This window comes from Prunus avium, chromosome 4 (genome assembly GCF_965620075.1).
Source record: "Prunus avium chromosome 4, drPruAviu1.hap1.1, whole genome shotgun sequence".
Lineage (NCBI taxonomy): Eukaryota > Viridiplantae > Streptophyta > Magnoliopsida > Rosales > Rosaceae > Prunus > Prunus avium.
Window position 1 is genome coordinate 15,132,548 of NC_142287.1, and position 72,089 is coordinate 15,204,636.

At 39.7% G+C, this 72,089-nt stretch overlaps 3 protein-coding genes, 1 long non-coding RNA gene, 1 other non-coding gene and 2 pseudogenes across 5 annotated transcripts; 4 read left to right on the forward strand and 3 right to left on the reverse strand.

Moving 5' to 3' along the window:
- The first annotated feature begins 10,477 nt into the window (after window positions 1-10,477).
- LOC148294883 (uncharacterized) lies at window positions 10,478-11,095 on the forward strand. Its single transcript, XM_088252288.1, has 2 exons — window positions 10,478-10,796; window positions 10,899-11,095. The coding sequence occupies exons 1-2, from the start codon at window positions 10,478-10,480 to the stop codon at window positions 11,093-11,095; spliced, it is 516 nt and encodes a 171-aa protein (XP_088108414.1).
- A 17,327-nt stretch (window positions 11,096-28,422) lies between these two features.
- Window positions 28,423-34,303, reverse strand: LOC110756301 (uncharacterized; annotated as a pseudogene).
- On the forward strand, window positions 33,628-33,734 carry LOC148294884 (small nucleolar RNA R71). Its single transcript, XR_015835569.1, has one exon. It is a non-coding gene; the product is annotated as a small nucleolar RNA R71 (small nucleolar RNA).
- A 7,887-nt stretch (window positions 34,304-42,190) lies between the features above and the next one.
- LOC148294885 (uncharacterized) lies at window positions 42,191-44,447 on the forward strand. The gene is made up of 3 exons (XR_015835380.1): window positions 42,191-42,436; window positions 43,213-43,293; window positions 44,145-44,447. It is a non-coding gene; the product is annotated as an uncharacterized LOC148294885 (long non-coding RNA).
- A 1,806-nt stretch (window positions 44,448-46,253) lies between these two features.
- Window positions 46,254-49,091, reverse strand: LOC110756309 (Phospholipase A2 family protein). Its single transcript, XM_021957722.2, has 3 exons — window positions 48,932-49,091; window positions 46,897-47,580; window positions 46,254-46,690 (listed from the first exon to the last, which is right to left on the reverse strand). The coding sequence occupies exons 2-3, from the start codon at window positions 47,489-47,491 to the stop codon at window positions 46,566-46,568; spliced, it is 720 nt and encodes a 239-aa protein (XP_021813414.1). The 5' UTR covers window positions 47,492-47,580; window positions 48,932-49,091; the 3' UTR covers window positions 46,254-46,565.
- Window positions 49,092-64,048: 14,957 nt separating this feature from the next.
- LOC110756310 (putative ripening-related protein 1) lies at window positions 64,049-64,857 on the forward strand. The gene has a single exon (XM_021957723.2). The coding sequence runs from the start codon at window positions 64,062-64,064 to the stop codon at window positions 64,632-64,634; it is 573 nt and encodes a 190-aa protein (XP_021813415.1). The 5' UTR covers window positions 64,049-64,061; the 3' UTR covers window positions 64,635-64,857.
- Window positions 64,858-69,010: 4,153 nt separating this feature from the next.
- The window catches only part of LOC110756300 (receptor-like protein EIX2), a 5,500-nt pseudogene continuing 2,421 nt past the window's right edge, over window positions 69,011-72,089 (reverse strand).

Here is a 72,089-nt window from a genome sequence, read left to right on the forward strand (position 1 = left end):
ATCCCTACATTTCATAAGTTCCTAGGAAATGAAGAAGATTAGATAATAATCAATCCATAGCCTGCAAAGAAGACCGACAACGTCTATATTTCATTGGACTTATAGAAAACATACTCTATGCTACAAAAATCAATGAAAATACCTCTCATACAAGCAAGGTAACAAAGAAATAAAAAATTAAAAAATAATGCAAAGAACCAGGAAGGTAACAAAGAAATACACGAGATTAATAGGTAATGGACATATATATATATATATACTCACAGGTAAAAAAACATGTGCTATTGGTACCACTTTCAAATATTACGTACGACCATAAGAGAATGCGTTAGTAATTGAACATACCCAACCAAATGTGGGCATGAAACACCATTTGATCACTATTAAGAATCTCTAAGAATGAATCCATTACCTACAAGGGTCAAAGCACAAATGAATATTTATACCTGCTTTAGTGTCAGTACATATCCTGAAATTATTCACTGTACATATAAGGCAAAAAATACATATTTTACACATGAAGATATAAGTACCTGGATACTCACTGCTTCCTCATTCAAGAGTTGTAGTGCATCTTTGCGATACACCGCAGAACGCACGCCATGCCAAAAGGCATCCCTATGATGACAGAAAAACAACACAGATGACTTTATAAAAATAATTGACAAATCGTAGGATCAGAAACAGAGAAACAAGCGTGAAAGAGTATGACTTTGAAAATAAATTTGATAACTTCATGCAGAACTTACATAGGGTTGTTGGCATCTAAATATTTCTTAAGTATGTCAGCTTCATGGAGCGACAAACACTTGCCAACTCTTAATCTTCTCACACCTATTGGCTTGGCTTCGCAAGTATACCCTTGATCAACTTTCATTTTTTTGCAATTTGTTTTCCCTAATTTGTCTGCATATATGCATACTCCGGCTGAACCAGAGGTTGTCTTGTTCTTGCCCTCATCCTCACAATCATACTGTGTTGTTCTGGTGACCCATCTTTTCCCTTTCTTTTCTGAAGTCGCAATTTCCTTTTTCAACCTTTCATTTTCTGTAAAAAGATCCTTGTTTTTCTCACATTCCACATCCAACATCGCAGTGACCTCCTGCAGTTTTCTTTGCATATCATAAATGTCCACCTACTGTTTGAAGGTTCTTCCTGACTGCATTCCATCAATTGAGTAGGTAACAACTGAAATGCCTTAATAGGATCAAAGTCATCGGTAGACTTTATAGGTGTCTTGCTTGTCTTCCCACCACTGTTTGAAATTATTTCCATAATTTGGGTACCTTTGGTTGGGGCACCGGTTTCATCTTTTGCCTTAATCTCCTACGTAATTCAAAATGAAATGTAACGAGTCAATGAAACAAAAACAGAATTAGCAGAAAACAAAAAGGGAATAAATACTTGGTACCTGTAATGTATGAATTGGAACACATTTCATTCTTGCATATAGCTCCAACAAATTCCATTTCACGAATTTAGGGAAAATACGTTCTCTTCTTTCTATGGGCTGAATTAACTTTGTACGTTCAGAGACCCAAAACTGTAAAAAATAAAGAAAACACACAAATGAGAGCATTTCAAACACATTAATTAGAGTCATTTGTAATATTATAATAACAGATGACATGCCAATAAAGAAAGGAAGATCGTCTTACCAGCAAGCCAACTAAGCAACCACACGCACTTTCCACAGAGTTCATATTCAAAAGAGAGTTATGTAGGTACTCTGTTGCTGCAGTCGCCCATGCATATGTGTGCATCATTTCCAAATTGTCTACATACGCAATCATTTTTTTCATCAAATTGTTTCCACTATTACAAAAGAATAGTGTCACACAGAAATATAGACAAACCAAATGCACGAAATCACTCTCCTCCACACTACCGTGCAGCTTAACCACCCTCAATATTTGTTCCTTCAAAACCCTTTTGCTCAAATCCTTGTAATCAGCAAGCCGTCTTTCTATGAAACCACTGCCTACTATTCTCTTATAGTGCTGAAAATTGATTTCTTCCCCTACATAGGGCAACCCAAACAGTAAAGACATATCATTTCCTGTTATCTGTTCATTTCTTTCCCCAAAAACGAAAGTCTTTTTCCCTTTGTCAAAACATTTCAAAATAGAAACAATATCATTATCTGATTTCCTGCATGCATCTTCAATAATAAAACCATCCCAATAACATTTGAACAACCCCCAAAAAGGTGTTCTCTGCATTAGCTCAATATGTGGCTCCCTCACATTCTCTCTAATTCGTTCCATTACGCGATGAAACTTCAACAAGTCCGACCTGTATTCGAGGGAGCGATACTCCTTCCTAGCCATAACGAACCTGCAAATGATGATAAGCAATTAAGAAACCAAATAACATCCAATTAAGCAAGCAAAACAAATTTCATAACAAAAAACAGCAAAAAAATTTCCTATTTAAAACAATAAAACAAGGACAAAATTTTGTTAGAATCATTCTGGACCCATGTCACATACCAACTATGAAGTTTTCTCTCAATGCCAATTAGAAAACGACAAGAAAATGAAAAATAAGGAAAAGAAAAAGAGGGGGGCTATAAAAGGGAAAGAAAACGAAATTCGTTCTGTGGAACAAAAGGAACAGAATCAATTATGTAACAAAAGAGCCAAGAGTAGATCAGATACATAAACCAAATTGCTACACCAGCAAAATAATAGATCAAAGTAGACTGACTGACTGTAATAATACATCAAACAGGAAAAGGACCTCTCTTACGTGAAGTCAAACTTGTTCTGTTTTTCCTTTCATTTTATTTTTCTTAAGAGAAAATAAGATATTACTATTGTTTGAATTGATTGATATATATACATAAATGTTGTGTGGAATAAAAGGAACAGAATCAATTATGTAACAAAAGAGCCAAGAATAGATCAGATTCATAAACCAAATTCATAAAGTAGCAAAATAATATATCAAAGTAGGTAAATATAGGTCGGACTTATACAAGAGTAGATCAAATACATAAACCAAGTTACATATATAAATTCGTTCAAGAAACAGGTCGGACGGGTCAAAAGTTTACAACTACAAAACAGGTAAATATACAACATACCTAGAACACAGGCACTGCAATTGATGGAGAAGCAAGGTAAGAATCCCCAAACGACGGCAACTTCCACCGGCTGTAATTGAAGAAGACGAAAGGCAAATTCAACTCCAAAATGAAACCCAAAACCCTCGGACTCTAAGAAGCATGAAATCTGCAGAAATTGGCTTGATAGGACCATAATTGATCGTGGAAGATTTGATTTCTGCGATTCTTTCTATTCTTGGCGTTTGAAGATTTTTAACCCGATTGTTGATATTAACCTAAACCCTTAGGTTACACAATTTCTCACTTAGGGGCAAAATTGGAAGCACAACATAAATTAAAAAAAATAAGACAATAAAATATAAACCTTAGAAATTAAAAAAAGGTAAGTAATCCTACGTGGCACAAAAGTCAGAGGACTTGAATTACTAACAACAATTGTGTGGATTGCACCTAAATTATATCATAAGAATTGGACTTATACCGAATTTTCTATTGTTTAAATATGAATAGCTTGATTGAACTAGAATTGAACCTAGTCGAATTGATTGTTTCAAAGAGTTCCATGTAAGTAAGCCTAAGAATGGAGGAGAAGAAAGTTGGCCAAGTGAAAAGGCTAAAGAACTTTTTGTACGTTGCCCCCACTTTGTTTCTCATTGTTTTTGTTTTTGATTTACATGACATTTTTTTATATCCATGTTTATATTTCTACTATTTCATTGAAAGAAAAAATGGAGAATGAAAAGGTTGCTACAATGGAAGAAGAGAATGAAGTAGATGATTGGGATATATACAAGAAGGTTATTGGTGGGCCAAGTCATGGTCGTGTCCTTAGCTTAGGTGGTGGCTATAGTATAAAAGATGTGTATCCCTGAGATGACCAAGGTTGTAATAAACGTATATGCTTAGAACGTGAAGAAGAGCATGAGAAATTAAAGGAGGAAGTGAAGGACTTGAAAAGTGCGCTGTATGAATTGAAAGATTTGGTTCAAAGTATGAGAGAAAACAACTCAAATACTTCTGCACGCTCAAGACAATTTCATCAATGGTGAACTCTTTTCTTCTCATTTCAATTTTTGTTCACTATTAAATATTGTATTTGTTATTTTTACTCCCAAATGACTTATGTCTTATTAATTATTATCTTTTATTCGACACAACAATGTAGAATGTTGTTCAGATGCTCACCTCGAAGACGAGTAGTGCAACATCACTTTTATTTTGCTACAATATGTATTTTGAATTTCAAGGTTTTGATATATTTGCAGATTGCTTATATGTTTTAAGAATTATAGGGATTGTTTATGTTTTAACTATCTAGAATAATTTTAATTGAACGGATAAAATTTTAGTACAATATGGTGTCGTATGATTTTTCTTTTTTTATTACCAATAAAATACGGATGATTAGAAAACTATTTCTAGCAAATATTATAATTCAAATTTCTTTTATTAATTTTTTTATAAAATAATTACATTTTTCGACTGCATTTCCCTCTCGGTAATGCATATTTCCAACAAACACTTCATCATCGGAAATACTTTCCAACAGTAATTGCCTATTTCTGACAACATTCCCCACAACATAATCGGGCCGAAACAATTATATTTCAGACATAACTTGCCCATCGGAAATATTTTGTTATACTTTTTTCCGACGAGATATTATATATTTTCCACAAACTCTTTTGGTCGGTAATGATAGTTGTAATGAAATCTAGCCCTCACAAATAATATATCATTGTAGGCAAAAATATTTATGACGACACTAATTGGTCGAAAATATGAATTCGCAAGAACAAGAAATCTCGATAAAAAAAAAACTATTTTCGACAATCATATAAGTAATTGTGACCACATGCACAGTCAGAAATAAATATGTACGGTCATTTTAAAAATCCATTTTCGATAGAAATTTAAGCAATAGCTACGAAGCATGGGCATTGGAAATACATTATTTCCGACAGAATGGTCGGAAATGAAGTATTTCCAACTAGCGTTTTACCAACGACTTCCGACGGACTGTTGCCATCGAAAAAGGGTATTTCTGATGGTGAAAGGCTTTTTTCAACGACAAAATGCCCTCGCAAAGGGGATTATGTTTTGTAGTGTCTGTCAACAAACTGTACCAAACCTAAGGTACATAAATGCTACACTTGTGGTCAGCCAGGACACATTGCTAAGAACTGCAAGACTGAAAACAAACAGGGACAAAAACAAAAACAAGGAATGCTCTGTGAGTCTTTGTCGTGGGTCAAACACAGAGGAACACTGGTGTGGAAGGTACAATAACTCTTTTTCCTAATCTTGTAAGAGTTTTGTTTGATACTGGTGCATCATATTCTTTTATTTCTCAATCTGCTGTGAATGCGTTGGGATTAACTCCTGAATTGCTTGGTGTGCCTTTAACTGTTGAGTCACCTTTGGGTAATTCTGTGAAGCTGAATTTGGTATGTGAGTCTTGCCCATTGTTGATTGGTAATAAGGAGTTCCTTGCTGATTTGATTGTTCTAGATAATATAACATGTATGATATGATACTTGGTGTGGACTGGTTATAGTGTAATCATGCTGTAATTGATTGTCATGGAAGTTAGTGTCATTTCATACTCATAGCGGTGGTTCGGTATATGTGCATTAAAACTGATGCAACTATGAAAGATGGGTTTCTAGCTCTTGTGGAAAGAGTAGAACAAGGTCTAGCATTGGAAGATGTTCCTAAAGTATCTTTTTATCAGGATGATCAAGATATCTCTGGTTTACCTCTAAGGAGGGTAGTGGAGTTTACTATTGAGTTGGTTCCGGGAACGTCACCAATATCAAAGGCTCTATATAGAATGGCACCTACCGAGTTGAAAGAACTCAAGCTTCAAATTGATGGTTTAGTGGCACAAGGGTTCATTAGACCGAGTATATTAACTTGGGGTGCACCTGTCCTATTTGTGATGAAAAAGGATCACACACTGAGGTTATGTGTGGATTACAGAATGTTAAACAAGGTAACGATTAAAAATAAGTATCCGTTGCCAAGGATTGAAGATTTGTTTGATCAGTTGAACCAGGATATCACCAAGTTAGGGTGATGGAGGAAGATATTTCTAAAACAGCATTTCGAACCAGGTATGGACATTATGAGTTTGTTGTCATGCCTTTTGGGTTGACTAATGCACCTGTTGTGTTTATGGATTTGATGAACAGAATATTTAGTCCTTACTTGGATGATGTTGTAGTGGTGTTTGTGGATGATATCTTGATCTACTCAAAGAATGATGAAGATCATGATAAAGTAAAATTTCTCGGTCATGTGGTTTCCAAGGATGGGGTATCCGTGGATCCTTCTAAAGTGGAAGCAGTTATGGAGTGGAAATAGCCTACTACTGTGACTGAGATTCATAGTTTCTTGGGTTTGGATGGTAATTGTCGGAGGTTTATTGAGGGTTTATCAAGTATTGCTGCACCTTTGTCCAAGTTGACAAGGAAGGATGTGTTGTTCATTTGGAATGAGGATTGCAAGAAAGCCTTCAATGAACTGAAGGAGAAATTGACTACTACTCCAGTATTGACAATTCCCTCAGGAGGAGGAGGATTGGTGATTTATAGTGATGCATCTCATTAGGGTTTAGGATGTGTGTTGATGCAGAATGGTATAGTGGTTGCATATGCATCTAGACAGCTGAAGGTTCATGAGGGAAACTACCTTACACATGATTTAGAATTAGCTACAGTGGTGTTTGTCTTGAAAGTTTGGAGACATTATTTGTATGGTGAGAAGTTTGAACTCTTCTCTCAAAAGGAGCTAAACATGAGGCAAAGGAGATGGATGGAGCTGAACATGAGGCAAAGGAGATGGATGGAACTTATAAAGGATTATGATTTCACATTGGAATATCATATAGGGAAAGCCAATGTTGTTGCAAATGCATTGAGTTGCAAGCCGAGAGGAGTAGTTGCATCTGTAATGGCACATGAGTGGGAGATGGTGGAAATTGCATCAGATGTGGACCTAATACCAACTGCGGATGGAGGAGATGTTTTTCTGGGGAGTATGACAGTTCAACATAGTTTGATTAGCAAGGTGATTCAAGAGCAAGCTCAGGATGTGGGAATGCGAGCTAAAATGGTTGAGTTAATTAAAAATTGAACTAACTTTTATAGGTCATTCTGAGTGGACAATTGGGAATGATGGTGGTTTGAGATACCGAGGGAAGTTGTGTGTGCCTAAATCTAAGAATCTTAAGAGAGAGATTTTGGATAAGGCTCATCGTTCTAAGCATACAGTTCATCCAGGAAGTACTTAGATGTACAAGGATCTTAGGAGATAATTCTGGTGGATTGCTATGAAAAAAAAGGTGGGAGAGTATGTGACTAAGTGTCTAACTTGTCAACAGGTGAAGGCAAAACATCAGCGACCATCAGGGTTGTTGAAACCTTTATCTATCCCTATTTGGAAATGGGAAAACATTGCTATGGATTTTCGTGGTGAGATTGCCTAAGACTAAGCATGGTCACAATGCAATTTGGGTTATTGTGCACTAATTAACAAAATATGCACATTTTCTACCTGTATCTATGAAGTATTTAGTGGACATGCTGAGTAAGCTCTACATTCGTGAGGTGGTGAAACTGCACGGGATTCTTGTATCCATTCTCTCGAATGCTCATTTCACTTCCACTACTACAAAAAGTGAAAAAGACGGCGGTAACAAAAAACCGTCGTGGATAAGTGACTTAAACAACTAAAAAACGGAGGTACTGTTGAATATTTTTTTATAACGACGCACACAAATAAAAAAGCATCATCTTATTAAAAAGGTTTTCTTCAGAGTTAAAATCTGACCGAAAAACAACGACAGCAGGTATGACAAGCGTCGTCTTTTAAAAATCAAGTGTCCTTTTTTTGGTAAAGACATAGTTGTTTTGAAAGAACTGTCGTCTATTATATGTAAAGATGACCGTTTTTTTTTAAAAGGGTCGTCTATTATGAAGTAAAGATGACAGTTTTTTTTTAAAAAGGGTTGTCTATTATATGTAAAAATGACGGTTTTTTTTTTAAAAGGGTCGTCTATTATGATATGTAAAGATGACCGTTTTTTTTTTTAAAGGGTCGTCTATTATGAAGTAAAGATGACGGTTTTTTTTAAAAAAAGGGTCGTCGTCGTTTATAGGTAAGGACAACGTTTTGTTAAAACCGTTGTTAATTGTAGGCAAAATACGACGGTTTTTATTTACAAAAAAAGGCCACTTGATTTTTAAAAGACGACACTTGTCACTAACAAGCATCGTCTTTTAAAACACGCTAAAAAAAGGCCGCTTAAGTGAATTCGAGCTAGACAAATTTTCATATTTTCCCCCGTCTCTGAAAACCTTATCTCTCCCTCCTTGAAACCATACTGAGCTCTCTAAAACACCCTCATGAAACTCTCTACAAAATCATCAAAAAATCGATATCAATGAAGGAGTTGAGAGATTGAGGTCTTCGCAGATCCATAAGATGGAGAGGGAGGTTCTGTATTTGAGAATCAAAGCTGGTTGGATGGTGAAGATCTCTATCTCCACGCTCTTTAACGATGATCTCCATCTCAGGTGTTCAACTTTCTCATCAACCTCAGTGGCTTGGTCTGATTAGCTTTTCAATTTTGTAGTCGCGATCTAGAAAGACTCGTCGAAATCTGTCGCACAGGCCACTTTAGGCCCATGGCTGTCATCACCATTTCAGGTCCTTGGCCCTCGCACTCCTCTGAAGGTCCAAGCCCTATAATGGTCCTAATCTCCTAATAATTGTGAAGATCGAAACCCTAGCCTCCTACCTTTCGAAGGGTTTGATTTGAAAGTCACATAATCTCTCAATGCCCTTCTATATCTTGCTAGTGAATTTTGGATTAGTCTCTTTGCGTTTCTGGTATGTTCTTTGTCTCCCTGAGATTATTTTGGCTATAAATCGTGATGGTTGCACCAAGTTGTGAACCTTGTTAATCAGTTATGACCTTTTCAGCCATATCTATTGCTCTTCTTCTCTGATGACACTTTAGGGTAATAGCTTATCCAAGTATATTACTGTTGTGCTTCTTTTGAGAGATCATGCTCTAACTCTTCTTTTTTTATTTGCAGATTTATAACTTTTTCTTTTGCAGGTTTTCTATGGTCTTTTCTATGTGAGTAATAAGTCTTTTTGTTGTTGAAAATTTGTTACCTTCTCTTTTCACCATCATTTTATTTATATATTTTTCCTTTTGCAAGTTCTCGATGGTCTTTTTTATGCTCATTTTACAAGTTTTCTATGGAAATATGGTCCAATGGTAAAATTTCTCTTCCACCTGATTTTATATGGTTATAATCTTAGCTGTTTTTCTCTCTCTGTCATTTTGATTTATTTACAGGGATGATGGAGGAGACTTCAATTGTGCATCATTTGTATGTTTGGATGAGGAAGGCTTGGATTAGGAGTACATAGGTCTTGTTAGGAAAAGAATGTACTACTTAATTACCATATGTATCAATTGAATATTTATATTTAATTGGTAGGAATTATGTTTGTTGTAGAATAAAGATTGGTTAACTATGCAATAACTATTGAATCTTCAAGTTTTATGAAAGAAACTATTTTTGAGTGTATATATTCATTAATAAAGCATTTTGGTTGGTTTTCTAGTTAAAATCGTTGTATAGTATCATAGGAAATCAAAAAGAATTAAAATGTAGCAGTTTGGGAACTTATTAGACGACGATTTTTATAATAAATCATGGTCTTTACAGATAATTAACGACGGTTTTTATAAAAAGGGTCGTCTATTATATGTAAAGATGACGGTTTTTTTATAAAAGGGTCGTCTATTGTGAAGTAAATATGACGGTTTTTTTTAAAAAAATGGTCGTCTATTATATGTAAAGATGACGGTTTTCATAAAAAACCGTCATCTTAACGTACAATACACGACGGTTTTCATAAAAAACAGTCATCTTAACCTACAATACACAACGGTTTTATTAAAAACTGTCATCTTTCCTCCTACAATTAACGATCTTTACCTCTAAACAACGACGATTTTCTTTACAAACCGTCGACTTTACAGATAAACAACGACAGTGAAAAGCCGTCGTAGTTTGACACCCAAAAAGATGGCGGTCGATTTAACGACGGTTTTCAAAGTATTACAACGACGGTGGATCCCCGTCGTCTATTTCATTTTTTGTAGTAGTGTTCTCAGTTTTGGAGTAGTTTCCAAAAGGCCATGGGAACTAGATTGGATATGAGTACAACCTTTCACCCTTAAACTAATGGTCAAAATAAAAGGGTGAATAAAGTGATGGAGGATATGCTTCAGGCATGTGTCTTGGATTTCACGGGAAGTTGGGATAACATTTGGCTTTGATAGAATTTGCCTACAACAATAGTTATCACTCTAGTATCGGTATGGCATCGTATGAAGCATTGTATGGAAGGCCATGTAGATCACCTGTATGTTGGGCTGAGGTAGTTGATAATAAAGTAATGGGTACCGATGTAGTTCAAGAGACTACGGAGATGGTTTCTATCATCAGAGATAGAATTCGCACAGCACAGAGCCGTCATAAGAGTTATGCAGATAAGAAATGGCGGAGTGTGGAATTTGAAGTTGGGGACCATGTGTTTTTGAAAGTTTCACCAATGAAGGGAGTGATAAGATTTGGTAAGAAGAAAGGAAAGTTATCTCCCAGATTTGTTGGACCTTTTAAAATTCTAGATAAGGTTGGTGAGTTCGCATATTGGTTGTCAGGTGTCCATAATGTGTTTCACATGTCAATGTGAAGGAAGTATGTTAAGGATGCTTCACACATAATTGATTACGGTACAGTTGAAGTCAATGAAGATGTAACTTATGTAGAGGCACCTGTACGCATCTTGGACATGATGACTAAACAGCTTGAGATAACTCAAGTGGATTTGGTCAAAGTGTTGTGGAGTCACCATGACGAGGGTGATGTTTCTTGGGAATTGGAGTCTGAAATGAGGAAGAAGTATCCACATCTCTTTGAGGAGGAGATGGGCTGAATTTCGGGACGAAATTCCTTGAAGGAGGGTAGAATGTAATGACCTCAAAAATAATATTTTGTTTTATTATTTTTGTGAAAAAAATCATATTAAGTTGTGTGGTTATTATCGGTAAATTTTGAAGTTGACTTGTTGTGAGAATATTGGATTTAAAAGTGTTCAATCTCAATTTGGACAAAAAGACCCTTTTTATGATTTCTCAAAGGATGTTCAAGAAATTGATGTGAGTAAATTATAATTTTGGACTACAAAAATAAAGCTCAATCTCACAAATGCGTGGGCGTAAATGGTTCGTGAATCGGAGTTATAACGAAGGACAAATTAAATTGGAGTTTTGAAAATTAATTGAAGGGCTAAACAGTGAATAGTGTATAGTGTACAATGCTATTCTCGGGTTACTATTTATAAGGGGACTACAGTGCAAAAAAATCAGATAATTGCACAGCAGCCCACGACCCGAATCAAAAACCCCAACCCAAATCGCAACCCGACTGGATGACCGACTCGACCTGACTTTTCGGGTGACGGTAGGTGGCGATCTTGGTACCGTTGGCAAGCTCTTGCAGGCGCTGTTCCATTTCTAGGACCAATCAATGCTTTCAACCACCGTGTAAAGCCCAACAACTCCATCAAGCTTTAGATTTGAATTCGAAACTTCAATCGTGGTTTTGATCTCCTTCCGCTTCGATTCAGGTATTTTCTCAAGTTTTAAGGTTGTTTATCTCGTCAAGTTCTTTAAGGAAGTGTAGTTTTGGACTGGCGATTCTAAGATTTTTCCATTGCTGAAATAACACCAGAACCACCACACGCGTGGCGTGGTTCTGTGACTGAGTTGTGAAGATAGTTTGTAGTCCTCGTAGTCTTGAGCACGTTGGTGTGCTCAAAATTGAAAGATTCTTTCGTTTGATCAATAATCGAAGCCTTGGAAATCTAGACCGTTAGATTGAAAATGATTGGACTGTTGGATCGTGTCTGATTTTATATATGTTGTAGACGGTGTTGTGAAGAGTATGTAGGTACAGACGGATTGGTGATCGGACATCCAGATCTTAAGTGGCTGTGTTTCAAAGTTAAGGCGAGCGATCGCCATTTGATCGTGCGATCTAGAATGATCCGACCGTTGGATCGGGCCCAAATTGATGCAGGATGACGTCGGGACTATTTAGAGTCCATTTACTACAAAAACAAAAACAAACAAAAAACTACCTTTACTGACGGTTAAAAAGTGTCAAGTAAATAGATTCTTGACGACTCAAGAACCATAAGGAATACCAGTGTCAAGAAAGGGGTACCCACATACTTGACAGTTTTTGTCCGTCAAGAAATGGCTTTCGCTGACAAATAAAAACCGTCACATGACAGCTAAAAACGTCAACTAATGTCCTCCTTCACGTTTTAGGGAACTTACTTGATGGATTTTAGCTGTCAAGAAATATATATATATGTAAAAGGCTTCTCGACAACAAAGCTGTCAAGATAGAATTTTATATTAAAAAGAAATACATGAAAAAACAAATAAGAGCTCTAGTTTGGCATCATCTAGTACTCGTGACTGGTGTGTAATCATGAGTGAACACTACTTTGGTGGTTTGTAGTGTTATAGATTAGAGGTTCATAGTATTCTCTCTTCTATTTGTCAAATATTTGACGTTTGAAAGCCACTTTTGAAATAAAAGAGTTTTGGTGTGGTCATAGGTGGTGATCGAAACAGTTCTTTAAACAAAATAAAAGAATTGTGGTTGTGATAATATTGATGATTATGATTACCTTGATTATACAAGGATTGTGGCATGCTAATGAAAGTGCATGTGTTTTTATATTATGTGTAAATTGACATATTATACTTTGGACGTGGTTTACTCATACAAGCTTTAGAAAGCTTACCGGGTTATTATGTAGTAAACCCGGTACACTATTCAATGATGTAGGTGCAAATCCTGCAGGTGGTAGAGACCGTGAGCAGTAAAATTAAGGTAAGGAACAGGACTCGTTGGTGGTTCCACAGGGTGCAAAGTATGGTGTGAGAGTGTTAGACTTCCACTGTGTAAAATGAGCTCTGAGGAGCAGATTATGTAATATGATGATTGTTCATTTTATTATGTAAGTTTGTAATGTAATATTTGACTCAGAAGAGTTGAGTCAATATTGACAATGTGGTTCGGAATAGTGGTGTTGTATTAAGAAACAAATTTCCAGGTACTTCTGTTAAAGGTTCTGAGCACGTCCTGGATTGTTGGTTGTTTTGTTTAAACTCAATGATTAGTTGTTGTTGAAAATTCGGGGCGTGACATTAAAACACACAGATTTTATTAACGGAGCATAAAAGAATAAAACAACAACCTATTAAATAAGTAAGGGTTTGTATCTCAAGTGATTAAGAGCAGTACCCTACCTCTAACCAAAAAAAAAAAAGCAGTACCTGTTGGATAGATTTTACTCTATTTATTTCTCGCAAGTGCATGAACCAATTATAGTATAGGAATGCAATTACAAGGGCGTTCCACAAAGACTTGGAAGAAAGACACTTACTACTACTACTTAGACTCACAAGTAATCCTAAGACTAAACATAATTTAAATGAGGTTGAGTTTAGTTTGTTATAAATCTGAATCCATTAAGCTTAAGAAGAACACTAAGGAACTAAGTAAACATTTAAACATGGTTTTTGTCCTAAATGCATACCCACTCATTCACTAATCAGTTCAGGAGTCATATGGTGGTTACGTAAACTTGAACAAGATAACCAACATGCAGGTGTTAATAGTGGCCAGCTATTTAAACATGCATAAAGATTCAACTAAGAACAAGTGAATGAGACCAGAAAATTAGAAGTAATCAACAAAGAGTAACATTAACTTGAAAACATGAAACTCTCTTGTCAGGCTACATTGAAACCCTAGCTATGGTAATTAGTTACGCCCCATTAATGGAAAATACATTTGAATCATAATAAACATGAAGAGAGTAAGAAAAACCCGTGAAGAACGAATTATGTTGTTGAAGAGCTTCTCATAGCTTCCACCATGTATGCTGTAGCCAGAGATGAGTGGTGTAGATGGTATGGATTGTGTTTGGGAAATGATGGGAAGGTGGAGGATGGAGTGATCTGTGGGAGAAGTGTATGAGGCTGTGGTTGATGAATGTTTGAGGGAGAATGTGAGAGTAGTGTTGGGCTGGGTGAACTTCTGGGAAATGGAAGAGAAGGAGTGTCAATCCCAGGATGTAAAGTGTTTGGAATGGAAGTGGTATTTATAGGGAGAAGGATATGGGACATCTTATTTGAATATGACTTCTACCTACAACACTTGTAATTGAAAATTAGTTTCTTGGCTGCTGCAATTCACCAACAAATCCCACTAGAAACAATAGCTCATGCACAGCTCATCATAACCAAGCAACAATTAGGTCATTCTTTGATACAAGTCACCGTACATTGAAGTCACTATACTAAATACTTTGATAGAAATCACCTCAACTCTAGGTCTCACAGGTATCGCTCAAATTTTCACAAAGAACCTAGGGTTCAGCTTTTCAACAAGCATATGTGAATAACGTTATGTAAAAGAAAACAAGATTTTCACATATGAAATAATTATAAAACAAAAGCATGATTTCTGGAAATAAGATCTCATGAAAGGAAATCAAATGCTAAGAACATAGAAAGTATACATTGCATACCACCACCAATGAACAAGACTTCCCCAAAGATCAGTTAGGTCTTAATCAAGCTTGTAGTGTCAGGCTGAGGGTAGGGGTTATGAAAAGAAGGGAAATGAAAACTAAGAACTTAAGAACATGCCAAGAGTGCTCCTTCTTGCTGCAGGGTAAATGGCTACATTTTGTGAATCTTCAAGGCAATGACTTATGCTTCTTTGAACTGAATTTGAACTTTGATCAAGACCATGTTTTTTTTTTTTTTTTGGGCACTCTTTTGCTTTTCTCTTTGAATTGCACTAGCACACTGATTCACTCCATTTGTTTGGTACAATGCCTATCCTTGCTTCTTCATTTTGTTGAGATCTTGACATGTTCTCCAGTTATTGTTTGTACCTAATAAATCACGGTCGTACACTAACCAAAGGAGTTTTCCCCCTCGGCCTCGGCACCTATTCGCGATCCAAAATGCGACATTTCTGCCTTCCTCAAAACAAAGGAAAAGTTGCGAAGGCATAGTCATCTCGGCCTTACAACCACGGTATCGTCAGGCTGAGGCCGAAGGACGAAGGGGACACGGCCGAAGATATTAAGAGTCAAATCGTTACATGGCAGCAGGGTCCCACGCTTCATTTAATGAAGTAACGTCTCTGACTAGCAAACCCATTAGCCGCAAAAGGGCATTTAATGCACGAGGGAAGAAGGGAAGTGACTGAAGTCAGGATTTGGTGACAGAAATCTGAGTGGTTAGGCGCAAACATACTTACCAATATTCTTACAAATTGAGGTTAGATCACGAACCACCAAACAGGGGTGTTAAATGCGTCCGCACGGCCAGAAGCGCAGGACCCACGATCAGGGCGGCGGCCGATATTTACCAGGATTTATGGGGTCACACCACCATGCTTCACGATCCCAAATGTCGATTGGACTACCCACTTACTCTGATCAGGCTACACCATGCAGATTTTCAGCCTCGATTACTCCTCCAAGAGCTCTTCCTATAAATACCAAGTTCAAGCTACATTCAAAGGGTTCAAACACCAAACCAAAAGCCTCCCACGGAGCAAATTATATTTTCTTGTAATGCACTTTCATTATCTTTACTTGCTTTCCTAGGAGTAGTGTTAGATTGTAAGGAGAATCCGTTCATCAATATATCATACGACCCTTGATTTTCAAGGCGCCGGAGCACCATCTCTGTTACTCTTTCATTCATCCCATATATCATACGACCGTCGCTCCCTGAGCAACGCGCTGGAGCAACGCCCAAAATCCACCATCAACACCACCACTAAACGGCCTTGTAGCTCAGGCATTTCATCTACATCACCATCTCGACGCACAGTAGATCGTGCTAGCACGCTCGCGCACAACCGCACCGTACCCAAAAGAAGGAAGCCACGTGGTAACGCATATCCCCTCGGCCCGGAGCTCCAGACCGTGAGATTTGTGTAGCCAACACTTTTGGCACGCCCAGTGGGACTCTTGTCAAAAACTCATGGTGGAAACTAGGGCACAGGCAAAGCTCAAAAATAAAGTAGTCGAAATGACTTCTGACACTCCTGAGTCCCAGTAACGACTAGGGCACAGGCAAAGCTCAAAAATAAAGTAGTCGAAAGCTCAGAATCTCGGCCAGCATCCCAGTAACGACGGATCGCACGGCCGAGTCCATTCAAGAACAAGCCGTGGTGGAAGATCTGATGTCTAAGCAGGCCCACAGGATAGAGACATCCTTTATGGCTGCAATGGACAGATTTTCCTCGAAACTACGGATGCTTTTCTAGGAGAGGATGCCGGCAACCTCGCCCGCAACACCTCCTAGAGCCGGACAGAGAAGCCAAGAACGCGAAAGGATTGAGCCTTACAGCGAAAGCAGCAGCCTCGGCATTTCTGGCTAAACCCAAGCGTCAGGTTACGGTCAGCATTCGCTGCAGCCGACGAATAGCTGGGGGCAGTCCCAGCCCACATGGGCGCATCCCGAACCAAATTACCCGGCCGAGACGGAGTACGGACCACTCCACGCTTTGGCCGTATCCTTGGGACAAACCAGTCCCACGCATTCCGCGATTCAGCAACTCGGCCTAGTTCACACTGCGGCCGTCCAGACCCATCCTGGCCCAAGCAACGCGACCGCTGCTCCATCACAACAGTACGGTCAGAGCAATCTGACTGTTTCACCACCGTTGCAGGCGTCGTTATTCCCGTTGGGCTCCCACCTTCATTATGGTTTTTGGCCATTCCGACGGCAGCGTACACGCACCCTGGCCAAACCCATGGCGCTCATCTAGCGCCAACCAGCTCGGCCGTACCAGCCGAGACCCCTGTTCAAGTGGTCCAGCAGATAAGGCCACAGAACGATGTGCAGCAGGTCCCGCGGTCGTGTGCGGCCCAGCAAGAAGCGCCCCCTCAAGAGCTCCGATTCGAAGATGTCCGGCGAATGATCGAGGACGGCCTAACTCAGAGGCGACCGGAGGCGCCAAGATATACAAAGCCGTACCCGCCAGAAATTGACCGAACCTCTCTTCCCCGGAACTATCGATTGCCAGAATTCATGCTGTTCTCCGGGGATGGGCAGACCTCCTCCATTGAACACATAGGCCGCTTCACGGCCCAGTGTGGAGAGGCCGATTTGGACGCACAGAAGCTCCGTTTATTTGTTCACTCTCTGACCGGCGCGGCGTTCTCATGGTTCATAAACCTTCCGCCGAATTCGGTAAGGGATTGGTCTGATATGGAAATGATATTCCACGAGCATTTCTATCATACCAACCGAGAAATAACGGTCGCCGAGCTGGCAAGGATAAGCCAGGCGTCAGACGAATCACCTCGCGACTACTTGCAGCGGTTCAAAACATGCAGGAACTGGTGCCGCACGAACCTACCGGAGAGGGAATTTGTCAAGATGGCCGAAGAGGGGTTGGAATTTGAGTACCGGAAAAAATTCCAAGGGATCGAATTCCGAGATATGCATGACTTGATCAACAAGGTGGACAGGTACGCGTCCTTGTTGAAGGAAGAGATGCAGAAGAAGACAGCTTCAAAAGGGACTTACTACAGGAATCCCATTGTCAGCTACGCCGAAGCAGACGGCTCCGTGGAGGCCGAGAGCGACGAAGTAGAGATGAGTTTAGCCGAAGTTAGCATTGACAAACTGTTCGTCTGCAAAGGACTTATCAAGGCTGACAATAGCCGCACAAAAATTCCCGACGCCAAGTTTGCGACTCGGGAAACGAAGGCCTACACTTTTGACTTGACGAGGGCCGAAGCTTTCTTTGACCTGCTATTGGCCGAGAAAAAGGTCAAATTGTCATTCGGCCATAAAATTCCGAAACCCGACGAGCTCAAAGGAAAGATGTTTTGCAAATACCACAGCTCTTGGTCTCACAACACCAACAACTACGTTGTCCTGCGAGACGTCATCCAGAAGTTGATAGACGAAAAGAAGCTCCAGTTCCCAGAGAAGGCGGCCATGCAGGTTGACTCCAAGCCATTCCCTCCACCTGTCGTCAACATGGTCGACGCCCAACTCCGAGCTGAATATAGGGAGATTCGTCGGCCGGCGAAGGAAAAGGAACCGTCGGCCGAATCAGAGCCGGTGCTTTGCGAGCGATGCAAGTGTGAGGTTGGTTAGCCCAGGCTACAGGAGAACAAGAGGAAGGACACCGAGCCATCTCAACCGATCGCGAAGAAATTCGGCGGCCAGAGCGATCGTCGGCATGCCAGCAGGGCTGTTTTCGACCGACTGGGGGCACAAACCCCCAGTATCTCAGTGGGGTACGAAGACGAAGCCACCCCTAGGCCAGTAAAAACTTTCAAACCGCCGGTCATGCGGGACGACCGTTGGTACCATGCACGACCTGGGGGCAGGGCCGAACCACTGACAAAAACCCAGCTGAGGAGGATGCAGAGGCAAGTCCAGCAAGCCAGGATATAGACAACCCAGGCCGAGGGTTCCAAGCGCCAAAAGAAAATGGCGGCTGCAGACGGGCCACCATCTGTACCAATTGTTCCCCCTACGGCAAAGACGGCCAGCATCAAGCCTCCAAGGACATGGCGCCCTAGGCAGGGCTAGAATCCCCGTAGAACAGCGGCCGTTTCGGTCCAACCAAAGGCCGCGGCCCTGGAGAAAATAGACGAGGGCATCATCAACGTCTACCGCGGAAGGGATCCCCCTTTCACGGCCAACGGTTTGTCCTTCCTCATGGAATTCCATAAAGACTATTCGGCCACCGACCTATACGGCATGACCCCTGAGAACCGTGAAATCGTAGAGTTGGCCCTCAAAAATGCGAAGGCGAAGGGGCTCCTCATTACCAACGGATCCGGCTCCGCCATTAAGGCCGTGTACCAGGCAAACAAGGAAGCCAGAGCGAGAGGGATGCCAGGTTACCAGCCCGGCCTAGCAAGGTTGGAGGCTAAGGCCCCCTTTCGCAAGGGCGACTTAGAAAAGCTCCGCCAGTATTTCACTGTGACTCCGGCCGACACTATCTTTGGTCTGACGGCCGAGGAAAGGGCCTGGGTAGGCCGTCTGGATGACTACTTAACAGCTAGGGATACGTTGGCCAAGGCTAGACGAGCCCTCCAAGAGAGGGCCGAGGTCTCGGACCCCCTCGAGATCAAAGTGTCCACAGACGATATCCCTGGTACTGCGAGGCCTGTGATCGAGGGCCCCGGCAACCCTTTCTTTGGGCATGAGGCCGAAGACGACCCCACGTTGGGAGTATCCAATGAAGAATACGAGGGAATCCTCGGGATGGTTGAGGAGAAAACCCTAGCCAGGGACGGCTATGAGGCCGAAGAGGAAGCTGGTAAGGGAGACCAGCAGGAGCCGAGGGAGGCCAGCATGAACATGGTCCTGGTGTTACCGTCTAAGTTCTCAGCCCCAAGAGGGCAGACTAACGGCTTGGATAATGACGTGGCCGAGGAGCAGCTTCATCAGAGGCCAAAGACAAAGGAAGAATTGTTGGCCGTGGCTGTTAACGAGGTAATACCCAGAGACGAGCCGAACAAATACCGACATCTCAAGCCGTTGTACATCTCGGCTCATGTAGAGGGTGTGCCCGTGTCCAAGGTCTTTGTTGACTGTGGGGCCACAGTCAACATCCTTCCCTATTCCCTGATGAGGAAACTGGATAAATCAAAGGAGGACCTCATCCCCAGCGACGCGGTCATGAGCAGTTTTGTCGGCGATAAATCTAAAACCATCAGGGTATTGTCGTTAAAAATCACCGTGGCCGACCAGACGAGGGTCGCGGCCTTCTACGTAGTCGAATCCTGTGTGGACTACAATATATTGCTCGGTCGTGACTGGATCCATTAATCCGGATGCATACCGTCCTCCCTCTTCCAACTGCTTTTCTTTTGGGATGGCCAGAGGGTGTCCATACACCCGGCGGACGAAAAACCCTTCGAAACCAACGCCGTGCAAGCACGGATTTACGATGACGATGTTGGATGGGTTGTCCTCACCGGCCATGATGCAAGCGGCCGACCAACCAGGACAACGGCCCAGAAAGTACTGGAGTTAGGCGTCGAGAATGTCTAGCAGGATTCGGCGCGCGAAGTATTGATCGACCTCACTAGCCTTTAGATGACAGATAAAGCCACTAAAGGAGAAGGAGTGGCGGCCATGACCGACATGCTGGAAAGACTGCTGGAACATTGGGCGAGGGAATCCCTACGGCCAAACTCACCGATCAATCTAATCGAGTTCCTCCACAAATTAGATGAGGCGGACGCTTTGACCCTTGACGACTTGGAAACGGCGCTCGCCGAGATGGAGGATGACTACCCCGAGGTCCAGGACTCTCTAATAGAAATAAATGTAGGGACCGAGGCCGACTTACGGCCTCTTTTTGTAAGCCAGCTTTTGAACCCTGAGTTGGCAGCCGAGATTATCAGCCTGCTCCATGAATATAAGGATTGTTTTGCTTGGGATTACCATGAGATGCCTAGATTGTCAAGAAGTTTGGTTGAGCACGAATTAAAAATCAAGGAGGGATTTAGGCCTTTCCAACAGTCGCCAAGGCGGTTCTCGACCGAAGTACAACTCAAGATCAAGGAGGAGATTGAACGGCTCCTTAAAGCCGGCTTCATCCAAACGGCCTGGTACGTAGAGTGGTTGGCAAACATTGTGCTAGTTCTGAAGAGGATCGGAGCTTTGAGGGTTTGCACAGATTACAGAAACTTGAATCTCGTTACCCCAAAGGACGAGTACCCCATGCCTATGTCAGATCTCTTGGTAGATGGAGCTGCGAAGCATAAGCTCCTGTCTTTCATGGACGGCCATGCTGGTTACAACCAAATTTTCATAGACAAGGAAGATGTCCACAAAACGGAGTTCAGATGTCCGGGCGCGATCGGAACCTACGAATGGGTGGTCATGCCGTTCGGCCTAAAGAATGCCGACGCGACATACCAGTGAGCTATGAACCTTATTTTTCATGACCTTATTGGCCGGACTGTTGAAGTTTACATCGACGACGTAGTTGTAAAATCCCCATCCAGAGCTGACCACGTAGGCCACCTCCGGCAGGCTTTCGACCGAATGCGAGCGTACGGCTTAAAGATGAACCCAAAGAAATGCGCTTTCGGCGTCACCGCCGGGAATTTTCTCGATTTCTTGGTTCACCAACGGGGAATCAAGGTGGATAAAAATAAAGCCACGGCCATCATGGCGGCACCTCCACTAAGGACCAAGAAGGAGCTCCAGTCCTTCCTCGGAAAGGTCAACTTCTTAAGGCGATTCATATCCAATTTGGCAGGGAAAATTCGGCCGTTGACTCCTCTGCTCAAACTAAAGGACACGGAACGGTTCGTATGGGGAGCAGAACATCAAGCGGCCCTCGACGATATCAAGAAATATTTATCTCAACCACCTGTCCTTATGCCGCCGAAAAGAGGGAAACCTTAGAGGCTTTACATTTCGGCTTCAGAGGGCTCTATCGGTTGTCTGCTGGCTCAAAACAATGAGTCGGAACGAGAGCAAGCAGTGCACTACCTGAGCCGTACCCTTAACATGGCTGAGCTAAACTATTCACCGATCGAAAAACTATGCTTAGTGCTTTATTTTGCGGCTACCAAGTTGCGCCATTATATGCTTCCCTCGGTCGTTCATACGCGGCCGAATTGGGAAGTGGATGATGGCATTGTCCAAATTCACATTCCAATATGTGGCTCAAAAGTCGGTCAAGGGTCAGGCATTGGCCGATTTCTTGGCTCACCACCCGGCTCAGGGGCAGGAAGAGGAGAAGAGTAGTTAGAGGTCGAGATCGGCATGGCCCGCATGGAAAAGAACTACTGGACCATGTACTTCGACGGCTCCAGTACCGAGGCCAGGTCCGGAGCTGGAGTCGTGATTGAATCCCCTCAAGGACAAAGGTGGCAATTTGCGTTCCAACTTGATTTCAAATGCACCAACAATCAGGCCGAATACGAGGCACCCATCATCGGTCTCGAAATTCTGAAAGAAATGAAGGCGACCCGTGTCTTGGTCTACGGTGATTCTCAGCTGGTAATTAACCAATTGACCGGGGAATACCAGTGCACGAGCGAGAATTTAACTATGTATTATGTAACGGCCCTCAATGCGGTCGACGAATTTTCTAGGATTTCCTTTGTCTACGTACCGCGCGCCGAAAACCATGAGGCCAATGAGATGGCCCAGGTGGCGTCAGGCGTGAATATTCCGGACAATGACCACGATCGTGTGATAAAAGTCGAGAGGCGTACCTTGCCAGCTTTGGCTGAACAGGGAATGACAATGCAAGTGTCATCGGCCGAGATCACCGACGAAGTCAACACGGCCGAGGCCGATTGGCGCTACCCCATAGTGAAGTATTTGCGCGACCCCTCCGGCAGCCATGAGAGGACTACACGTTTCCAGGCTCGGTGTTATTTGATTTATCAAAACGAGCTGTATCGAAAGGGATCGAACGGCTTATTGCTCCTATGTCCCAGCGCCGTAGACATCAAGGTTATCATGATCGAATCTCACGAGGGGATTTGCGGTGCTCACCAATCTGGCATCAAGATGAGGTGGTTGGTTTGGAGGCACGGCTATTGCTGGCCGACCATTTTAAAAGATTGCATATAGTATGCAAAGGGGTGTATCAAATGTCAAATCTATGGCCCCATACAAAGGGTACCGGCCGAAGCCCTCCACCCGGTTACTAAACCATGACCGTTCAGGGGTTGGGCCGTGGATATCATCAACAAAATCTATCCGGCCGCGTCCAACCAACACGCATGGATTGTGGTGGCAACCGACTATTTTACGAAATGGGTCGAGGCGGAGTCCTATCGATCAATTTCTAGCGCACAGGTGGTCAAATTCTTCGAGAAACACATCGTCCACAGGTTCGGTATACCTGAAACTATCACGGCCGACAACGGCCCAGTGTTCGCATCGGCCGAGACTCGGGAGTACACCGAAAAAATGGGGATCAAATTGATTCACTCAACGCCTTACTACCCCCAGTCTAACGGACAGGCCGAGGCGAGCAACAAGGTAATCAAGGGCATCCTTGAGAAAATGATTGAGGAAAAACCTAGGGCATGGCACGAATTACTCCCCGAAGCCCTTTGGGCTTATGAGTCTCAAAACGATCGACCACGGGCACATCTCCTTATGCCTTAACCTACGGTCATGATGCCATCGTTCCAATGGAGTTAAAGGTTCGGTCTCTCCGTGTGACCGAATAGCCTGGGGAAGAAAGGAAGGACTATGCGTAAGCTATGGCTCAGGAGTCGGAAGATTTGGAGTAGTCCAGACTCGATGCTTATAACCTAATGCAGGCACAGAAGCAAATCGCGGCAGGGGCCTATAACAGAAAGGTCAAGCAGAAGGCTTTCGCCGAAGATGACTTGGTATGGCGGGTCGTGCTTCCTATCGGGACTAAGGACCCTCAGTTCGGCAAATTCTCACCTAAATGGGAGGGGCCGTTTATTATCGAACGAATCCTGGGCCGAGGCGCATTCCAGTTAAGGGATAGGGATGGAGAATGGCACAACGTACCAATAAATGGCCAGTATTTAAAGAAGTATACCCCGTCATTATGGGAGACGGCCGAGAATGGGTTATGAGGTTTTGCAACTGGAACTAAACAACACAACGAAGATGAAAGAAAAAGCACACTTTCAGATAGAAGGAAAGAGGAATCATACTTCATTTAGTTTAAAAAGGGGTCACGATTACAAAGGAACGACCAGGTCATGGCCGATTACAACATATAGGTATACATATGAGAAAAGATTACATCCTAAATCTACGAACATCAGCTTCGTGGTCCCCTCGCTGGACAGGCAGACGTTTCTTCCCGAGGCAATATCTCCGCCACCCATGTCTTCACTAACCACGACCCCACCAGGGGCGGCACTCAGGACACGGTTACGACCAAGTGAACCAAGGGCTGTCATTCTGGCCAGGGGAAGGGGCGTCACTCTGGACTTGGATGCAGCCAGGTTGGAGCCAGGGCCGTCACTCAGGCCATGGCCAAGGCCGTCATTCTGGGCATGAACGTAACTGAGCGAAGCCAGGGCCGTCACTTCGGCCATGGGTGCAACCCGGGTGCCCAGCCGAATGAACACGGCCACGTTGGAATCATCATACCAGGCCCTCCCATCTTCATCAATCGCATTTCGGTTTCTCCTCGACCTCACAGGGTGGAAGTTCATCTTCCTCCAGGTCCGGGAAGGGATCTCGGCCGCATTTTGGTTCTAGCTCACGTCGACTTTCCAAGATGAAAGACAGTTGGTAAACAGCAGGAGAGTAAGAGCCATCTGGTTCTGGCCAAACTGCCAGGTCGCGAGGTTCAGCGGATATGGCTCCCCAGTTTTGGAAGGGCTACAATAGGGACCACTAGAGCAGATTAAAATGAATGAGAGAAGGAGTAGAGGAGGATCGAAGCCCATGAATCACTAAGCAAGAGGAGAGTTTCAGAATCAGAGAGAGAAGGCTGAGGAAAACTAGGGAGTTCAGAGTGAACTTTCGAGGAGCATGGACTTAAGGATTTTGAAGGCGTGAAGAAAAATGAGGGAAGGCAGGGTTTTTATACAAGCGCTGGGATTCAAAACAGTAGGTGTGATTCTCGAAAAACGAAATGGCCTGACAACGCACTCGGAGCACGCGAAGATGTGTCTGAAACCTGGGGGCCGACGTTTCGATTGACGAGGCAAAATGATGGCTCACACAAATCGAAAGCACGATGACGTGTCGGAAGCCCAGAGGCCGTCGTTTCATTTGACGAGGCGAAGCGACGCCTCGAGTAAGTCTGGGCAATGATGGCCTGCACGACATGCTTGGGCATTAAATACGCCAGCTGTCCTGCGCATTTAATGCACCAGTTGTCAATCACCTCAGAAGGAATGCAAAGGGTCCATCCCCTGGAATCCATTCGGCCTACTGATCGGTTCATAATTGTATATCATTTTGTACCCTTCTAGCTTATGATTTGGTTATGTTTTTGAGTTAAACTTGTACTTTTAATCCTTTTTGTGTTTATCTTTCAGCTTTAGGGAACAATGATGGCTTTGGATAGGAAATGATGCAATCCATGCATGTTAAAGCCTGATTTGGATAAAGGGAAGAAGAGCTTAAAGACAAACTCATTTTGGCTACAGCCCCCTGCCAGTCCAGTTCCGTAGGTCATATTGCAAGCATTGTTTCAACAACCTACATAGCTCGAATGAGGCCACATTCTTCATGAAAGTTGTTCCAATTGGTGTGTACTATAACATATCCAAAATTCAGCCCCATTGGATAAATTTGGAGTCCGTTACCTAGCAAACACAGAACCATGCTCAGGATGGATCTTATCAGCGCGGAAAATGAGTTAGCAATTTGTTTCGGCCTTATCTTCTTCCTCCGACCTTGGATTGGCCCAAATAACATATGGCTGGAAAGAAGACATTCTGAACTTCAATTTAGAGTGCTTAAAGTCCTAATTTGATTAAGAGAAGCCCAAGTTGTAAGCCCTTGAAGTTGCTGGTCATGCTGACCTCAGCATGTGCTGGTTGGATGCTTGGTCATGGTGAGCTAGGTATGAGCTATCATTTCTGGTTGGAAGCTTGGTCATGGTGACATGAAGATGAGCTAGGGCTGCTGGTGGGATCTATTGGTGAAGTGCATCAACCAATTCAAGATTTTCTAATACAAGTGCATCACCCAATTTAGATTTTCTAATACAAGTGCATCAACCATTTCAGATTTTATAAAACAAGTGTTGTATGCATTAGCCATTTTGAATTCAGATTTTCACTTCCCCTAGGCCTATAAATAGGGAAGTTCTCTAAGCTTGTAAACACACCCCAAGGGGGGGAGCTCTCAAGCACTTCTCTAGAGCTCCCTTCCCTTCTCTCCCTCAAATTCTCTTAGTTTCCCTTTGTAGTTCTCAATTGTTGTAATAAGATCATTCTATTAAATTTTCTTTGTACTAAATATCAAACATCTCTCTACTTCCCTTCTCTTCCAAAAGTCTTCATGTCTCAAACACTTCACAAACACATTCCCTTCCAAAATCCTCAAAGCTCTCAAACACATGTTCTTCCAAAATTCTCTAAAGTTCCCAAACACTTTCTTCTCCCTCCTCAAAGTTCTCAAACACTTCCTTTCTTCCTCAAAGTTCTCTTAGTTTCCTTAATGTTTTCTTAGTTGTAATTTATTTTTCTTTGTTATGTAAATTCTTTTCTTAAGTTTTCAAGTTGAATTAGTTTCCAAGTTTCAATTATGGTTTTTGTTCTTATTCATTATGCTTATAAGTTAATATGCTAGTTTGAATGATTGATCACCATTTAGGCTTGCATGTTAGCTATCTTGGTTTGAATTAAGAGTATACACCATGCTTTAATTCGAATTGAACTATGAATAGGAAGAGTATGTATGGACATTCGACAACAGGGATTAGATACATGCTTGGTTGTTTAAAATGTTCTTCTATGCTTAATGGGTTCCTAATGCTTAATTTTAGGTTAGACAACAAATGATCAAATTAGGGAATTAGGAACACAAGGTTATGACCACACACCATGGCTTAATCATACTTTAGCTAGAATCAATCCATTAATCTAATTGAACTTGGGAACTTATTTGCTTGAGTTACTTATTTCTTTCTTCCTTGTTTTATTTATTTCCTCTTTTTCATTTCTGTTTTGTGTAGGGAAACTAAATTGGATCATTCAATCACCAATCCCTGTGGAATCGACCTCGCACTTACATACGCTAAACTACCAACGGCTCGTGCACTTGCGAGTATCACAAGTTGAGGATGCAGCTTAATCCATTTTGGTGGAGCTAAATCTACGCAACACCTCCGCCCATGCCGAGACCGAAGAATCCGGGGATGTGGGGGCAATGTTCGTACCTAATAAATCACGGTCGTACACTAACCAAAGGAGTTTTCCCCCTCGACCTCTAGACCTATTCGCGATCCAAAACGCGGCGTTTCTGCCTTCCTCAAAACAAAGGAAAAGTTGCGAAGGCATAGTCATCTCGGCCTTACAACCACGGTATCGTCAGGCTGAGGCCGAAGGACGAAGGGGACACGGCCGAAGATATTAAGAGTCAAATCGTCACATGGCAGCAGGGTCCCACGCTTCATTTAATGAAGTAACGCCTCTGACTAGCAAACCCACTAGCCGCAAAAGGGCATTTAATGCACGAGGGAAGAAGGGAAGTGACTGAAGTCAGGATTTGGTGACAGAAATCCGAGTGGTTAGGCGCAAACATACTTACCAATATTCTTACAAATTGAGGTTAGATCACCAACCACCAAACAGGGGCATTAAATGCGTCCCCACGGCCAGAAGCGCAGGACCCACGATCAGGGCGGCGGCCGAGATTTACCAGGATTCATGGGGTCACACCACCATGCTTCACGATCCCAAATGTCGATTGGACTACCCACTTACTCTGATCAGGCTCCACCATGCAGATTTTCAGCCTCGATTACTCCTCCAAGAGCTCTTCCTATAAATACCAAGTTCAAGCTACATTCAAAGGGTTCAAACACCAAACCAAAAGCCTCTCACGGAGCAAATTATATTTTCCTGTAATGAACTTTCATTATCTTTACTTGCTTTCCTAGGAGTAGTGTTAGATTGTAAGGAGAATCCGTTCATCAATATATCATACGACCCTTGATTTTCAAGGCGCCGGAGCACCATCTCTGTTACTCTTTCATTCATCCCATATATCATACGACCGTCGCTCCCTGAGCAACGCGCCAGAGCAACGCCCAAAATCCACCATCAACACCACCACTAAACGGCCTTGTAGCTCAGGCCGTGAACCTGACGGCCGAGATTAGTTCCTCTCTCGGCCACAGTCGTTTGATTAGGAGTCGAACCCAAACAGGCGCACCACTCAACCATTTCATCTACATCACCAACTCGATGCACGGTAGACCGTGCTGGCACGCCCGCGCACAACCGCACTGCATCCAAAAGAAGGAAGCCACGTGTTAACGCATATCCCCTCGGCCCGGATCTCCAGGCCGTGAGATTTGCGCAGCCAACAATTATAGGGTATGGCTAAACATGGGATGGTATCTTAAAGGGTAGGAGTAATGTGGATGATGAAAGAAAGGCTTAAGTGTTTGGATGCAAAATTGGGTAAAGGAAGCACACAACAGGGAAGGATATCAAAGCCTTTTAGTGACTTAAACACACATAGCCTACATCATATCAATGGGTACATCCTTTCCACAAATGTCAGCAAGCAACATAGTATCTGCAAAAGATCAAATAGTTCTTAGTATTCAATGAATATAATGAGATCATCATAAGAAGAATCTGGGAAGTTGTAAGAGTAGAAACAAAATAAACCCTCTCAAGGAATGGAATAGGCTCAAATTAGCTCACTAGGGCAGTCTCCACTATTCTTCTAAAGATATTTGAGTATGGCACCTTGTGGACCGAAATTCCAATTGCGTGACAGTGTGTACGGTAGAAATTCTAATGCAAACACTTTCATGGCAACACATTGGCAAAGAATTAGTGACAATGACATTGCATATACATCTTCATTAGTAAGCAAAAGAAATTTTTCATTAAGACTCAAAAATTCAACAAGTTTCATCCCACACCTCAAACCTGAATGAAACATTGTCCTCAATGTTTAAAGAAAAGGAAATGCAATGCAATAACCAAACTAGACATAAAAGGCATGAACGGAATCAACTCTAAACTAAAATAAAAACAACAACAACATAACTTGGTTGGGTTGCCAATAGTTAGGGTGTGGTGAACTCAAGGGAGTCCACAACTTGTGTTTCCACAACATCATCCAAGTATTGTTTCAAACGCTGCCCGTTCACCTTGAAAGTTGTCCCGTCTTTCAGGTTCTCAATCTCAATAGCTCCATGAGGAAAAACTTGAATACTTTTGTACCTGGCTTGAATTCTTTCTTGAGAATGGCTTTGATATGATAACGTTTGGTCCTATCTTTGTAGATTTTGGCATTCTCATAACCTTTGTTCCTTAACTCCTCCAATTGATTAATCTGCAATTTTCTGACATTCCCAGCTTCTTTGAGATCAAAATAGAACTTTTTAATTGCCCAATATGCTCGATGCTCAAGCTCCATTGGTAGATGACTAGCTTTCCCAAACACAAGTCTATAAGGGGTCATCCCAATAGGGGTCTTATAGGCAGTCCTATATGCCCAAAGTGCATCATTGAGTTGCAGTGCCCAATCTTTTCGAGTAGGATTGACAGTTTTCTCGAAAATATTCTTGATCTCTCTATTGCTGATCTCAACTTGTCTAGAAGTTTGAGGATGATATGGAGTCGCCACTCTATGTGTGATATTGTTCTTTTTCATTAAGGCCTCAAACGATTTGTTACAAAAGTGGCTGCCACCATCACTAATGATAGCCCTAGGAGTTCCAAACCTAGTGAAAATCATATCTCTCAGGGTTTTTTAGGACAACTCTATGATCATTAGTCCTTGTAGCCAACGCCTCCACCCATTTGGATACATAATCTACATCAACAAGAATGTAAGTATAACCAAAAGAGGAAGGAAAAGGTCCCATGAAATCTATACCCCATATGTCAAACAGCTCCACAACCAAAATGTTGTTCGGTGGCATCATATTCCTCCGGCTTATGTTTCCCATTCTTTGACACCTACCACATTTAGAACAGAAATCAAAGGCATCTTTTAAAAAGAGAGGGCCAAAAGAAATTAGATTGAAGAACCTTAGTTGTTGTTTTCTTGGCACCAAAATGACCTCCACATGCAAATTCATGACTGAACTTGAGTATGCTTTGCTGCTCATTCTCTGGGACACACCTCCTTATGATTTGGTCGGGGCTATGTTTGAACAAATATAGATCATCCCAGAAGTAATGTTTGGTTGTGGCAAAGAACTTCTTTCTTTCCTGAAAAGTTAGATCATCTCTCAAAACACCACTAGCAAGATAATTAACAAGATCAGCATACCATGGTTCTTGATCATGAATGGCAAATAGTTATTTCTTGAAAAGATTCATTAAGGGGCAGGACATCCTCGTTCTCGTGGTTACCACGATGATACGGGAGAGATGATCAACAACAACATTCTCACACACTTTCTTATTTCGGATTTCTAAATCAAATTCTTGTAACAACAATGCCCATCGAAGCAAGCATGGCTTAGCATCCTTCTTGGTTAACAAGTACCTAAGTGTTGCATGGTCAGAATATACAATCACTTTAGAACCAACAAGGTATGAACAAAACTTCTCTAAAGCAAAAATCACAGCAAGCAACTCCTTCGCAGTTGTAGAGTAATTGAGCTGAGCATCATTTAATGTTCGGCTTGCATAATAGATGACATGAGGGAGCTTATTCACTCTTTGACCTAGGACTGCACCAAGAGCATAATCAGAAGCATCACACATTAATTCAAAAGGTAAAGACCAATCTGGTGCCTTGATAATTGGAGTTGACGTTAGTTCAAGTTTCCAGGTGTTAAATGCATCTAAACAATCTTTATCAAAGTTGAAAACGACATCTTTAGCCAAAAGATTGCATAGAGGACGAGTGATTTTGGAGAAATCTTTAATAAAATGACGATAAAAACCTCCATGTCCTAGAAAACTCCTCACACCCTTCACTGAAGTAGGGGATGGCAAATTAGAAATCAAATTAATCTTTGCTTTGTCTACCTCAATGCCTTTGCTAGAAATAGCATGGCCTAACACAATACCTTGCTTCACCATGGAGTGACACTTCTCCCAATTCAAAATTAGATTCGTTTCCTGGCATCTCTTAAGCACTAATGACAAGTGGTTAAGACAATCATCAAAAGAGGATCCAAAAACTGAAAAGTCGTCCATAAAAACCTCAATGAACCTCTCTATCATGTCTGAAAAGATAGCCATCATGCATCGTTGGAAGGTAGCTGGGGCATTGCATAAACCAAATGACATTCGTCTATATGCAAATGTTCCAAAAGGGCATGTGAATGTTGTCTTCTTTTGATCCTCCCATGCTATTGCAATTTGATTATAACCTGAAAAACCATCAAGGAAACAATAATGTGAGTGACCAGCTAGTCTTTCAAGCATTTGATCAATGAAAGGCAAAGAAAAGTGATCCTTTCTAGTGGCAATTTTTAGCTTCCGATAATCAATGCAAACTCTCCATCCCTTGATGGGTCTTGTTGACACTAGATCATTGTTCTCATTCTTGACCACTAATGCCTAGCTTCTTTGGGACAACTTGGATAGGACTCACCCATTTGCTATCTGAGATAGGATAAATGACTCCTACATTAAGTAATTTGAGTATTTCAGTTCTTACAACATCCTTCATGTGTGGGTTGAGTCTCCTTTGGGGCTCACGAGTTGGCTTGGCATCCTCCATCAAAATTTGATGCATGCACATTGTAGGGCTTATTCCCTTAATGTCTGCAATGGTCCATCCAATGGCATTCTTGTGGTCTCTCAAAACTTTAATCAACTTATCCTCCTCTAATGGTGAAAGGTCAGGAGCTATAATGATGGGAAGGGTTTCTATCTCACCAAGGTAAACATATTTAAGGTGTTGTGGAAGAAGTTTTAGCTCAAGTTTAGGTGGCTTGACAGTGGAGGGAACTAGTTTAGTGGTGGCAGGTTCAAGAGGCTCTACAATGGGTGAAATGGAAGAAATGAATGGTTTCGAAACCTCAAGGGCAGCCACAACTTCAATGAACTCAGATTCATCATCAAGGTCACCTAAAGGTAGTGTCAAAACAATTTCTAAAGCATCATCAGATTGTGCCTGCACAAATTTAGAAAAAACCAAGGAATCCAAACTATCACTTGAAAAACAATCAAGTGAATTAGACTGATGAGTTAAGGATTCAAGCACTTTGAATTCTACGGTTTGGCCAAGGACTGTCATTTTCAAAATGCCATTTGTCACATCAATGAGAGTGTTTGTTGTGGCCATGAATGGTCTTCCAAGCAAGATAGGCAGCTCACGGTCATGAATGGTTGCATCTCCCATGTCTAACACTACAAAATTAGCAGGCAATATTAACTTATCAACTTGAACCAAAATATCTTCAACTATACCTCTAGGATATTTCATTGAGCGATCAGCAAATTGTAAGCTGAGTGTGTTGTTTTTCAACTTTCCCAAACCTAGTTGAAGGTACACTGAATAAGGCATTAGATTGATACTTGCACCTAAATCCAACATGGCTTTCTCAGCTCGTTTATCTCCAATGGTTATGCCGATGGTAAAACTAACTGGATCCTTAAGCTTAGGAGGAAGTTTCCTTTGATGGACAGCACTTACATTTTCAGACACCAACACCTTCTCATGAGGGCTATACCTTCTCTTGTGTGAGTTCAACTCCTTAAAAAATGTAGCATAAGTTGGCATATTCCTGATCACATCAAGTAAAGGCAAGTTAACATTGACTTTACTAAGTATATCATAAATTTCAGCAAAAGACTTATCGTGTTTGCTTTTAGCAAGACGTCTAGGGAAAGGAATTGGTGGCACATAAGGGTTCTCGGCCTTGTGCAATATAGGTGAAATTGTTGACGTGCAAATGGGAATTGCTTCTTTTGGTGTCATCTCTTTCTTGCTTTCATCACATGCATTCATGGTATCATTATTAGTAACTTTATTGCCAACTTTATTATCAATAACCTTACCACTTCTAAGAACTGAGATTGCTTTGGCATGCTCATGATACTTGGGATTCACATTTGGCTGGCTAGGGAATTTTTCAAGTTCTCTTTGGTTCAAAGTATCTGCAATTTGTCCTAATTGAATCTCCATCTTGGTAAAGGCAGCAAAATGTTGTTGAAGAGCACCATTAGTAGTTTGCTGGAATTGCAAAGTATTTTGGGCCAACAACTTGACTGTGTCCTCCAATGAACTTGGTTTGGGTTGGAATGATGAACTCACTTGATTTTGATTTTGATTGTTGCTCCAAGAGAAGTTTGGGTGATTCCTCCAACCAGGATTATAAGTGTTCGAGAAGGGGTCATTTCTTGGCCTTTGGTTGTAAGAATTCATCATGTGGGCTTGTTCCAGGACAAACTCAGGATAAGCATTACTAGCTGAACACATGTGAGTTGAGTGTCCTTGAACATTGCAAATAGCATAAACTTCGACTTGGGGAACTTTAGGTACCATGTTGAGCATGACGTCAAGCTTCCTTTGTAAACCAGCAACCTGTAAAGCAAGCTCATTGTTAGGACCAATCTCAAAGATACCAGCACTTTTACCTCTTGTATCATTGTGTTGAGCATTGGATCCCAACATCTCAAATATTTCATATGACTCTTGAGCATTCTTTTTCTTTAAAGCTCCACCTGCAGCATTATTGACAGTAGATTGACAAGTTTGGGTTAGTCCATCATAAAAAATTTGCATTTGTAAGTATAGAGGTAACCCATGATGTGGACATTGCATTAAAGTTCCTTTGAAACGCTCCCAACATTCATTGAATGGTTTGCCATCATGTTGTGAGAAGTTGAAAATCTGTGACTTAAGGTGGCTGTCTTTTGGGCGGAGAAAAACTTCTCCAAGAAATTCTTAGCTTCCGCATCCCAAGTGGTTAGTGATCCAGGGGTTAATGACATCAACCAAGTCTTTACTCTATCTTTCAAAGTGTAAGAGAAAACCCTCATTCTCAGATTTGCTTTAGACACATCCTTCAAAGGCAAAGTACAAACAACAGTATAAAATTCTTTAATGTGAGCCAAAGGATCTTCGTTAGGCAAACCATAAAAAGAAGGAAGCATTTGAGAGTGAGAAGATTTAAGCTCATAGTTTCTAGCTTCTGTGGACAGCAAGATGCATGAAGGTGAATTTGGTATGACTAGTTAAGCTAAATCCTCCAAAGCACGTTGGTCATTGGTTGCCATCTCTTCTTCTTTTTCTTCTTCTTCTTCTTGATCTGAGTTAAAGATGTTGAACTGAGAGTACTCTTCTAAACTTGCAGAATTGGAGGTTCCGGCTTCCAAGTGATTGAGAATAGATTCAATGGCTACCTCCCATGCTTCAACAAGCCTTTCTTCAAGTTCAACAAGAGATGGTTGTTGTGTACCATGGATGTGTACCATGGATTGGTTGGACCCTAATGGTTCCTGATTGAGAGTGTTTCTTAACCGCTGATACAACTTGTTCAAGCAATGGTTTGCTCGACATGCAATACCTAAAAACTAAAGAAAGTAAGCAATAGTAACAAGACTCTTAATCAAGTCCCCGGCAACGGCGCAATTTTCTTGTTGGATAGATTTTACTCTATCTATTTCTCGCAAGTGAACGAACCAATTATAGTATAGGAATGCAAGAACAAGGTCGTTCCATAGAGACTTGGAAGAAAGACACTTACTACTGCTACTTAGACTCACAAGTAACCCTAAGACTAAACAGAATTTAAATGAGGTTGAGTTTAGTTTGTTTGGAGTGAAAACTACTAAAAGGGAATGCAAAATAGCAAGTGACCAGCAAGTAGATGTTTTAGAAAATTTAGAGACAATGAAACAAGCACTATGGGTTCAACTTCACCATGACAATCCAATTTCAAGCTACAAGTTAACAATCATCCAAATTGATTAATTCAATTTTTGGAGTTCGTTTTTTCTTATATATGATTATCCATATGGTGTTTGGTTTTAATAAAGTATTCAGAAACGCAGTTTAGCTATGATGTTCAGTCCAAATTATAAATCTGAATCCATTAAGCTTAAGAAGAACTCTAAGGAACTAAGTAAACATTTAAACATTGTGTTTGTCCTAAATGCATACCCACTCATTCACTAATCAGTTCAAGAGTCATATGGTGTTTATGTAAACTTGAACAAGATAACCAACATGCAGGTGTTAATAGTGGCCAGCTATTTAAACATGCATAAAGATTCAACTAAGAACAAGTGAATGAGACTAGAAAATTAGAAGTAATCAACAAAGAGTAACATTAACTTGAAAACATGAAACTCTCTTGTCATGCTACATTGAAACCCTACCTATGGTAATTAGTTATGCCCCATTAATGGAAAATACATTTGAATCATAATAAACATGGAGAGAGTAATGATCGGTTCATAATTGTATATCATTTTGTACCCTTCTAGCTTATGATTTGGTTATGTTTTTGAGTTAAACTTGTACTTTTAATCCTTTTTGTGTTTATCTTTCAGCTTTAGGGAACAATGATGGCTTTGGATAGGAAATGATGCAATCCATGCATGTTAAAGCCTGATTTGGATAAAGGGAAGAAGAGCTTAAAGACAAACTCATTTTGGCTACAGCCCCCTGCCAGTCCAGTTCCGTAGGTCATATTGCAAGCATTGTTTCAACAACCTACATAGCTCGAATGAGGCCACATTCTTCATGAAAGTTGTTCCAATTGGTGTGTACTATAACATATCCAAAATTCAGCCCCATTGGATAAATTTGGAGTCCGTTACCTAGCAAACACAGAACCATGCTCAGGATGGATCTTATCAGCGCGGAAAATGAGTTAGCAATTTGTTTCGGCCTTATCTTCTTCCTCCGACCTTGGATTGGCCCAAATAACATATGGCTGGAAAGAAGACATTCTGAACTTCAATTTAGAGTGCTTAAAGTCCTAATTTGATTAAGAGAAGCCCAAGTTGTAAGCCCTTGAAGTTGCTGGTCATGCTGACCTCAGCATGTGCTGGTTGGATGCTTGGTCATGGTGAGCTAGGTATGAGCTATCATTTCTGGTTGGAAGCTTGGTCATGGTGACATGAAGATGAGCTAGGGCTGCTGGTGGGATCTATTGGTGAAGTGCATCAACCAATTCAAGATTTTCTAATACAAGTGCATCACCCAATTTAGATTTTCTAATACAAGTGCATCAACCATTTCAGATTTTATAAAACAAGTGTTGTATGCATTAGCCATTTTGAATTCAGATTTTCACTTCCCCTAGGCCTATAAATAGGGAAGTTCTCTAAGCTTGTAAACACACCCCAAGGGGGGGAGCTCTCAAGCACTTCTCTAGAGCTCCCTTCCCTTCTCTCCCTCAAATTCTCTTAGTTTCCCTTTGTAGTTCTCAATTGTTGTAATAAGATCATTCTATTAAATTTTCTTTGTACTAAATATCAAACATCTCTCTACTTCCCTTCTCTTCCAAAAGTCTTCATGTCTCAAACACTTCACAAACACATTCCCTTCCAAAATCCTCAAAGCTCTCAAACACATGTTCTTCCAAAATTCTCTAAAGTTCCCAAACACTTTCTTCTCCCTCCTCAAAGTTCTCAAACACTTCCTTTCTTCCTCAAAGTTCTCTTAGTTTCCTTAATGTTTTCTTAGTTGTAATTTATTTTTCTTTGTTATGTAAATTCTTTTCTTAAGTTTTCAAGTTGAATTAGTTTCCAAGTTTCAATTATGGTTTTTGTTCTTATTCATTATGCTTATAAGTTAATATGCTAGTTTGAATGATTGATCACCATTTAGGCTTGCATGTTAGCTATCTTGGTTTGAATTAAGAGTATACACCATGCTTTAATTCGAATTGAACTATGAATAGGAAGAGTATGTATGGACATTCGACAACAGGGATTAGATACATGCTTGGTTGTTTAAAATGTTCTTCTATGCTTAATGGGTTCCTAATGCTTAATTTTAGGTTAGACAACAAATGATCAAATTAGGGAATTAGGAACACAAGGTTATGACCACACACCATGGCTTAATCATACTTTAGCTAGAATCAATCCATTAATCTAATTGAACTTGGGAACTTATTTGCTTGAGTTACTTATTTCTTTCTTCCTTGTTTTATTTATTTCCTCTTTTTCATTTCTGTTTTGTGTAGGGAAACTAAATTGGATCATTCAATCACCAATCCCTGTGGAATCGACCTCGCACTTACATACGCTAAACTACCAACGGCTCGTGCACTTGCGAGTATCACAAGTTGAGGATGCAGCTTAATCCATTTTGGTGGAGCTAAATCTATGCAACAAGTAAAAAAAACCCGTGAAGAACTAATTATGTTGTTGAAGAGCTTCTCACAGCTTCCACCATGTATGATGTAGCCAGAGATGAAGAATGGTGTAGATGGTGTGGATTGTATGGATTGTGTTTGGGAAATGATGGGAAGGTGAAGGATGGAGTGATCTGTGGGAGAAGTGTATGAGGCTGTGATTGATGAATGTTTGAGGAGAATGTGAGAGTAGTGCTGGGCTGGGTGAACTTTTGGGAAATGGAAGAGAGGGAGTGTCAATCCCAGGATGTGATTCATTAAAGTGTTTGGAATGAAAGTGGTATTTATAGGGAGAAGGATAGGGGACATCTGATTTGAATATGACTTCTACCTACCGCACTTGCAATTGAAAATCAGTTTCTTGGCTGCTGCACTTCACCAACAAATCCCACCAGAAACGATAGCTCATGCATAGCTCATCATGACCAAGCAACAATTAGGTCATTCTTAGGTCAAAATGACGAACAACTTCTTGGGCTCACGAATTGGGTTTCTCTTAATCAAATGACAACTTTGAGCCCACCATCTTCAAGGTCAGAATGTCTTCTTCCAACCACATGTAATTTGGCCCAATCCAAGCTTGGATAAAGAAGATAAGTTCGAAACGAATTTCTAACTCAGTCTCCAGTTTTTGCACATTTTTGCACCATTTTGCTTCAAATGCCTCAAGTGGTACCTAGAGTTTAATGAACTGAATGATAAATACAAAATAGAAAAGCACAAGTTTTACTTAAAAACATGACCAAACAATAGGGTAAAGTGCTACAAAATGATACAGAATTATGCATTGATACCCTACCTATGCACCCAAGATACCGTGTTCAAGTGCCCCTCCCCCAATATAGCTCGTGTTAAAAAATAAAAAATAAAAAAACAAATTCAGAACACCATCTCTCACACAATAACATACATTCGCAGACCATATAATCAATTTGGAGGCACTTCGCATGATCATACAATCATGGTTCGTTTGATAACCATTTCAATTTTTATTTTCATTTTCACGTTTTGTTTCTCCTCCCTCTCATCCTCCCTCAACTTTGGAGGTTCTAATTTTCTTTTTCTTCTTTGTGCCTTCTATATCTTGATTTTTCTCACTTTTTCACTTCAGATCTTTTGCCCTAATTTTAATCTTACTATGTAAATCCTTTCAAATTCTCTCCATGCTTTTGTGGATGTTTACTATGGAATATTTGCAAATAGTTATTATCTTTTTTGGGATGATTATATGTTTTTTCTTCTTTGAGTTTATTGCTACGTGGTGCCTAACATTTTTTCCACATATGAGTGTTGATCATTTTAATTTTAGAAACGTTGATATAGATCCAAATTTTCATTGAGAAGTTGGGTTTAATCCTCGGATTTGGTGACTTTGATACAAGTCCTTTGACGTTTAGCACATAAGTTATAGGTAACAATTTTTGTTTTTGTTCACCTTGCGGTAGAGGTATATTACATACTCTTGTGGATATATTATCCTATAGTGTAGGTATATTGTTCTATTGCCTATTGCATAGGTATATATGTGTGTGTGTGTGTGTGTGTGTGTGTGTGTGTGTTTCATATTTTCAACAATGTATAATAGTATTTTATGTACCTTTTTTTTTAGGGATTCTTAGATCTAGGTCCAAAACAATTAGTTGTCATTGGGTTTAGTCCACGCGTTTTTGGTTTTAGATATAGGTCCTTTGACTTTTATTATTTTTTTGTTGTGTCTATTTTACCCATTCGGGTAAATAAGGAAAACACATTGAAAATCTAAATTTAATGCATTATTTCATCATAATTGAATTTCATATTTTAAATTTTGAATTATTTCCTTGATAATATTTACCTAATATATGGATAAAATACAATTTAATTAATGAAAGTAAAAATTATTCAAGTAATCACCCACATGAAATTATGTGCCTAACATACAGGTAAGTAGTGCTATTATTAGCAATGGAAAAAACTTGTGATAAATCGTGTTACCCATAAGTCAGGAACATAAATTAAAAGACTACCTATAAGTTAGGAACATAAAATAGAAGACTACATATAAGTTAGATATAAAAATAGACAAATAAAAAAGTATGTTACCTATAAAAAAACAAAGGTACATAAAATACTATTATACATTGTTGAAAATATAAAAAACACACACACACACACATATATATACCTATGCAATAGGCAATAGAACAATATACCTATACTATAGGATAATATATCCACAAGAGTATGTAATATACCTCTACCACAGGGTGAACAAAAACAAAAATTGTTACCTATAACTTATGTGTTAAACGATGTGCTACTGTATTTGCTTCCCTAAAAACACTTGAACAATCAGTAATTCCAAGGCAAGAGAAGCATGATGAAACTTACCCAAAGGATGGTCAACAACTTCTGTGCAAGCATTAGCACATCTAATGGCCATTGATGGACCACCCTTTTTGGGATGAATGAGGTTGGAGTGCCAGTCACCATCCATAAGAGCACGGATTCAGATTAGCCCAACGGTGTGGTTCTTAGTGCAGCCATGACCATTTGGCTACCAGTATCTCCACAAAATGTGTTCAATTTTTTCAAGGATGAAAGAACTCACTTTGGGATATGTTTGCAATATTTACCTTTTCTATTCAATGACAAACATCATAAATGGCTAATTATTATCACATGAATTACTATTACCCGATTTAAGGCATAAAGGGCAACATTGGAACGAAAAATGATTTTAAAAAAATAAAAATAAAAAGATAACATCATAAAATATTTAAAAAGGAATGTAATCCTATGTGGCACAAAAGTTAAAGGACTTGTATCAAAGTCACCAAATCCGATGATTAAATCCAACTTCTCAATGAAAATTTGGATCTATATCAACTTTTCTATTTTTTTCATAGGCAACATACTTTTTTATTTGTCTATTTTTATATCTAACTTATATGTAGTCTTCTATTTTATGTTCCTAACTTATAGGTAGTCTTTTAATTTATGTTCCTGACTTATGGGTAACACGATTTATCACTAAGTTTTTTCCATTGCTAATAATAGCACTACTTACCTGTATGTTAGGTACATAATTTCATGTGGGTGATTACTTGAATAATTTTTACTTTCATTAATTAAATTGTATTTTATCCATATATTAGGTAAATATTATCAAGGAAATAATTCAAAATTTAAAATCTGAAATTCAATTATGATGAAATCATGCATTAAATTTAGATTTTCAATGTGTTTTCCTTATTTACCCGAATGAGTAAAATAGACACAACAAAAAAATAATAAAAGTCAAAGGACTTACATCTAAAACCAAAAACGCGTGGACTAAACCCAATGACAATTAATTGTTTTGGACCTAGATCTAAGAACCCCTTTTAATTTTAGTGGAAGTGATTTAGAAAAATGAATATGGGCTTGTTTGACTTCAAGGTTGTATTAGTTATCCAAACAATCCAATGTTTGCTTTTTGATGGATTAATTAGTAAAGCCCGTGTGGTGTTACTTAGTGGGTTGAGCCTTTTCATCTTTACCTATGCAAGGCTAGAACCATAAATTTATCAAGGGGTGGGCTAGCTAAAGTTATTAGCTTAAAATCCAATCATCATTTTTTTTTTAACTTACAATTTATGGAGGCTTTATATAAATAAAAGTATACATTAGTATAAACCACAATAGTTATAAACACAAGAAAAAAAAAATGGAATTAGAGCCATATTATTCATGAAAGGAAGAATTTCATTTAGAAAAAAAAAGGTTATCTTTTGGAGACAAATCAATGAAAAAAAATAAAATTGGAGAGTTAGAGCTAAGGACTTTACCCTTATTGTGGGTTATTGGTGTTGGGACAGTCTTTGATACCATATACACGAAAAAACTTTGACTATGCATATTAGTGTTGCCAATGTATGAAATTGTGTATTTTATTTATTTTTAGGTTAAGATATTGGCTTATATAAATTTGAAATTTTTTTTTCACCAAAATAATCACTGCCCACAGTGGCGGAGCCACAGTGGGGTCATTGGGGTCGCATGACCTCTTGGAAGCCATGGAAATAGGCTTAGAGGTCCATTGGAGCTGCTGGTGCGACCTCTTGGAGCTGCACACCATATGGTCGACGAAATGTCTGAAAGAACGATGGGTTGCAGGCTGAAGAAGAAGGCTAGTGCGCTCCAGTTTTTTTTCTTAAAACGACCTGGCCAAAACGACGTTGTTTTGGGCCAGGTTTGAAAAAATTGGAAAAGACCAGCGTATCCTCTCCAGCCACTGCTTCTCCACAACACAACTTGACCGAATTTGTCCTTAAGCTAAAGTTCAAATGTATTTTACATATTCTTGGCCACACAGAAGACTTTGCTCCTAAGCCTGTGAGACACTATAATTGAAGTCAAAGCAAAATGGCAAATTGCTATCTATTGGCCTTTGGACCATCACAAAGCATTCTTGCCTCCAGTAATAACAAAGTTTATATTTTTAATATCCATCTGAAGCTGCAACTTCTGCCACTCTTGCGCCTCAGCCTGTGCATGCCATTCTAATTTTTTTTTTAAAATTTAAAACTTAGGCAGCAGTTTAATTAAGGAATTTAGGGTAACTACTGTAATGACCTCAAAAATAATATTTGGTTTTATTATTTTTGTGGAAAATCTTATTAAGTCATGTGACTATTTTGGGTGTTGTATGAATTTGGTTTGATGTGAAAAGATTGGAATTAAGTGAGTTTAATCACAAATTGGGACAAAAATACCTTTATGATTAAGTTTGTGATTTTTCAAAGGAAGTACAAGAAATTGAAGTGAGAAAATTATGATTTTTGAGTTGAAAAATCGAGATTGATCTCACGAACGCGTAGGCGCAAACGGTTTGTGAATCCGAGTTGAAACGAAGAAGTTATACTCGTTTGAAGTTTTAGGGACTTATTTGCAAAAACTAAACAGTGACAGATTTTGGTTTATCAATTGTGGAGGGCTACTGTGCAATTCAGATTTCTCATTTTGGTCCCCGGAGGTTTGAGAGCTCGTCGGAGATGCGATTTCCGACGGCTTCTGCGGCCGTGTACAGTGGAGGTGATCGACACCACCAACCCAGATAGAAAGCCTGCTATCTTGTGAACATAACCCAAGACGAATCGGAGCCATCGGAGGTGCAGTGAAGGTACGGTGGTGCCGCGAAGTTGGTTCGTCATTAGTGAAATCAGCAACTTCAACCGGCGGTTTGAGCCGCTTACACTTCGAATTGGACCTCGAGGTAAGAATTAAAGTTGTTCTACTCAGTATTACGAACATTTTGGAATAGGTCTTGACCGGCGATTCTAGGGTTGGTCCGTCGCCGGAATAGTACCCGAACCACCACCGGCGGTGGCGGCGCGTGGCGGCGCAGGGGGGCGATTCTGAGTTAAGGCTTTAGAGACAGAATGTAGTCCTGGAGTTACTGAACATGATAGTATGTTTAAATTGTTGAGATTCCGTCGTTTAATCGACGATCGGAGCCTCACAAATGTGGACCATTGATTGGAGATGATCGGACGGTTGGATCGTGTCCAATTTTAATTATGTTGTAGCTGGTGTTGTGAGGAGTCTGTAGGTTCAGACGGATTGATAATCGGACGTCCCGATCTTAAGTTATCAAATTTCAAAGTTAAGGCGAGCGATCGCCATTTAATCGTGTAATGTAGAATTATCCGACCGTTGGATTGGGCCCAAATTGTCGCGGGGAGATATCGGGACTATTTAGAGTCCATTGGTGCGATCGGATTTGGAATCCGAGGTTATGGGCCCAAGGCGGATTTTTGGGGTGTCAGTTAGACATGTGGGACCCACGGGACCCAAATAGTGACCTTTTGGACAATGGGTGTCATTGGTCATGATTCGACGTCGACAGCACGTATGTCACAGTTTTGAAGTTGGTTGGACGAGATTTGATCGCTTTGGACCCCCGGTTGGTCCAAAGGGCATTTTCGTCATTAGTTGCGAAATCTTGGATTTTGGAGTTTTGTGCTAAGTTGAGCTATGTACTTTGCTTAGGTACTGTTGGAGTTTGAGTTGCTCGTTGAGGTTTGAGATTGAGGATTCGTTAAGTTGTTGAAGACGCAGCTTGGACGAGAGGTGAGTAAAACCATCCTAATCGTGAGTAAAGTCACGAATTATTATATTTATTATAATGTGACCTTGGATAATGTTAATGGCTATAATTAACATGTTGTTTGTGATTTTGTAAAATGTTTTAATTGATTTAAAACACATGAACTTGTTCATCAACGGTTCATGAGGTAAGTGAAACCTATTTTGTTTTGAATTAATTATTATTATTGGAGATTTTGGTGTTTAACCATATAACATATGTTGTGGATGTATGGTGGAAATTCATTCGTGAATAACCACATAAATATATATAATAAATATATATTGCTGTGATTGGTGTATTTGGCTATAAAACAATGTTTAATGTGAAACTACATTTTATATTGTTTTGGTGTTGGTGTTTTGGTGTTGATGGATTTAGGGGAAAATACCTTGAATCTCTTCTGAGTTTGTCAGGTGGGCATTCTCGTGGCCCTAGTGTGGTGCCATCTAGTACTCATGACTGGAGTGTAATTATGAGTGAACACTACTTTGGTGTTTTGTAGTGTTATAGATTAGAGGTCCATAGTATTCTCTCTTCTATCTGTCAAATAAATGACGTGTTAAAACTACTTTGAAATAAAGAGTTTTGGTGTGGTCACAGGTGGTGATCGAAACAGTTCTTTAAATAAAATAAAAGAATTGTGATTGTGATGATATTGATGATTATGATTACCTTGGGTATACAAGGATTGTGGTGTGCTAATGAAAGTGCATGTGTTTGTATATTATGTGTAATTGACATATTATACTGTGGACGTGGTTGACTCATACAAGCTTTAGAAAGCTTACCGGGTTGTTCTGTGGTGAACCCGGTGCACTATTCAATGGTGTAGGGGAAAATCCTGCAGGTGGTAGAGACCGTGAGCAGGACAATTAAGGTGAGGAGCAGGAGGCTCGTTAGTGGTTCCACAGAGTGCAAAGTGTGGTGTGAGAGTGTTGGTGAGTGTTAGACTTCCGCTGTGTGAAATGAACTCTGAGCAGATTTTGTAATATAATGATTGTTCATTTATTATGTGAGTTTGTAATGTAATATTTGACTCAGAAGAGTTGAGTCATTATTGACATTGTGGTTCGGAACAGTGGTGTTGTATCAAGAAAGAAAAGTTTAAATTTCTAGGTACTTTTGTTGAAGGTTCCGAGCTTCGCGTCCCGGATTGTTGGTTGTTCTGTTTAAATTCGCAGATTAATTGTTGTTGGAAATTCGGGGCGTGACAACTACATAATCTCCTCTCTCCTCTCTCCTCCCTCCTCCCTCTTTTCCTTATTTTATAATTAATTCGGTGGAAAAGATGTCTAATTTGTGGAAAAGATATCCAACATGTTTTCGTGTTTCATGAGCGCTGGAAGAGGTTTAGTGAAAATGTCTACCCACTGAAAGTCTGTACTAATAAATTCTAGTTATATGTTTCCCTTTTCTATGTGATCTCGAATCAAATGATGTCTCAAGTTTATGTGTTTAGTGCGTAAGTGAAGTATGAGATTCTTAGAGATGTTTATCGCACTAATTTCCAGTAACAATGTGAGTTTTTATTTTCATTTTTTTGCATATGTAGAATATATATGTTGATGCTATCCTAAATTTTTTTTTTTTGGACTTTTACACTAAGACCCCTTGTGTTTCGATTCCTGGCTCCGCCACTGACTGCCCACACAGTGGTTCTGTCCATGTGGCCAGAGGTTCGAAATTGTACTTCATCTCCCTTTGACTTCAAGGTTATATCAGTTATCCATACAATCCAGGGATTACTTCTTGATGGATTAATTTTATTAATTTGGTTTTGGCTTATTTTTCAGACTTTAGAGACATCAGTATCTTGCTTCATTTAAATCATGCACGACTTAGAACGGAAAAAACAAAACACGTATGAATTTGAGTATTTGTTGTTAAGATTGTTGGGTTTGCTTTCGCGATTGCAAGAGACCTTTCCATGTGCCCTACCTGCAACTTTAAAAACTTTTTATTTATTTTATAATTTTTTACCATCGTAATTTTCTTTTACTTTTATTTTGGATTGTAATTTCAATATTCGGCATATCTTTCATGAAGTAAATATGGTGATAGACTCCTTAGCAAATCATGGACATATTCTAGATAATCCTTTAATTTGGTTTTCTAATTTACAATTACCTGTTTCTATCTCTTTCAAAGCCTTGTGTGATTGTCAGAATCTTTGGGTTCCTTAGAGAGGAATTGTGTTGTAAGTTGTTTTTGTCTTCCAAAAAGAGTCTTCAATATCGAAAAAATTGTAAAAGAAAATTACAATGGCTAAATAGAAACTATAAAAGAAAATTAGAATTGTAACAGAACTATGAAATAAAAATAAAAATGTTAAATAATCACCAAATAAACGAATTCGTCAAGGAGAGCAAAGAAAAAGCACACACAGAAATTAAAAAAAATAACCAGAAAAAGAAATATAATAAAATAAAGATAATTTTCTTTACCTCTAGTGAAGATGAAGTTGTAACTGAAGAAGAATACAAAATGAAAAACTATAAGAAACAAACCCTAGACTAAATTACATGGCTCATGCAATTCCGAGAAAATGGAAGAATTAAACCAAACAACAAGAACAATGACTGTTGGCCCCCAAAAAAAGAAAACCAAGAACAATGACTGAAGAAAGAGTAACAAAAAATGAAAGAAGCTCAGCAAGTAGAGAAGAAGGAAGTGCACACATAAAAAGAGGACATTTTGTGAAAATTGTCAAAATAAATACGGGCATGTTGGATACTATGTAAAAATTCATTGATGCTCACAGGTTCCAAACTGATTCTCAGGAAAGCAGTAATAAAAAGCACATTCGCCCCCTGCTTCTCCAAACTGCTATTGCTGGCAGGAATTTTCACAAAGAATCAGACATCCCTCCTTGTAACAAACAGGTGGACACACAGAACTGTCAAAGAACGTTACTTTCACCAAACTAATCAAATACCAAACAGGCACGAACCCTAGTCATCTTACTAAAGATAAAAGAAAGAAAAGCTTGTTCATTACTTACTTACAGATACTAACACCAGCCAATTGGAAAAGCTGGGGTAAACTAAAAAGAACGCTAATGCATTATACAAAAGCATCTCCGACAGTCTCAATAAAAAAATTATATACATAAAAATTATAGGACTCAACATTGCTATTTTCCCCTGGCACAGAAAAGCTTTAGTAGAGATCAAATATTTGAAAGGGGGCATCTGTTGCAATGGGCACTAGTTGAGTATTGTAGGTTACTACTTCCCGAAGCTCATGATCCTTTTTAAGTTTTCTGAAAATTCCGACCTCTCCATCTTACATTGCTTAGCCATCCAAATTGAATCAAGGGTTGTCCTGCTTGCAGTTTCAAAAGGTGAGTTCTGTAAGGGATAAGTAAATTCCTGAGACCTGCCATTCATGTTGGCACAACAATCAGAATAAATACCAGGTAACAATTTTCAGCAACACTAAAAAGAACAAGACCTCCACCAACCAACTCGAGAAGTAAAACACTACAAAAGTTTAACCAGTTGCAGTTTCCATATAAAATTTAATTTATGAGAAATATATACCATGCAAAATATGAAATTTTTAAGTGCTAATGCTATTCACACCTGTGATGCACATTGTCTTATAAAGGTGAGCAACACGAGCGTCCCCTTTGGTAGCCATATTTGGCCTCTCAAGGCAATCCAGAAAAGCTAAATCAGCCTTCATTAAATCAGCCTGATCATGACTGTCATAACCAATGTCATGACAGTAGCAACAAAAGTCCAACCAATCAATCGGCCGCTTGTCCCAAAGAGGAGATCCTCCATCCTTCCCACTTGACCAATTAGGCCCACAATAATGCCCATATCTTGGGAATAGCTGAGAAAGAAAACCTCTTACGCCAGTATGCCATGGGACCCTAGAAACATATGGCCTAAAGCGCAAAAAGTTATTGAAATCACCATTCTCGAACACCCCACGAGGTTGTGCACGCCTTCTCAAACCGCGGTTAATAGTGGATGGAGTTCGAATCTTATCTTTCGAATTTACTGACACCCAAGGAACAAAGGAAAGAAGGGGCCAACCCAACAACTTGACATCAAACCTACCCTTCTGCTGCGGTTGTTCAAGAAGAGTAGTTGTTGATAGAGCTGGTTCCAAATCATTGTTTGATTGGGCCCTAAACCAAGGGATATTACCAAGAAACCCAAAGTTCATTTTGGTCACCTTTGCAGCATATGTTCAATTGGAGCTGTCAATCAATTCGCAGAGCACTGTAACAATAAACCCATACATCTGGATTGTCCCTACACAAACACAATTCAAGCATACTGAACCATTTCAGGACTTTTTGCCTGAATAGAAATGGAATGACTATAACCCAAACTCATAATCAACCTATAAAACATCATCTACAATAAGAAGTAGAATATGTAGGGGCAAAAGTATATCAATGAAGCAGAAAAACAATCAAAACAAGAATAAATTGCTTCAATAGAAAGTGAGGGAAAATATAAACAGAACGGCAAGAATTTCAAGCCATTTTGAGCCTGTATAGCGAAAATGTTATAAAAAAAAATCATTAAACTAGGCCAGTTGAGTAGGATAAGTCACAACAAGCCATAATGGAATCTTCATACCTTAAAATCCCAAAAGAGAAGATGAACTAAGTAGAAAACTTTGATGTTTACACCCATGAATAAAGCCATAAAAAAAAATTCAATCAATCAAGGAGACAATAGTGGAAAGAGTCCTCAGATGGCAGTAAATTTTAGATAATTGTACAACTTGCAAGGATACACCATCTAGAACAAAACAAAATTTAAAAGCATAGTGATCACGTACAAAAAGAATAAATCTCTACTGTAAAACCAAATATCTTACAAACCCAACAATACCATTAACAGTTTCTAAAACTCCTCTGTAACAATTCTAATCCATTCAACCAAAATGATGACTATTAAAGAGCTCAACCACATTGTCACCATGTTCCTTCTAACCATGGGAAAAGATTTCTGAGTCATAAAACTGTTGCTTCTTGTCATAGCATTAGCACAGGTCACAAAACCGTTCTGCATATGTATTACTCGTACAAATGGATGAAAAGATTAAGCATTCCAACTCTATTCTTAAACTTGAAGCTTAGGAATTAGGATATGAAACAATAATTGCATACAACCACCTAATATTCATCAACAATTCAGAAATAAAAACCCAAATTCCATAATGCTTTAAGCATGCAGGATATTACATACATAAAGATAAAAACCCATGTTTGATTTCTGGAAAATTTTGGGAGAAAAAATAAAAACAAAACAAAACAAGAAAAACCTAGAAAACAACGGCTTCCAAACCAATAGCTGCGTATCATACCATTCCAATTTCTATTTCTAGTTCTTCTTCCTTTCCTGAATTTAGAACAAAAAAAGAATGGAGAAAGAAAAATTGCCAGATATAATAAAAGAAGAGAACAATCAATTTTTTTATTTATTAAAAAAAAAACAATGAAAGAAGTACGAATAACAACAGATCCGCTAAATCAAAATAGCATACCTAACTTAGATCAAACAGCTCTACAATTTCCCCGCAATAAACAAGAAAAAAATTATTAAACTAAGTAAAATCAAGGAAAGATAAAAGAAGGGAAATAAAACGCACCTATGTCGGATTAGAAACATCGGATTGCGAATTTGAAATTTCAGAAAGAGAAAAGAAAGTCTTCGTGTATAGGGTTTGGTTAGAGAGAGAGAGAGAGAGAAGGAGAGAGAAAAAGAGAGACAGCTTTCTTTTGGTTTTGTGGTTTTTGGGTCCAAACGGGATAAGGTTAGGGAGACAATTTCTTACGTGTTTCTGTTTTTTTCTTTATTCTTTTTCCGTTTGCTTTTTCTATTTTTCTGTTCATTTTTTGCATTTTCTATTTATTATTAGTTTCAGACGGCAAGCAAAGAGACGCCGTTGTTTTATAATGCATTACAGGAAAATAAGTTGCTCCGTGGGAGACTTTGGTTTGGTGTTTGAACTATTTGAATGTAGCTCGAGCCTTGTATTTATAGGAAGAGTTCTTGGAGGAGTAATCGAGGCTTAAAATCTGCATGGTGGAGCCTGATTAGAGCAAGTGGGTAGTCTAATCAACATTTGGGATCGTGAAGCATGGTGTTGTGACCCCATAAATCCCGGTGAATCTCGGCCGCCGCTCTTGATCGTGGGTTCTGAGCTTCTGGCCGTGGAGACGCATTTATGGCCTTGATAGCTGGTGACCTAATATCTCAAGCTGTCAGAATTCTTGTGAGAATGTCTACGTCTAATCACTCTGATTCTTATCACCAAATCCTGACTTCAATCACTTCCCACCTTCCCTCGTGCATTAAATATTTATTCGTGGTCAGTGGGTTTGCTGCAATAAACAGAGACACTACTTCATTAAATGAAGCCTGGGACCCCGTTGTCACGTGATGATTTGCCTTTAATGCCCTTGGCCGTGATTTTGCTCGGCCTCGACCTCGGCCTGCACTCGAGGCCGAGATGATCATGCCTTAGCATTTTTCTTTTGTCTTCAGGAAGGCAAAGCACCCTGTTGAAACACTGCGTTTCAGTTTTACGAGTTAGTGCCAGGGCCGAGAAAAGGGGCTCCTTCGGCCAGCTCATAGCCGTGATTTATTAGGCACAAACAAGCTCAAATAACTGTGACTTGCTGCTAGGCGACAACCATGGTTTGTGGATATCCTAAAAGGTGTCAATTAACCTTTATTAATATGAAGAATTAAATTGTGGAATTTAATTCGTATATTATGTCTGAGGAGTTGAGTTAACCCACTACTTTGCTAAAGGGAACCTACGAATTTGTACACCCAAAGAATCAAGAGAAAGAAAAGGCCTTTCCAACAAAGGTGTTCATGCTTCAGAAATTAAGAAAAGGTCATCAAGGGTAAAGATCTATTCCCTTTTTCCTTTTCTATTTGTGTTCAAAGAGACTAGGCTAAAATACTTGGTTTAAAATGAATAAAGTTTAGCTCAACTAGTATAAACAAAATGAATCCGCCATTTAGAATGTTTTTGTTGTATAGGTTGTGGCTAAAGTTCATTTCCTAAGCATTAGATGCATGTTTCCTTCAAAGTTTTTGTGGGAACTGAATTAAATTAGAACCCTAGGTCAAATAATTCCTCCCATTTGGGGATTATTTGACCTAATTGGGAATTATTCTACCTAATTAGGAGTTACTCAATTTAATTGGGGATTACCCAATTAAATTGAATGTTTGAGAATTGATTTGATTCCTACCACAATTCCCAATTAATTGAGAGTTACCTGAATTAATTGGGAGGTTATTTGATTCAAATTGGGTGTATTTCATTAAATCAAATCCCTAAATACACCAACCCCACCAACCTCGTCGAGGCCCCCTATAAATTCTTGGCTATGCACAAGGATTGAGGTACGTCAGAATTACTACCAAAACTCTGTAGAGATCTTCCCCTCACAAACCCTAGCCACCTCCTCTCTCTCTCTCTTTTTTACATAAGGCTCCAGCCGCCCGGTTCACTCCAGAAACATATCTCCGCACCCTATTAGCTATTGTTTTCTATATGATTCAATTGAACTAATTTAGGCATTGGAGGGCCTTTGGCCAACATCCCCCGGGTGTGGTCCTCTTATTTGTTCTATTTTGCAGGGAGAAAGAGGTGGCGAAGAAGAAAGGGGAATCTTTCAAATCGAATATTCTCGTGGGGAAATTTGCTCCCACGGTGTTCATGTCAATCACTATCTAGAAAATGTCAAATGCAATTTCGTCTTCATAGATGTTGAAGCAAAAGTGGAAGGTAGAGATGAACTAACCAAGGAGGTCAAGTCTAGCCCAACTGGGAGTGCAAGCGTGTTTGACTTGCTAAGTCCCACTTATCTTTATATAAGGAAAGGAGACAAGGACTCTTTCAATAATCCCAATAAAGATCAGTATTTTGGCCCGCATCACAATATTAAGTCAGCTACTCCCCTATATTTTATGTTTGAAAGACCATGAGCTGAAAAAAAAAAAAAAGAAGTTATATTTTAATCATTACATAATAAAGTAATACAACATATAAAAAGTAAGGAAATAGATCATTAAGGAAAAGTGAGCGACCAGGAGATGGAACAATGGAAGGAGGAAGATCTGCTCGAGGTAGAACAATGGAAGCAGGGAGATCTGCTCAAGGTAGAACAATGGAAGCAAGGAGATCTACTAGAGGTGGAACAGTAGAAAGAGGGAGGAGATTGGCTGGAGGTGAAACTTCGACATAAAAAGAAATGTAGTAGCAAATATTATATAATAAATATTTAAAAAAACAGCAAAAACGGGTGGGGTTAACAAGCATTCTCTTGCTCTCTGTTTGAGATAGTGTCGTTTGGGGTTTTTGGGAGGCATGAAGCAAATGAATTGCCCATCTCGTTTTTCCAGATGAACCGTTCCACATCAGCTTCGTTAGTATATGATAGAGCTTCGGTCTCGATCCATTTAGTAAAGTAGTCAGTGGTTACGATCATCATTTCCTTCTTGGTAGGTGCCGGCAGCATAGGGCCTACTAAGTCAATGGCCCATTGCATGAATGGTAATGGGCTGATATGCAGGTGGCACACTTCTACAGGTAGACTAAGAACTGGCTTGTATCGTTGCCACCGATCACATCTTTTGACATACTATGTGGAGTCATGGCACATGGTAGGCTAGAAGTAGCCTATATGGAGAGCTTTCTGGGTGAGTGACCTACCCCCAGAGTGATTACCACATTCGCCATCATGAATTTTGCAGAGCACCTCGAGAGTTTGAGGGTACTTTATGCATGTGAGATGAGGACCGAAATATGATCTACAAACAAGCTTACTGCTTACGGCTTTCTGTTGGATCTTCCTAGCCTCTGATTTCTCTCTTGGAAAATTTTCATTCACAAAGTAGTCGATGATGGGGCATTTCCAGCTGGGATCCTCATCGATTTGCATTAACTCAATCTGCTCTACCTCTTCAACGCTTGACTGATTAAGGTGCTCGATCGGATTGAGCGCCTTAACTGGATGTCCAGTGCTGATCCTAGGCTTGCTAGTGCATCTGTATGAGTGTTCTCTGCTCGGGGAACTTGTTTGATGGTGAAAGCTAGAAATGCCTTCAAAAGCTCTTAGACTTTATTGAGGTATTGGATCATTCTTGGGTGTTTCTTCATTTACTCTCCTAAGGCTTGATTAGTGATAAGATGAGAATCTGAATAAATGGCTAAGCTCTTGGTCGACAATTCTTTTGCTAAGCGCAGTCCAACGAGCAATGCCTCGTATTCTGCTTCGTTGTTTGAGGCTGGAAAGCCAAGTGTGATGGCTTGCTCCAACATAGTTCCATCTTGAGTGATTATGACGACACCTGCTCCAACTCCCCTATGATTTGATGCTCCATCTACGTACAACTGCCACATGTCTTTGGGTTGGTCAAGTTCGGTGGATGAATCTTTGTCTGTTCTTAAACTATTCTTACTTCCGCTAGCCAGCTTCCCTTCTTCGGCTGATGAGGAAGTGAATTCTGCAATGAAATCTGCTAAGGCTTGAGCTTTTATAGTAGTTTTTCGCCGGTAGATGAGGTTGACTCAATTCGATAGCCATTTCATGAGTTTTTGGGAAGCATCGGGGTTGTGAAGAATTGATCTCAAAGGAAATTATGTCATGACGATTATCCGATGAGTTTGATAGTAGGGTCTTAACTTTCTTGCTAAAACTACAATGGCCAAAATAAGCTTCTCCATTTTCGGATAGCGAGTCTCTGCATCGAGGAGAGCCTTTGATGTATAGAATACTGGATGTTGTGTTCCCAGCTCTTCTCGTATGAGAGCTGAGCTGACTGACGAGTTAGACACCACCATGTACATGAATAGATCCTCGCCTGCCTGAGGCTTCAAAAGCAGGGGAGGTGAAGTGAGGTATGCCTTTAAGTCAAATTTTGAAAGAAATCTGTTGAGAGACGCTGCTCTACCTATGAGGCTTTGAATTTCTTTCGTGGTGGTAGGTGGTTTCACGTTGAGAATAGCCTTGATTTGGTTGGGGTGAGCCTCGATGCCCCTTTGAGTGACTAAGTACCCCAAGAATATGCTAGATAAGACTCCAAATGTACACTTGATTGGATTCAACTTTATTCGATATTTTCAGAGTAGACTGAAGGCTTCGGCAAGGTTTTTGATGTGATCTTCACGTTAAGGAGCTTTGACCAGCATATCATCGACGTAGACTTCCATGGTTTTGCCCATCTGCTCCTTGAAAATTTTGTTCACGAGCCTCTGGTAGGTCGCTCCAGCGTTCTTGAGCCTAAAGGGCATGACCTTGTAGGAATATATGCCTCTTTCGATTATGAAACTGGTCTTTGCTTTGTCTTCCTCGTGCATCACAATTTGATGGTAGCCGGAGTACGAATCCATGAAGCTAAGTAGCTGGTTTCCGGAAGTTGAATCCACAAGCTGATTAATCCTTGGCAACGAAAAGTCTTTTGGGCATGCCTTGGTCCTTTGGTACCAAAACAACGTTGACCAGCCATTCAGAGTAAAAGACTTGTTCAATCTTGGCTTTGATGATTGCAATTTGCTCTGAAGCGAAATTTTGTCTCTTCTGGGCTACTGGCTTGCAGGCTATGTTAACATGTAGCATGTGGCACATGATTTGTGGATTGATGCCATGCATGTCAGATGGCAACCATGCAAACACATCCTTGTTATTCTGGAGGAAGGTGGTCACCTCCACTTTTTCTTCTTTACTAAGGCACAAGCCTATCCAAATTTTTCTTTCTAGCTTGTTAGGATCAAAATCTATAAGTTTGATGTCTTCTTCAAGCCTCCATCCTTCTTCGGGAGAAGTCTTCAAGAGAACTCCTTCCTCTCGATCCTGGTTCTTTAAGTGCTATTGAGGAGCGGATGTTTCTTTTCCCTTATGGTCTGCTAGACTCAAGGGAATGAACTCCACCATCTCCTCTACCAGTTCTTTCCCTTTGGTTTGCTTGACTTATGGGAATAAACTGGGCTTGTTTGCTTTCTTTCAGCCCTTAGGCTGAACATCTCCTCGCCATTGCCTAATCACTGTTGATCTACCTGATACCATCCCAGGGATTGGGTATCGTATCTTATGATGTGTAGCATAAGTGATTGCATCGATCTTGTCAATCCATGGTCTACCCAAAATGCTGTTGTAGACATCTAGGTCTACTGTCCCTACAGTAATCGAAGTCGCTCCATTGAAGCTGGTTAGTGACTTGGTTGACCTACTGATCTTGTTCTCCATGCCCATTCATTGGACAACTGAAAGTTGCAATATGTTGGCAACACTACCCTCGTCTATGTGGATTAGGTCAACTATGGCTTGTGAAACTTGGATGCTAATGACTAGGGCATCATTGTGAGGTAGATTAAGTCCAAACAAGTGCTTCTTGTGGAAGCCGATGACATGATCATCTTCTACTACTGGGCAGTTGGTAATGACTTGGAAGATTACAGTTGTCTACTTAATCTTCATTTTCTTCTCCTTGCTTGTCATCTCGAACTCCTCGGAGTCGGCTAAAATTGTGTTGACCCTTATGACTTTTTGTGAAGGCTCCTTGGTTGCATCATGATCCTCGATCTATTGAAAAACTTTCTTGGCCATGAACTAAGTGCAATGGTCATCTCTTACCAGCTCCTCAAGATGTCTCTTCCAAGACTTGCAGTCTCCAGTGTAGTGCCTGTGCATTTCGTGGAAAGCACAATACTTGGTAGTATCTCTCATGGCAGGATCAGATTTCAGAGGTGGTGGCCTCTTCAGCCATGGCTTGTCTTTCACCTGGTTTAGAATTTGATTAATAGGAATCGTAAATTCTGTGTAATGCTTACCAGCTGAAGAGTCGCCTATTGATCGTGACTTGCGCTTTCCTTCTTCATTCGCATTGTACGACCCGACATTCTTCAGTCCTGCTTCCTTTGATGGTTGGTCGGCCTACTTAATTGACTTTTTTGCGGCGATCCTATCGTCGTCCCTAAGTGCGTAACGTTATGTTGTTGCGAAGACAGCAACTAGTGTCTAACTTGGGGCGATGGTAAGCTCACGGTATAAGTTATGCAATTTTGGCAAGCCTTTCTTGAAAGCTGAGGATGCAATTCGATCATCGCACCCCAGAATGTTGGACTTTTCTTCCTTAAACCTCCTGATGTAATCTAGAAGAGACTCATCGTGCTTTTTCTTCAAGTTGAATAGGTGGTCAACTTGCTTCTTGATCATCTAGTAGGAAGTATACTCCTTCATGAAGGTGAGGGCCAACTCTCTAAAGCTACTGATCAACTTGGGCACCAAGGTATGAACCCAATTTTGGGCTGCTCCCCACAAAGTCATGGTGAACACCTTGCACATTAGCGCATCGTTTCCTTTGTAGAGTATCATGACACTCCTTGGTGGGGCTGCCTGCTCAATTTCGTTGGTGAACGGTGAGATGTTTACTTGGTATACTTCCTTGTGCAGGGCGTCCTCCACATCTTCTTTGACCCTTAGGCCATGGAGTCGATCATTCACGAGCTTCTTAACATCTTCCACTTGCAATGCTTGTGGCTCTTGCTGAGGACGTCTATAGTGTCGGTGTCATTGGTCAACCAACTCGTCGACTGAAGAGGGTTATTCTCTTCGGCTAGCCAGTTGGCGCGACATATTGGTGAATTGAGCTTGTGAAGGGTTCTCCACAACATGTGGCATGGAATCTACTCTTCCTGTTTGAGTAGGCGAGTGTTCATATTCCCTATGTGGAGGGCTACGAGGCTGGTCTCCTCATGGGCCTAATCTCGAACGGATGCTTCCTTGCAGGCCCAAGCGGGCATGGACATAAGATGATGCCCCCAGTCTTGAGTGCACATTGGTATGTGGGCCTAGTCTTGAACGGATGTTATCTTACTCTAGTAGCAACTCACGGACGCTTGCAATACTCCAACGTGCTGATCAGCAGGTTCCTGTCTTCATTCTTGCATGCTGGCCCTTGCTCGTTCTCCTTGGGATCTTTCAAGTTGTCTGCCGATGTGCTCACCCATCCTTCTCTCTTCACCATCGGGCCCTAGTCCAAAGTCTCGAACCAAGTCGATATGCTTGAGTAGCTAATCAACCAAGTTGCTTTGGTCCTCGACTCTCCTAATTAGCTCATCGACCTTGCGATTGAGATCTACTTGGCTGTTTGGCAGGCAGGAGAGAATTGTGTGGAGCCGAGTTGATGATGGAAAGGAAACGGATTTCCTTATTGAAATTTGTGAGAGCTTCGATTTGAGTATATTTCAAGGCTCTTAATGAAAGCATCCAAATGTTTGTGCAAATTTCTCACGGGAGAATATTCACAAATGAATCTTCTCTTTCGTTTGTCCCTTCTTCTAGATTCCCTGCAAGATCAAGAAAACAATCGAAAAAACCACTGGGGTGGTGGTGGCCAAGGGCCCACCGATGCTTAAGTTAATAATATCACTGGGTATTTCTGAAAGGTACAAACCAGATTTATTGGTCTAAATAATATATTTTAGGGTTAGCTTCTTTTCCATGTGGCATCTTTAGTTTGCGAAATTATCACCTTTAGTTTTTTTTTTTTTTCGTGACATAATTGGTCCGTAAGGTTACTGTCCTCGGTACATCAATTTGATCCCAGCCATTAGGTTATGTTAAGTTTTCTGTTAAATTGTTGATGTGGACGCCACGTGAAATAAACAGTGTGTGTGTATATTATTAAATGTTTTTAAAAAATTTAAAAATATTAAACACTTAAAAAAGAATAATTAGAAAACTTTAAAAAATATATATATGGGTAGGGGCTGGGGGATGGGTCTTGGGTGGTGCTTGACTGGGAGGATGGTGTGAGGAAGAGAGAAGAAGAGAGGGTGAGAAAGAGGAAGAGAGGAAGAGAGGAAGAGAGGGATGGAGCAAGCTCACAAAAGTGGTGTTGGGTCAAGGCAGTGGGGGTCTGTGAGGTTGAGTTGGGGAGGGGCGGTCTGTGGTCGATGGGGTTGAGGGAGAGAGAGAGAGAGAGAGAGAGAGAGCTGGGTGGAGAGAGAGATAAAAGGGGAGGGTGGAGGAGATGAAAGGGAAAGGGAAGGGGAGGCTGAGTTGTTTGTTTGTTTTTTTCAATTTGTTTTTAATGTGTTATTACATTATTAGCCGGGGATAGCAAAACAATACTATCCCCGTTACAAGAAAGTTTTTCAGCTATTTAAGGTGTGGCAAGTCAATGAATAAAATAATGGAACAATTATATCTAAAAATTGACTATTATTTGAGTTGTGAGGTCAAAGGCGCCTCCATTAGTCTTCCTATCCTTATTATTTCATTCAAGGCTTATTATCACAAAACGTTCCTAAGTTTTACGAAACTATCAGATTGCATCCTTAATATTTTTTCGTGTCATTCGTGGTTCTCAAGGTTAGTATGTGTGATCACAAATGGTCCCTGCCTTTAGGTTCCATCAAAAACTCCGTTAGTTTGCTGACATGGCATATATATATATCACAAAACATCCATGAGGTTCACACATCTATCACAATGGTTCCTGCGAAATTTTTTAATTTTTTAATTTAAAAATCATAAAATTTTGGTTTTCTTTTTTATATTATTTAAAAATATATATTGAATTTTAAATACATATGACACTATATTTTTGAAGATGTGGGCTCCACATATATGCCACATCAACAAACTAATAAAGTGTTTTTTAAAAAATAATTTAAAATTCATAAAATTTTAAAATGAAAAAACCATTTATAAAAGGATTTTAACCTTGAGGACCATTTATGAACCCTAAACCCTTTGTTTTTTCATTTTTAAATTTTATGAATTTTAAATTATTTTTTTAAAACTCCATTAGTTTGTTGATGTGACATATATGTGGAGCCCACATCTACAATAATATAGTGTCATGTGTATTTAAAATACAATATATATTTTTTAAATAATTTAAAATTCAAAAGATTTAAGAAAGAAAACTAAAATTTTATGAATTTTAAATGAAAAAAATTAAAAACAATTGCAGGGACCAATTATGATAGGTGCGTGAACCTCAGGGATGTTTTGTGATATATATGCCACGTCAAGCAAACTAACAGAGTTTTGACGGAACCTAATGGTAGGGACCATTTGTGATCACACATACTAACCTTGAGGACCACGAATGACACAAAAAAAGATTAAGAATGCAATCTGATAGTTTCGTAAACCTTAGGGACATTTTGTGATAATAAGTCTTTCATTCAATATTGCCAACATAAGCTCCAACAAGAAGAAATCGAACCCCCATGACGTACCTTGTTCACCTCTTAGGAAGGATTTACTTTTGAAATGCATTGTTTGAGTGATCCACCAAAATAAGGAAACCTTCAGCAATTGAAAGAAGGGTTTTACAAATAGTCTCCGAGGTTTGCGAAATTATCGCCTTTGGTCCTTTATTTCATAAAAAAAATAAATAAATAAAAATATTTTAAAAAAAGTATGCAACTTCCACCCCTCTCTCTCTCTCTCTCTCTTTCTCTCTCTCTCTCTCTCTCTCTCTCTCTCTCTCTCTCTCTCTCTTAAAAATATGGAATACGATTTGGGTGCCTCGCCCCTCTGTTTTTTTTCTTTCAGATCCTCTCTTCTCTTCTCCCCACTACCTAGCCATCACTGCACCCCATCACCACAAGAATTCTCATGTACTCTTGTTGGCGTCGCAAATCTCGCGGCCTATTGGTACAGGCCGAAGGGATCTGCGTTAACACGGGTCGTCCTGCTTTGGTGCTAATGTGGTTGTGCGCGAGCGTGCCAGCACGGTTCACCGTGCGTTTGAGGGTGAATTGATTGGTGAAATAGATGAGTAGTGCACTTGTCTGAGTCTAACTTCTAATCAAAGTGACTATGGCCGAGAGAGGAATTGATCTCGGCCGCCAGGTTCACGGCCTGAGCTACAAGGCCGTTGATGGTGGTGCTGATGGTGGTTTTTGGGTGGTGCTCCGGCGCGTTGCTGGGTGGCGACGGTCGTATGATATGTGAAATGAACGAAAAAAGGTAACAAAGATGGTGCTCCGGCGCCTTGAAAATCAAGGGTCGTATGATATATTGATGAATGAATTTTCCTACAAAACTGCCACTACTCCTAAGAAAGCAAGTAAAAGTATTGAAAATGCGTTACAAGGTAAATGACAGGAAAATATAATCCGCTCCGTGGGAGGCTTGTGTTTAGTGTTGAACCCTTCAAATGTAGTTGGAGCCTGGTATTTATAGGGAAGGTCCTGAGGGGACAATGAGGCTGAAAATCTGCAAGGTGCGGTTGATCAGAGCTAGTGGGTAGTCGAATCGACATTTGGGAATGTGAAGCATGGTGGTGTGACCCTCATAAACCCCGGCCGCCGCCCTAATGGTGAGCTCTGCGTCTCGGGCCTTGGAGGAGCATTTAATGCCCTGGTCTGATGGTTGGTGGCTTAACCTTACAAAGTCAAGGGATTTTCGCACATAATCCCTGTTTTTTCTCGCCATATTTGACTTCAATCACGTCCCCTCTTTCTCGGCTCACTAAATGCTCCTACGTCGATTATGGGCTTTTTGCTGTGGTTAGAGGCACTACTTCATTAAATGAAGCGTGGGACCATGATGCTACGTGGCGATGCCACTTAACTTTTCCTATCTTGGCCGGGTATTTGAGGAGTTTGTCCTCGGCCAGTATTACCGAGGCTGTGATGACTTGGCTTTATAAGCTCTCCTTTGTTTTTAACAAGAGGAGGCAAACGATGACTTGTAACGCTCGGCCATGGGTAGGCGCTGGGGCCGAGAAGAGGTTCCTTTGGTCAGCTTCCTTGGCCGAGATTTATTAGGCACAAATAACTCTGGATAGAAAAAATTGCATAGAAACAAAAGCTAAATCCCTAATTAATTATAGAAAGGACCAAACCCCAATTAATCTGCATTTGTATTTCATCATTCACTTGGCTTGGGGAGTGGGTAATTGAGGGTGGAGTGGAGTGGGCACTCGATCGAAGGTGGCGTTGAAGATGGTTTGTAAGGGGCGGATGGATCTCGGGTTGTTCGTTGAGGGGGAGGAGGAGCTGGGGGATGGGGATGGGGAGGGGACGGGAGAGAGAGAGAGAGAGAGAGAGAGAGAGAGAGAGAGAGAGAGAGAGAGAGAGAGGCTGAGAGTAGAGAGAAGAGGGAGGGGGAGGGGAACGGAGGGGGACGATGGACAAACGGAAGGGAAGGAAGGGAAATGGGTTCAAAAGGGTAGGAGGAGGAGAGTTGCAGTGAGGAGGAGGGGGAGAATTTCAGGTTTTCTTTTCTTTTTCTAATTTTTTTATTTTATTTTAAATGTTAAACTATTTTAAAAAAATAATTTTTTTTATTTAGATCCACTTTATCTCATTGGATATGTGGAAAAGAGGAACACAAAAAAAAAGGTTAAAAAAGAAGTGCAAAGAGGCGATTCATGACTCCAGCATAAAAAAACAAAACATTAATCCCGGAGATGTGGATGATTGAGACAGCTCTAAGATCTTGTTCGTAGTTTCCCTAGACTGATACGGACTCGCTTCGCTCGGACAGCCAGCCCGCCCGACTTGTTTGTCTACCTTTCTTTCCTTCTTTTGAAGTACCATTCGGCTCCTTTCAAGGGGAGCCTCACTTTCCATTCTGTCAAAACAATTTAATAGAAATTTTGACGGAATCTAATAGCAGAGACCAAATTGATGTGTGAAGTGTAACATAAAAGACCAATAATGTCAAAAAATACATAAAGGTTGGTTGGGTTGGGTTGGGATGGGAAAGTTGACTATCCCTATGCAAAAATCATTTTTGTATTTACTGTTGGTTTCGTATAAGATCTATGTCAGATGGCCTTGGTTGATTGAAACACTAGATGATTCATCACCAAAAGAAATACTAAAAGATCCATCAATAAAATATATATATATATATATATATATATATACTAGACAAATCCTTTTGACGGAACTTGAGGTTCCAGCCTCAAAACTAATGGGTGGCGTGACCCAACTCCTTGTAAGTAACTTTTCAATGCGAGACAATTCTTCACATCCTCACACCTTTGGAGCTTGAGACAGCCTAGAACTGACAAAGATTCCAAACGAGCCTGACCATGCCTGATATGCAATGCAATTATGCATATTATTCTTCAATGTTTGGAATTTCAGATTGTCAATGCAAACCAATTTTCCAATATCGCACACCTTAAAATACAAAGAGGTTATTTATTTAATTGACATAAATTGTTGGTTGATTCTTCAACGGCCCAAGTTTTTGGGGTTCAATGTCGTCTAACATAATACCAAAGCACTGATTGTAGGAGGTTTTGAATGAGTTCGAAACCTCCAGTCCTCATTTTCTCTTTATACTTCTCTTTGTACAACCTTTACACGTGCAGGCAGTGGCAGAGCCAGGATACGTGCAGGCAGTGGCAGAGCCAGGATTGTATGTGTGGGGGGGCCAAACCGTAATACAAGTATAGAAAAAAAAAATCAATCTTACATCAATAATATATAAATAAATAAATAAATAAATATATAAGAAAAAATGGACATTTTTTAGAACTATGTACTCAATTTCATGTATCAAATGGAAAAGTCTACTGATAAAATCGCATTTCCCTTTAAACTATTTATTTTCTATTCCCTTTTTGTTTTGTCAAACTATTTTCTATTCCCTTGGCTCATCGGTTTGATTATTAGAGGATTAATACTTCCTTTTTTTTTTATGTCAGTTGTGTAATGGTCCCACAAACATTTTACATATAATTATAAATGAAGTTATTATGGATTGCAATTGGGGGGCATTAGAATGATTATATGGTTTGCATTGTTAAATATATGAACTAAAACCCAAGCTTTACTGTGTTAAGAACAAATTGTGGAGGGGCCAGAGGGCCGCCTCAAGCCCTAGAGTACCTCCGCGGGTGTGCAGGATTTTGGACTGCACGGTGTCAAGTTGACATATATTGTTGTCTCATTCTCAAACAACTTAGGGCTTGTTTGGTATTCAACTTGAATCCAACTTTTTAAACTCAAAAACAGAATTTGAGTTCAAAACAAAGAAAACCTGTTTGGTAGCCCTATTTTTAAAATCTCAAACTCAAGAACAACTAAAAAAACACCCCAATTATTAAAAACAAAAAATATTTGTTTTTTCAGTTTTTTTCTAACAACCCACAAGTTCTCAAAATTTTAAGATTTGAAAACAGTTTTCAAGTTGCATACCAAACAAGTTTGTGAATCTTAAAAATGGATTTAAGAACTTCTTGTTTTTAAGAAAAATCAAAGTTTTTGAGTTCCCTATTTGAATAGGATACCAAACGCCCCCTAAAGTTTTGGTATAGAGTTCAAGTGCCTAGTGCATACCTTTCCTTTATCATGTGAAAATCTTTATTTCCGTCAGTAGATGAGGCACTAATAATGGCAGTATAAAATTCATGACGGCCAATAGTTCCTTTCTGGCAAACCATCTCTCAGTGAAAAAACACTTCGACAATAGGAACATCCTTAAAAATTTATACTAGACAAAGCATTCTTGTTTTATTTTCATCTGAAGGTGACATATTAAAACATTATATCTTCTTGTTGTTGATGCCGTTCATGACACAGCAAAACAAAAACAAGTAGTCAATTCTAAGTGACATACACGACACCACTCGCATATACGGTTTAAACTTTGCAATAGAATACTTTATTTTGATTGGTGGGATCTTAACGACGATTATAATATCGTATGTGCTGTATGCTAATTTGTCATTGCAAATGAGTTGTGCCTTGTATGGAGGGGTGTTATCAACTCCAATTTTAATAATGGCCAAAAGAGGGGCAGGGTGTTGAGACTATCCCACGTTGAATGATGGACGCTTAACATATGAATCATTCTTTTAAGTGATATGGGAGCATGCGGGCCGTTAGTTCTAACACATGGATCACATAATTGTGATATCATGCTAGAATGTGAGCATTCAACTTAAAACCAATTACAACGGACGAGAGAGGCACAAAAATCATTTTGGTTACATTGGAGTTTGAACGAGTTCGAACTGGGGTGCCCTTTGGGGGGATGTGGTGGTGGGAACCCATTGTCAGGCACAAAAATCTTTTAAGCACTCCCAACAGGGGAACCCCTCCAACCCTAACTTTCCATGATTTTGAGAGTATTCCCAAAATCTTTTAATCACTCTAGACAGGGGAGCCTCTCCAACTCTAACTTTTCATGATTCTGTATTTCTGACAGTAGTCTAAAAACAAAAAGCAAGTGCAAATAAAAATTTGAATAATTTTAAACTGCCATTTGTAATGACATATCCAATCTTTCCTGCAATGAGAAATGAGACATAGAAACTATAGAATAGAAGTGTGTGCACGAAAATAACTATGCCTGAGGAGGGTCTGGACTAACTATACGCTTAGATATATTAAGTAGACAAGGTGCATGCCTATTCTTGTGCATAATTCAATAAAATTTTGACCCTCAGCATAATTGAGAGAATCCATATTATAAAATTATTCCGCCTTTGCCGTTATGTTGATAGAGTGTATAATATATTGAACTTAAGCATATATATAGTTATATTTTGATTGCTATTTTTTAAACCAAGTTGGCAAAGAAACTGATTAAGCTTTTTTCAGTGTCAGAATGTAATTTTGTCATTCTGCAAATATCACTAGGATAGTATGGTTGGGAAATTCCTATATATATCACCCACAAATCAAGCATATCCCACACAAGAACACAAGTGGTAGTAAAAGAGAGAGAGAGAGAGAGAGAGAGAGAGAGAGAGAGAGAGAGAGAGAGAAGATGAAGAGCTCAGCAATTTTCTCAAGAGGATCCATTGCCCTACTTGTCATTCTCCTTTCAACAATATGTTTGGTGACTGAAGCTCAGCAATGTCGTCCAAGTGGTAAGATTAGAGGAAGGAAGGCCCCTGCTGGACAATGCAACAAGGAGAATGACTCTGACTGCTGCGTTGCTGGCAAAATGTACCCAACCTACACATGTTCACCGCCATTGTCCGGGAGCACCAAGGCCTACCTAACTCTCAACAGCTTTGAGAAAAATGGAGATGGCGGCGGTCCATCAGAATGTGACAACCAATACCACAATGACAACACACCAGTTGTGGCATTGTCCACTGGATGGTACAACAATGGAAGAAGGTGCCATAACCACATCAGAATTAATGGTAACGGGCGCAGTGTGGTGGCCATGGTGGTAGATGAGTGTGACTCTACCGAGGGATGTGATGCAGACCATGACTACCAACCTCCTTGTCCTAACAACATTGTTGATGCTTCAAAGGCTGTCTGGAAAGCCTTGGGTGTGCCTGAGGACAATTGGGGTGGCTTAGATATCACATGGTCTGATGTTTAGCTACCTTGGTGTCTGTCGGTCTAGCTTGTTGCTTTATGTGTATTGTATGTACTGTGTGGAATTTTCTCTGAAATATCTCATGTATATTATAGAAGTCAATATAGAGCATTGACTTCTTCTATCTTATATTGTGGTTAATGTGAAATATAAAACAATATCAAACCTCCTAATGTATCCATCTCTATGATTTGGAGATGAACTGCTTGAAGCATCTATATAATTTTTTTTCCTTTTCTTTTCTGTAGAGTGAGTATAGTATTACTTTGAAGATTCCTTTCTGCTATATGAATTAAAAAGACCATAATGTACAATCTGAAGCGAAGACAGTATGAAAAATCTCAGAAAGCTTCTCAGCACTGTTGTATTTACTGTTTATTTCCCAACTTGAATCCGTATTAGATTAACTTGGATGGTTCCAGTTGTAGCAAGAATCTTAAGAATCTGAAGATGTATTCCCAAATTCTTGGCCCCATCAGTACGAAAAATGAGAGCCTAATCAACCTAAACATGATTCCTAATGCTTGGAACCTCAGACTGTAATCCAAAAGCAATTCTCATTTTTGCACCTACTAACTTCATGGGGAGACACTACCTAACCAGCTTGTCCAAAACAACCACCAAGTCTGAACAAGTAGTTTGAATGCAAAGGTTTAAAGGCATCGCAATGGCTTCTTACAGCTCTAGTAGTAGAATACTTACCCTCACACACCTACGACAAGAACTCGACTGTCCATCCCCTCTCCAGGCTTAGGATACTTTGAACCAAAAGAAAGGAGATGACAATTTCACTACACTATATTTAGTTTGAATTTAGCATTCATGATATCAATTTAACATTGATGGTTTCAGTTTATCTTCATGGTAACTTTTGGTCTTACGAGCCATTCATGAATCTAAGATATAAAAAATCACACCAAAGGTGGCCTGAATTTCAGTATATACCTTTTATTGTATTAAACTTAACACGTCCCCATATCAACAAACGACTGGCATTAAAATGTTCAGAAGATTGTACCATATTAGCAGTCATGATGTCTAGTACCGTTCTAATATATACGTTGCTGTCACGGTCTGCTACTTGCAAAATATTTGGCTTATGTGAGTGATTGCTGTAGTTTTAGCCTAATTGGGGTTTAATAATAGGCCTGGCCGTAGATCATGGGAAATTATTGATTGACTTGACTTAAAATGGTTATTAACATGCCTTCCTGTGTCCACTCATGAACCATAATTTAGCTAAAAACACACAAAAGTTATTTTAAGAGCTCTTTATAAAATTTGAACTCCGATCATACTCCCTAGTTTAGGAAGTCATAAATACTATAGTTATTTTTTAATTCAATATGATTGGTCAATCTCTATTAAAAATAGAGTGCTGATATTTCCACCTCCTGTCCTATTTCTCCACCTACCTTATGTTCTAAAATAATTTTATCAAAAAAATTTAGCACTAATTAATAATAGAGAAAAAAAACCCTAAACTCTCTTTGAAGGTGAAACTGTGAGCTTGCACTGCAGCTGCCGCCCCCCTCTGGGGGTGGGTGGCTTCTCCATCTTCCATCTTCCTCTCCTCATCTCCCTTTCTCTTTTCCTAGTTTTCTTCCCCTCTCCTATTCTCTCCCCATATTTGTTTGGATTTTGGGTCCTCTTGCACAGATTTATCTGGATCATGTCTTTTGTTTGTTTGTTTGTGTGTTTTTTGTTGTAGGTCCTTGGTGACTTTTGTTGTTCTTGGATGTGTCTTGCTGTCACTGGATGGTTGCGGTGTGGTGTTGTCGACCCAGCTTTTCTCTTTGGTTTTCGTTGTGTTTTTTAAGCAAGTACTGCAATTCACCGTAGACGCCATGATTTTGTTGCAGCTTTGGGTCCACTCATATGGAATTTGCTCCAATTCAGTGTTTGGAGTTGGAAAAGTGATTATTGTTGGTTTGTGTAGGATCGGATTTTGCCTTTGCAAAATAATAGGTTTAGCCATGTTGGTGCTATGAGTCTCTGTGGTTTGCTGGAGAGGAAGTGGTGCAGTGTCCTTGTTTCTGTGTTTTTTTTAGTCTAATAATTCTCAGAAACTCAATAGAAGTTCGCTGATGTTTGTATTTAGTGTTTGACTTTCCGATGTAGATTTGCCGTTACTACCGTTGCGTGGTGGATCTGTATTGTAGGTCTAAGTACATGTGCTTTTTGTCTACCGAATTGGAGTTTTTAGGTTTTTCTGGCATGCGTAATTCTCTCTAGATCAAACCAATTTATTTTTGTGTTTGGTCACTGGAGATGTTGTACTCATACTTGGCATTGCGGCTACTCTGTACTTTTGTCTGTGTTATCAATAAAATTACTATCGCTTTTAATCAAAAAATAAAATAAAATATTTACCAAAATCACATTTTTCAAAAGTGACTTATCTTTTTGAAGTGGCATGTTGCTGGTATGCTAAAAACAAGAACATGTATTCATTTTTGGCACATCCTTTCAACTTGAGATCAGATTCTTTCATATTTAAATGATTTTATATCCTTGTAACGTGTTTGACAAATTCACATAGACAAAAGACCAAAACAGATGATACATCTGCTACTGCTAGAAATTAAGTTGACCACTAATTTCCATAATTTCCAAGATGCAAGTGGTTAGAAATTGACTTGAGACTTGAGTAATTGACTAAATTTTGAGAGTCTTAATCATATAATTGCATTTTTTTTCAATATATGAAGTTCATTGATTTTGGGATTAATGGACAAGAAGACTTGTGGAAATTCGGGCTTATGGACTAGGCTTAGGGTCTCTGGCATAACTTTTGTGAATAGAACTTTAATGGTCGGACGGGCCCTACATTAATGCATTCCCACTGTTGGTCTAATAAGTGTACTTTGAATTAATTTTTTTTTTTCATTCACACTGCATGAATGAGATCAATGTATATATTTATGGCTTTTGCTGGTTGATTAAAATAACAATATAGCTGGAAATTAATACATAATGGGAGAAGTCCAAATCAATTGTTCTTAAAAGTAATTAAAAATAGAGTACTGCTAAATGAACCCTTAAATTAACTTAGTACACCCTACTACCAAACTATTTATTGAATTATTAATTTACCCTAATATAAAATGACCAAAAAGGATATATTGAATTATGAACCATAAACCCTAAACCCCAAACACCGTTTTCATCTCCTCCACCGACATAACAACGCCTCCTTCATAATATCGTCTCCTCCACCGTCACACTAACACCGCCGTTGCATTCGCTTCTCCACCGTTACAACAATGCCGTCTTCGTACCATTATACTGGCGTTGTGGTCCTCTGATATTGGTAAATCTCATTTTGATTTTGTTATCAAATGGGTTATACTGTCTTGATTTGTTCTTCACTGCCCACAATGTTTTGTAACCTTCCTTTGGAAATTGGTTTTAATTTGTTCTTCAAAGGGAGCAATTTCTGGGTTGTTTAATATTGATGATTTGAAGAGATCCATGACTATGTGGGTATGCTATAGACTTGCTACAAACATCGGAAATGCCTTTATAGCTTTTCTGGTTTAGATCCAAATAATATGTTGAGGGCCCATGAAAATTCCTTCATATAACTTGTGAAATCAAATAATAAGTTCAATATGTGTGTCTATAAATTCAATACATTTATAAATATAAACATAGGGCACAAATTCATGTAAAAAGATAAATTTGGTTTAGGATTGGTATTAAGGTGTTGTGTGATAGAGTATATAGGTGTATTAGGGGTATTTTTGATAGTTAAATAGGGTGTACTTAGTTAATTTTATATTTTAATTAAAATATTAGGGTGAACTTAGATCATAGGGTGTACTCAGTTAATTTTAAGGTTTGTTTAGCAGCACTCTTAAAAATAATACAAAATCATATTTATTCCTACTAAGCACTTCAAATTAACTCATAATCTTCTGTAGATATTTGTGCAAGACACAGTAACAAATCATTATCATGATTAAAAATAAAATAAAAAAAGTTCAAGTTTGACAACAAAACTATGGGATGAAAGAAAAGAAAAGAGAAAATTAATTGGCTTTCAGTAGTAAATTATATGATTTAAAATACTCTACAAAAAAGAACATCCATGGCAAACAATTGTTTCAAGTTCTTACAAATCATTTACCACTACATAATTGATTACAAACAAAGACACAGTAACAAATCTTTATTAAGGAAATTCCCACTACATAATCCAAAACTTGAAACTTCTGCAGATATATAATTGCGTCCATGGCAACTATATGCGCTCTCCAAGGCAACTGAAGCTGCAAGTAAACAAGAAGAATTCATAACTTGCCTCCGTAAGTTTTGAAAGGATAGTTAATAACTTAATTATGATGTAAGAACAGAAGAATTTATGTACTTACAGCTTATCTATTAAGAATCTCCTTGAGTTGCCGCTTGATCAAAGCTACTCGCACATAAAGCCAATCATTTAAACCATTCAGGAACTTGAAGTATGCGTATCTCCATGAGCTCTTGAACATCAAAGTGCCGCAAACTCCCCAAAATCCAGTAGCAAACCCAAGCCCCATACTGATTTAAAATCCTAGTGTTATAAGCTCATCCTTATCATCCTCTCGATTGCTCAAGTCTGTATGCACATTTTGATCAGCACAAATCTTTTTAAGTGGAGGTCCACAGAGTTGAGGATTTCCAGCATAAACAGAGGTATCAAAGCTTTGGAGCTGAGTCCCGATGGGAATTTTGCCAGATAAATTGTTAAATGACAAGCCCGAGAGACTAAGACGATGGATCTGCGAAAGGCTTGTTGGAATTCTTCCTTCTATCTGGTTTCTTGACAAATCAAGGGCATCCAGTGACTGCAAGTTTCCAATCTCTGGAGTGATTTGACCTGTTAATTGGTTTCCCGACAGGTTTAAAGAAACCAACCCAACAAAATGAGTGATTTCACTTGGAATCTCCCCTGTTAATTTATTGCTTGACAGATCAATTCTCTTCACAAGCCCCAAAGTACTTTTGTATGTCTGTATTCTTCCTTTCCACATGAAGGTTGCATCATCCTCATAAATCATATCACTAATGCTATACTTATCAGTACTTATACTATAAGTATGTGTGCTGGTTAGATTTGAATTTCCTTTCTGAGCCAAATTAGTTAAATTGTTGAAGCATTTGGGTATGCTTCCAGAGATGATGTTCATGGAGAAATCCAAACTTTGAATGTGTGTTAGATGGCATATTTGTGAGGGCAAGCTTCCATTGAAGTAATTAGACGAAAGCATCAGGATAACCAAATTCTTTAAGCTAACCCCTAACCATTCAGGTATCGGTCCGGATAATTTATTATCCCCAACATCAACGACGTCTAAACTTGTGCAATTCTTCAACGACGAAGGCAATTGTCCCACAAATTTATTGCTTCTTAATTTGAGTGTTTTAATCCGAAATATGGAGCCTATTGTTGTAGGAATTTTCCCGGACAAAGCATTGTAACTCAAATCAAGCATGACTAGATTTTCCCAATGTGTCAAGCAATTTGGAACTTGTCGAGAAACATTGTTGTTTGAGAGGTCAAGAAAGCTTAAAGGAATAGTTTCACTTGAACACAAGAACGAAATTGACCCTGAAAGTTTATTATAAGAGAGATCCAGATATGAGGCTTTTGATAGAACTGAGGGAATTGGACCTTCCAACGTATTCGAACTTAGATGTAGTTTAGGGAAATATGAAAATTCCAATGTCAAATTTGCAAATGTACCTCCAATTTGGTTGCTTGTGAGATTCATAAATGTCACATTACGACATAAACTCCAAAACCAACTTGGAAAGATGTTGGAAATTCCAGCATTAGAAATATCAAGGTGTGAGAATTTTTTTTGAGTTTGAAGCCACTTTGGGAAATCCGGACCCATCTTGCAAGACCCCAAAATTATGTAGTCCAATTGGAAAGGAGGAATCCAGTTAGCATGGATATCTAAAACTAGCGAGTTAGAAGATAAATCCAAATACCATAATTTGGAGAGTTTTGAGAAATGAGTTCCTGAAATTACTCCGCTTAATTGATTGTTATGAAGAGCTAAATATTCCAAAGATGAAAGGTTTGTAAGATCAGGTAATGACCTTGCAAGATCATTCCAAGAGAAAGACAAACCCTTCAATGAGTTTTGAGCGCATGTAGAGAATAATATTTGAAAAAACTTAGAAAGTTGTCCACTCAGAATATTGGTTGAGAGATCCAATGATTGCAAACTACATAACCTAGCAAAAGAATGTGGGTCCCCTCCTTCAAGTCGGTTATTAGAGAGAGAAAGATATGCCAGAGAGCTCATGTTTCCAAAAACATCAGGAATTGAACCGGCTAGAAGGTTCCAAGAGAGGTCAAGATCAACAAGGATGGTATTATAGTTGGACAACCATAGAAATATTGAAGAAGTACTCAAATGGTTGAAAGAAAGGTCAACGCTTGCAAGAGATTTAGAAGAATTTATGTAAGAAAGAGTGGAAAGAATTGGAGAAGGAAGATCACATCCCCATAGTGTCAAGTTTGTTAGTTCAGGAAGCTTACTAACAGCTTCCGGCCAATCGAAAACATTGCTAAGATTCGCGGAACTCGTGTCCAAATATCTTAATGACGAAAGAAGAGGAAGCTAGTCGAGATTTTCTACATTTGTAAAGTAATTATATTGTAAGTCCAGATACACCAATTTCGTAAGATTTTTTACCTGACTGGGAAACTTGCCTCCAAAATGACTCGAAGAAAGATCAAGGTATCTTAAATTGGTTAGAGAACCAATGAAATCTGGAAATGGGCTCCCGTTGAAATCAATATATCCAAGGTCCAAATGTTCTAAATGCTGCAACTCAATCAGTTTAGGACTAATCATCTTACCTTGAAAAAAAAAATTCTTCGCCCATAACTTTGTCTGAAGGATAAAGTCTGGTTGCTACAAGAGACTCCTATCCATCTACAACAATCTTGTTTCTGGGCTTCTGAACCCCATGAAGAGAGCAAATCGAACTTATCCACCAGGCCACGTTTGAATGCAAGGAGTGCTTGCCTTTCCTTCTCTATGCACCTCCCGGTCACGTTAGCATCCCTGTGGTTGCGACCAACTTCTCCTCCTTTGATGCACTGTAGCAAAAGCAGCGCAAATGCAATAAAGAGTTTCTGTCTGCCGCGCAAATCTCACGGCCTGGAGTTCCGGGCCGAGGGGATATGCGTTAACACGCGGTTTCCTGCTTTTGGGTGCGGTGCGGTTGTGCGCGGGTGTGCCAGCGCGGTCTACCGTGCGTCGATGTGTTGATGAGTGTTGGATGGATAAGTGGTGCGCCTGTTTGAACTCGTCTTCCTAATCAAACGATTGTAGCCGAGAGAGGAACTGGTCTCGGCTGTTAGGTTCACGGCCTGAACTACAAGGCCGTTGAGTGATGGTGTTGGTGGTGGGTTTTGGGCGGTGCTCCGGCGCGCTGCTCAGGGAGCGACGG

Excerpts from the sequence above, each read along its gene's own strand:
- LOC148294883 (XM_088252288.1), top strand. The coding sequence starts at position 10,478 with ATGGCATCGTATGAAGCATTGTATGGAAGGCCATGTAGATCACCTGTA. Across the intron at positions 10,797-10,898 it reads TAAAATTCTAGATAAGGTTG|TTGAAGTCAATGAAGATGTA; the intron begins GTGAGTTCGCAT and ends ATTACGGTACAG.
- LOC110756309 (XM_021957722.2), bottom strand. The coding sequence starts at position 47,491 with ATGAACTTTGGGTTTCTTGGTAATATCCCTTGGTTTAGGGCCCAATCA. Across the intron at positions 46,691-46,896 it reads TAAGACAATGTGCATCACAG|GTCTCAGGAATTTACTTATC; the intron begins GTGTGAATAGCA and ends CATGAATGGCAG.
- LOC110756310 (XM_021957723.2), top strand. The coding sequence starts at position 64,062 with ATGAAGAGCTCAGCAATTTTCTCAAGAGGATCCATTGCCCTACTTGTC.